This window comes from Dama dama, chromosome 4, assembly GCF_033118175.1.
Source record: "Dama dama isolate Ldn47 chromosome 4, ASM3311817v1, whole genome shotgun sequence".
NCBI classification, from domain to species: domain Eukaryota; kingdom Metazoa; phylum Chordata; class Mammalia; order Artiodactyla; family Cervidae; genus Dama; species Dama dama.
The window spans coordinates 62,849,285-62,919,479 of record NC_083684.1 but is presented as its reverse complement, the minus strand read 5'-3'; the positions used below and the strand labels follow the sequence as shown (position 1 = coordinate 62,919,479).

General features: G+C 42.6%; 2 protein-coding genes across 2 annotated transcripts; both read left to right on the top strand.

Annotated features, from left to right (window-relative positions):
* Positions 1 to 9,522: 9,522 nt before the first annotated feature.
* Positions 9,523 to 44,562, top strand: LOC133055139 (zinc finger protein 420-like; the record flags this gene model as incomplete). Its single annotated transcript, XM_061140592.1, is given in 12 exon segments — positions 9,523 to 9,583; positions 11,380 to 12,530; positions 12,532 to 12,590; positions 20,701 to 20,829; positions 20,906 to 21,090; positions 21,171 to 21,266; positions 24,390 to 24,451; positions 25,901 to 25,954; positions 26,385 to 26,504; positions 29,358 to 29,484; positions 30,954 to 31,010; positions 43,826 to 44,562. Coding segments are annotated over 12 exon segments (2,838 nt in total), but the record flags the coding sequence as incomplete, so codon positions are not given.
* A 6,655-nt stretch (positions 44,563 to 51,217) lies between these two features.
* LOC133055138 (zinc finger protein 501-like) lies at positions 51,218 to 62,188 on the top strand. The gene is made up of 6 exons (XM_061140590.1): positions 51,218 to 51,325; positions 55,485 to 55,611; positions 57,052 to 57,144; positions 59,556 to 59,662; positions 61,130 to 61,400; positions 61,485 to 62,188. Exons 1-6 carry the CDS (start codon positions 51,218 to 51,220, stop codon positions 62,186 to 62,188), a joined length of 1,410 nt encoding a protein of 469 aa, XP_060996573.1.
* The last annotated feature ends 8,007 nt before the right edge of the window (positions 62,189 to 70,195 follow it).

The window sequence follows — 70,195 nt, the reverse complement described above, 5'->3', positions numbered from 1 at the left end:
GTACTGCAGCCTATATATACTCATAGAAAAATCATTAAAGCACCTTTGCTCCATCAGAGCTTAGGTCCCCGGGTCTTTTTTTCTCTCTCTCTTTCTCTCTTTTACTTTCTTATCGTCGACTCTGTACCACCAGGTTCTGGTCCGTTAAAGGACCCCAACAGATACGTTTCAGACATCCTGGGAAATAACCAGGTGTTACTATGGGTGTAATTTCAGATTAGACATTGTATTGCTAAACACTTGAGTTTTCTGAGTCATGTCAGGCTTAGATGCCACCATTCTCAAAACAATGTCTGCTGGAAGCTAGTAACTTACACCTTACTTTTCATAAAATTAGGCAACTGGCCATCTGGCTAAAAGTCTCCCCGAAGTGTCAGGTCCAGACTGAGTTTTAGGCCTATTCTTCTAAAAAAAAGAGAGAGAGATTTATTTTGTCTATTAAAATTCCAGTTATCCCTCCTCCAGCTACTACTAATTGGGTCTGTTACAATAAAATGGCAGACCAAGGGATTGAGATTTTAATCATACAGGCTCAGATCTAGGACTTGGAACTCAGGAATACTTCCAATTCAGTGTCTCTTCTCCAAGCTGAGGCAGTCCTGTGCCCCATTTGGACAGGAAGTTATCACAGTCATAGTTGCCCTGTTCCCTAAATTAAAACTGAGCAGAACTCTGTGGGGTGGTGACTCTGGAGTGCAGATCTGCTGTGTGTTCTCCATTACCCATCTGTAGGATATAGGCTTCATTCAGCCTCCTTGACCTTCCCTGAGTTCCAAAGGGTGGATTCAAACGATTGTTAATCAGGGAAGGGAAGGAATACAGAAACAGAGAAGTAATCGAATGGTGGTACAGCCTTGAAACAGAGTCCTGGCTCCTACTCAAAAAAATATGCTTAACAATGTCTTTGAGTTCTTCTACAGAACTGGAGCCCCCACCCAGGTGGAGGATGGTAACTTCAGACTAAACACAAGATTCCTGGAGCACAGCTCTGTTGCTTCACCACCAACCAATCAAAAGAAAAAAAAAGAAGTCACAAACCCTGCAGCCCTCACCCCAAATGTTAGCTCCTGTTTCTGGGGACCAGCGATGACCATCCTGTTAGGTCTCCTCTTTGGCCCCTGTCTATTTCTTCTCTGAGAGGTGCCAACAGTTTCAAACTAAATTGCCGTTATTACAAGGGTGAAAGCTGGTTTCAGATGTGGAACACCCCATCTTAGATCAGGTAGAGAGAGACTTCTGCTCTGCTAGGCAAGCCTACGCCCAGGCACAGCAGGAAGAAGCTACAGAAGAAAGATACCTCCAAAAAAAAAAGAAAGAGACCTCCGCCCCAATTCCCAAGAAGCATCTTGAGTATGAAGTCTCAGGGGGGAGCTGTTAGGGGAAACACACTGGTTGAAACCGCTCACCCTGGCCAGGCACCATAGTAACTATTTGCATGAGTTGTTTTATGACAGGAGATCCTGATAAGGAATACGGAAATAATAAGCTACCAGCAGCCGGAAGAGTGGGGGAAAGGTCAAAAGGAGACACCGCGTGTCCGTTCACTTCCGTCCACTTCCCAAAATCCCTCTTGCTAGCGTCCATCTTGGCTGAGCGATGCGTGGGCCACCAGGAAAGACTCTGAATTAGAATGATTGGCCAAAGACCCCCCCCCGGAAACTAATCCCATCACCATAAAACCCAAGACTGTGAGCCACGCGGCAGAGCAGATCTCCTGGGTTCCCTTACCCTTCTGCTCTCCCCCCCGGGTGCCCTTTCCCAATAAAATCTCTTGCTTTGTCAGCACATGTGTCTCCTCAGACAATTCATTTCCGAGTGTTAGACTAGAGCGCAGTTTCGGGCCCTGGAAGGGGTCCCCCTTCCTGCAACAGTTTCTTTTCCAAGAAAGTGGGGATGGAAATGCCTCCAGGCTCCTGGTCTCTGAAGTTGGAGTTACCACGCCTGCAGAGAGGTGGTCACAAAACAAATCATTTTGTGAAAACCTGTGTCCCCAGGCTGCAGAGGTGGGTGAAAAAACTAAGGACAGGGGAGATCTTTGGGAAGAATTCTGCCGGTAAAGCCTGGCAGGAACCCAAGACCCCCAGGTGATTCCCACCACTCACTCACCTTTCCCCTCCCAACCCCCAAGGGCACAGGCAGGCCGTGGACCACCACACTCATCCTAGAAAGAGCCCTTCCCCAGGGAATCAGGTTGACCTTCTTTGTTTCTAGAAGTTCCCTCTCTAAATCCTCTCTTCCTGAGGTCTCAGGTGTGAGGCTTCCCTTCAGGGCTCTGAATGCGGGTCTTCCTCTTGCATTTTTTTCACAACCCTCATAGGCTGGGTCAGGTATCCCAGAAGCAGGGTCCATTGTCTCTCGTGAACTGTTCACTGTAACTCGAAAAGGAAGGAGAAGAACTAGCCCGGATGATCTGCAAATAGTGTAGAGCACCAGGATGTGATTAGCATTATCAGGTTAGTCTTGATTCCCCACTACAGACTGGGAACACAGAAAGTCGAAAAGGAGCTCAGAAAAGGGTGAGGGAAACAGGAAAACTTTTTCTTCTCTTTCCCTGCAGCAGTTGCAGGTTAAACAGCTGCATGGATGCCTTTGAAGGTATTTTCTCAAGATGCAGATGTGAGTTTGGGATGTAACATCCCCAGAGAAGACGCAGAGCAGGAGGAAGAAGAGGAGGAAACGGCAGCTTCTCGGGTATGTGTCCTGTCCTAGGTCTGGGGCTGTGTCTGCTTTTCTTCCTGAAATGCTTGGACTGAGAATCTGCAAATCTTTAGTTCTCTACTGCTAATTTTTCTGCTTAGGATGCTTGTTATCACCTTATTTTTCCTTTTTTTTTTTTTTTAATAGTGAAAACCAGCTCTTCAGGTTGCGTCTCCGTGATGTCCCAGAGCCTTTTCTCCATTGTCTGTATCCTGGCTATAAAGCATGATGAGTTCTCAGCCTGAAATAGTGATTTTCAATGTTGAATACATTCACTTTGTGAGAGATGAACATGGGGAGGCACTGGTATCTGAGATTCCCATTGGGATGTAGTTTGGTGTTGGGATCTTAGGGAAGTCGGGGAAATGCCGTGATGAATTTACATGTGAATGCAATTCAGCTCTTTAGAACAGGAAGAACAGGAGTAAGAAAATGTCCTTGTTAGTAGAATGAACTCAGCATTCCAGAATTTGTCAGAAGTTAAAGTAGCATAGACAATCCTCTACACCGATAAGAAATATGTACTAAAAAATGAACTATTAAGCTACAGATCATGGGAGGTATATAGGAGGTGGAATTTGCAGAAAACTGACATTTTTCTTGATAGATTGAGATCATGGTTTTCCTAATATTGCCAAAATACCTGGCAGTGATAATGCATTTTCCCATGTACCTTATGACCTCTGATGTTCACTGGTTCAGGTGCTTCAGTGAGATTTCCACGCTATGAAATTCATTTTTTTTTTTTTTTTTTCCTGTCTTGAACAAGGGTCTTGGAAAGAAAAATTGATGGATATGCCTGTTAGGTAGTTAGAATAGGGAAAAAGAGTCCGAAATGGTGGTGGCTAAAAGACCTGGAAGGGAAAGCCCGAGAAAATAGAACAAAGGAAGGTCCGAGGGCCAGAGTGAGAACCTCAGGTAAAATAAACAACGCTCCTGCCTAAGCCCAATTTACATAAGGCAGGCCCAGGGACAGAGAAACATAAAAAGAAGAGCCAAAGCCCTCTTCTCCCCTCTTTGCTCCCTCTCTCTCCCGCGCGATGGAGTGATCCCTTCACGTCTTTGGATCAACGTGCCCTCATGCCTCAAAGATGGATTTTCCTGCTATTATCTAAATAAATAGAACTGTAACACTGGATTATTTAAGAGCTATAACACGGTCTGTCCTCCGAGAGCTGTGACCCGCCAAGGGGCTTTAATGCCCGTCACTCCAAATTTTTGTTGTGACGAGACAAAGAGCCGAGGAACATACACTCGCGTGACATGCCTATCACAGTATCTTCTAAGTCGCTCTTTGCTTTGAAAAATGAACACTGTCAGCTAAAACAGATGCACAATTTGAGAGATGTGAATTAAGTTTTATTTGGGGCAAAATGAGGACAGCCGCCCAGGATACAGCACCTCAGATAGCTCTGAGAGACTGCTCCAAAGAGACAGTGGGGGGAGGTCAGTATGTGATTTTGGTGAAGGGGGAGTTCAGTGCAGTCAAGTGGTTACTTTACAAAAGGTTTTCTGCCAGTCGTGAGGAGCTGATGTCATCATTGAGTGGTTTAGTGCTTTTCTAGATATGAAGAGATGCAAGGATTGGGATCATGAAAGCAGTTCTTGAAAATAATCTAACTCTCTAAAGACTTGAGCTACCAGATTTTGCTGGAACAGAGTGCTTCAATCCACCCTGAACTCCTCGAGGGGATTGAAGTCAACAGTTGTAGCACTAAAGGGTTCATTCTCCCCAGAGGCAGATGGCAAACACCCTTGTTTTTGTTGTTGAGTCACTGGCAATTGACAACACTCACGTGTGTTTAGTAGAGATGCTGGGGTTTAGGAGTGGGGGTTTTCATCACTCAAGCCCAGGCCTGATCATTTCCAGTACACTCCACACTCACATCACAGATATAGTCTCATCACATTTCTGTATTTTCCAAAATGTTTACAAGAATCATAATAGTGCTAATCTATGTTCAACTGTGTTAAGTTTTAAAATATGGCTCCATGCAAATGATACAGACTTTACAGGACATTAAAAGATTCAGAACCAGAGCTCTCTAATTTTTTATCATTGTATATGTCTGCACCCTAGTCTACTTTAAAAAAATTAATATCATCCTCAAATATTTATGTACACTTTCAATCAGTTAAAAATTATCCTGATTTTATTGCCATGACAATTTTTCTCTATTACTGTTACTAAGTATCCCATTTTAGTGTACATCTCTATGAATGAACATGTTAACATCATTTGATTGATTTTTTTCTTTTTCTTTTTTGAAGATTCCCTGAAGCAGGGAATAGCTACCCACTCCAGTATTCATGCCTTGAGAATCCCATGGACAGAGAAGCCTGGCAGGCTACAGGCCCTGGGGTTGCAAAGAGTAGGACACAACTGAGTGACTAACACTTTTCTTGTTTTTAGTATTATTTACAAATACAGGAATTTCTATAAACTTTCATTAGAGTTAGAATTGTGCATTTGTGTGTGTTTTATTAAAGTATAGAGTCATAAACTGAAGTAAAAGTTGAGCTGTCATTTAAAGAATGTTTGTTAAAATATTTCCCAAAAGATGCAGCAGCAACATTATTGATTTTAAATTATTTCTGTTATACATTCAAGACTCTGAAAAACTGTCAGAAAGACATAGTATATACCAGATCATTAAAATGATTCTTGTCACCGAGGTTACTATCCTATCAGACCTGTAAAATCTGTAAAGTACTTTAAAGTTCAAAGTTAAATATGAATTCTTTCCTTACTATTCTGCTTCGTTGCTGTTCAAACATTGTCACTCATGGAGCAGAATTTTCAACATTACTAGTTCAAATAAGCTTGTTAAAAATGTGACATACTGAGCCCACTCCAGAACATTTGGATCAGGAAGTATTTTTTAAAAATATTTCCTGTTTCTTTTGATAGACAGTTTATCCTCTGTCAACTGAGTACAACACTCAAAAATAAATATGTCAATGTTGATCTGATTATTTTGTAATTTCTCTTCTAAATCAGAAGAATTTCTGTAGTGGTTGATGATCATATCTCATCCTCTTTTCTTGGGGTTAAAAATGTGGTAGAAAATATTACTGTGTAAAAATTATATTATTTTATAATACAAGCCACTCTTCTAAATCAAAACCATTTCTCTTGCTGTTTCCATCTTGGGTCACATTAGGAAGTCTTCCCATGGCCCCATGGCATCTGTACTTTGTATTTCAGGGATGGCTGACGTTCCAGGATGTGGCCATAGACTTCACTCAAGAGGAGTGGGAATGCCTGGACCTCGGTCAGCGGGAATTGTATAGGGACGTGATGTTACAGAACTACTGGAACCTGGCCTCCTTGGGTGAGGTTAACTTCTTTCCAGAATCCCTTATCTACCCACTGGGTTTTGGTTCCTGTATTTCTAGAATGTCTCCTGGAATCTTCTGCTTCTTACAATAGTTTTAGATCCCTGCTTTCCATGGGAAAACGGGTATTTCTGAGTTGAGAAAGACGACTTCATGATGATTCATTATGATTCTGACTTTTCCTTGATGTGATCTGCCTCCTTCTTCTAGGTTAGTGGTAATTCTCTAGGTTCTGTGGTATAAGACGGTGCCACTCTCCTTTTCAAATCAGACTTCTACTACTTACTTACTTTGGCCTTAGTAGTACTTGACTAGAATCTCAAGGTCTTTTCTTTATGTATTTGTTAGTGTTATAAAAGTGCTTTCGATAAAGTGTTTGGGGATATAATTTTCTAGGCTATATTAACATTCAACCATGCCTTCTCTAGAGTGTTAATATAATGAGCAAGATTACAGTTCTGTCAGACTCTTTACGACCCCATGGAATAGTCCATGGAATTCTCCAGGCCAGAATACTGGAGTGGTAGCCTCTCCCTTCTCGAGAGGATCTTCCCAACCCAGGCATGAAACGCAGGTCTCCCACATTGCAGGTGGCTTCGTTACCAGCTGAGCCACCAGAGAATGTTAATACAGCCTAGGAAATGATGTCCCCAAATACTTTATTTCCAGGCTGTATTAATATTCTACCATGCCTCCTCTGGGCTTCCCAGGTGGCACCAGTGGTAAAGACCCTGCCTGCCAATGCAGGAGTCGTAAAAGAAGTAGCTTCAATCCCCGGATTGAGAAGATCTCCTGGAAGAGGACATGGCAAGCCACTCCAGTATTCTTGCCTGGAGAATCCCATGGACAGAGGAGCCTGGTAGTTTATAGTCCATAGGGTGGCAAAGAGTCAGACATGACTGGAGCGACTTAGCACACGTGCCTTCTCTTCTCACCTGAATACATATTAGAGTGGAAACTGATGAATCTCTAGCAAAACAAACACCCCTTTTCCTGATAGCAGGTCTTGTGGTCTCTAAGCCAGACCTGATCACCTTTCTGGAGCAAATGAAGAATCCCTGGGATGTAAGGAGACTGGAGATGCTAGCCATAAACACAGGTAGGTGTGAATGGATGAAGCCGATGACTCAACGACAGGTCCAAGGATCAGTAAGGAATTCATCCTCTGTCATGTGGTTTGGGAAGATCTGCTTCAGTGGTAATGATTTTAGAGAAGCCTGGGTTTCTTTCTGCTGCTGTCATAGGGGCGGATATCACGTGCCCCATTCTGTCTCTGAAGTCATTCCTGAATTCATCTCCAGTGATTACTTTTCTCAATCACAGTGAGAACTGAAAATCTCCTCTTGGCCTGTGACAACCTGCGTGAATCGGTTACTATTCCATTTCCTGGGGGCCCTAGGAAAACTGTGCACATTTCCGAATAACTCTAAGACGCTCCTATTAAAGTTTGTTTCTACTGCTAGATGGTAGTATGTGAGTGGAATTGTAGACTTAACTGCCAAAGTTGTAGGAATACTGTGGACAGAGGGTTTTTTTCTGACTTATAATTTCTAAAACACTGGAAGCTACAAATATGATCTTATACATTTTAAATTTAAGTAATTTCTTCACTACATAAACCAAAACCTCCCTAAAGAGAAAGAATGCAAAGCTCAGTGTTACTTCAAAGTTTCTGTTTTCTTCATATGAACTCATGAAATGTTAAGTGTATTTGGTGCAATTCCTCAATGCTAAAAGACTTAAATATATTCAATTAGCTCAAAGAATTTTTTTCCACTATATTTTTTAATGATTTCAAACTATTACAATTGTTAGATAATATAATCTTTTAAAAACATTCTCATTGGAGTATAACTGGTTTACAATGTGGTACAGCAAAGAGAATCGGTTTTTGTATATACCTACTCTTTTAGATTTCCTTCCCAACTAGATCTCCACAGAGCATTGATAGTGTCCCCTGTGTTCCCACCACATTTTTAAACTCTCATTTCTTATTTAATTTCTCAAGAACTACTTCTTTATTAATTAATCTTGTTATGAGCTTCCCCAGACTTTGTCCTATGTGTCCTCACTTTCTGATTAGACCTACATCAGTATCATTTATGATGTTTAGGTTGAAACATCTAATGCTACTGCTGCTGCTGCTGCTAAGTCGCTTCAGTCGTGTCCGACTCTGTGCGACCCCATAGACAGAAGCCCACCAGGCTCCCCTGTTCCTGGGATTCTCCAGGCAAGAACAGTGGAGTGGGTTGCCATTTCCTTCTCCAATGCATGAAAGTGAAAAGTGAAAGTGAGGTTGCTCAGTTGTGTCCGACTCTTAGCGACCCCATGAACTGCAGCCTACTAAGCTCCTCCATCCATGGGATTTTCCAGGCAAGAGTACTGCAGTGGGGTGCCATTGCCTTCTCTGAAACATCTAATAGGTCACGCTGAAATAAGAAGTGGGTTAAAGAGTTAGAAGGCACCTAGTGGCGTCTCCATTTAAGATGACTTAAGTCAGAAAGCAATCATTAGACTGCCTGTCTCCTCTTCATTTAGTGGTTCTTGTAGCTTTTTGTCTTGCTCCTTCCTCTACACCATACTTCTCTGTCCTCTCATTTTGTCACATTTTCTGGGTTTGTGGTCTGTTCTGCAGGCTGCAGGATCTTGGCTCCTCTTGCTCTGTTGTCTTCCCCCTGGAGGGTGAGGTTGGCCCACAGGCTTGTGCCCTTCTCCCCTTGGTCTGGGCTTTGATTGCTGTTACTGTGACCCGAGCCTGCCCTGGATATTGAGGGGAGCTTCCCCGTGGCTCTGTGGCTGTCACCACTCTGTCTGTGGTGGGTCCGCTCCCTGGTTGGTGGAACAGAGCCCCCACATCTGTTTCTTCGCTGTGATTCTGATCTGTGGTGTAGGCAGGTGGGATTGGACCACAACCCCGGGAGAGAGAACCCCCTGAGGACTGCTGCTCTGGGGATATTCCCCTCGGGGTGTGCTCACGCATTGTGTGAGTCTCATGTGACCTTGGTCGGCACTGCACGTGGCCCCACCTCAACCGTGGGCATCTCTGCACATGGCTCTGGTGTCTCTCAGATGTTGTTTTCACCAAGTCACCAGCATAGATCCAGTGAAATCAGGGCCCAGAATTGCTTTCATGGAGCTGGATCCACTGTGGTGCTATGGGGCAGCTCAGACTGTGGCCTGGCCCCACCCCTCACGTACATCCCCACAAAGTCTACAGTTGCTAAAGCTACACCTCCATGACTGGGGGAGCCCTGGTTGTCCATTCAGATGCTCTATAGGGACTGAGTTGACAAAGTCCGTGACGGGTGTAAAAACATGGTTTGTGAAGCTGTGAGGAGAGACTTCAGGTTTTTTTCCTTAACCCTGGGGCTCAGCTGTGCTTTTGGCTCCATTTGTGTGTCTGGCCCACTCATAGGTGTCTGCTCCAGAGGCTGTCCCAGAGCACAGGGGTCTGCTGATTGTGGAGGAGGTGCATAGGGGGAGGCCATGGTGGGGGCTCTTCCTACAGCCAGGGACAAGGGGCCAGCACCTGGGGAGAGAGGCTGCGGTGGGGTTCTTCCCTTCAGACATCACTCAAAAATGGCGCTCTGCGCTTTGGTGGTGCAGGCTTCTTCCACAAGCATCCCATTTGCAGAGCTCCTCCCTCCCTCCCGTCGCCTCATGATGTCTCCTCACAGCCAATAGCAGTCCTCTCCCTGGGTCTGCTCTCCACATCCCACGTTCCAGCACCCAGCCCTTGTCTGCAGCGGTGGACACCCTCTAAGGCTGGGTGGGCAGGGCAGGGGTCAGTACCCTGCGTACAGGTCTCATTCTGTCCTGCTGCCACAGGCTGCTGCTTTGTTCTCTTCCCACAGAGGATGAGGCTCCCCTTCTGTACCAACTGGGCTCCCCCCAGTGAGGGGCTTCTCTGGACATGGAGACCTCCTCTCTTCAGATCCCCCCAGGGTTGCAGGTCCCATCCCACTTCCTCTCCTCTTCCTTCTTTCTTCGGTTCTACCTGGCTAAGTGGGAATCTTTCTTGTCCTTTTAGGTGTTGTAGGTCCTCTGCTAGTGTTCAGAGGGGCTTGTGTGAGAGTTGTTCCATTTCTGATGTATGCTTGATGCATTTGTGGAGAGAGATGAACTCCAAGTCTGCCTAATCCTCTTGCATCTTGATTCTTGTGTCTCTGTTTTCTCTACATCTTTAAGGATATTCACTGAGAATAGTAGATTTTATACCTTTTACTTTGATAAACTTTTATTTGGTAAATTTCAGCTGTGTCTTCTCACAACACCCGTGCTTTGATGTCAAAGAATCCAAGGTTAGAAAATTTAATCCAAAAGGCAAACCTAGGAACATATGAAAGAGCTCACCTTGGAAATGAACATTTAATGAAAGACCAGGATTATACAGGGCTTTTTAAAAGACCTAGAAGATGTTTATATAGACACAAAGGAACTGAGACAGTTTCACATAATGCAGACATTACTGCCAAAAGAAATGAGCAATGTTAGTCAAATTGGGGAAAACACCCATTTCAGTTATCAACATCTGCATAGAAGTGTATCTTTTCAAGCAAAGGCTTAAATCATTTTTTGAAACATACACGTTCTCTGAAGGGGAATGTGGAAAATCTGGAAAGTCATCCAGTCTCTACTGCAAATACTCATTCAAACCACTCTGAACACAGGCTTCCATTACACATACATTCAAGCACGTCTGAAAACCAGAAATTTAAAAATGATGGGGAAAACTCACAATATAATCAATTTGAGGGATCTGTGAGCAAGGGATCGTTATTCTTCCACCAACAGACAGTTTCTCTCTGTTCCAAAATGTGTAATGTTGATAGTAATGGAAAAGAGTTAATCCCACCGTCATTGTTCAATACACATCATGATATGGTTAATATGCACCAACTTCTCACATATAATAACACGAATCAGGCCTTAAGTAAGAGCTCTACCCCCAATAATTACAAGAATATTTACGATGGAGTGAGAAGCTATTCATGCAATGAAACTGGGTCTAAAACTGAACAAGACTCTAACCCTATGAAACATCAGGGACCTCAATCTTCACACAAGGATTCTAAAAATAGTACATGTAGGAATATCTTTTGTCAAACATCAGGCCTTCCACTAAAGAAGAGTATACATACAGGAGAGAAGACTTATAATTGTGAATGTAGTAATATTTCTAATCAGTCTTCAAATCTTACTCAACAGCAGAATATTCAGGATCCACAGAAAAGTGTAAGAAATGTGAGAAAGCCTTTACTAACTCATCCAGTCTAAGTAGACACAGGAAAATTCATTCAGGATGGAAACTTTTCAGAGTGTGGTACAATTTTCATTGTGCAGAGTGTGGCAATGCCTCTAATCAGAATTCAAAGCTTAGTCAAGCTCAGCAAATCCATACTGGCAAGAAACCCTATGAATGTAAGGAATGTGGAAAAGCATTTATGTCTTGCTCAAATCTTAGTCAACATCAGCGAATTCATTCTAGGGAGAAGCATTATAAATGTACAAAGTGCGGCAAAGCCTTTAATCAGAACTCAAAGCTTACTCAACATCAGCGAATCCATACAGAGCAGAAACCTTACAAGGCTAAGGAAAGTGGCAAAGCCATTTTTAGGTGTTCACATTTCAGTCTGCATCAGCAAGTTCATGCTAGGGAGAAACCAAGCAAATGTAAAGAATGTGGCAAAGTGTTTCCTTGTAGCTCATGTCTTACTCAATATCAGGTAATTCATATGCAGCAGAAATCACACAAATGTATGAAGTGTGGCAAAGCCTTTAATCAGAAGTCAAATCTTACTGAACACCAGAGAATTCATACTGGAGAGAAGCCTTATAAATGTAAGGATTGTGGCAAAGAATTTAACCAGTGCTCAGGTCTCACTTACCATCAGAAAATTCATACTAGAGAGAATCCTTATAAATGTAAATATTGTGGCAAAGCGTTTAGACAGCAGTCATGTCTTACTAAACATCAAGTAATCCATACTGGAGAGAAATCTTATAAATGTAAAGAATGCGGAAAAGCCTTCAGTCACTACTCAACTCTTACTAAACACCAGCGAATTCATACTGGAGAGAAGCCTTATAAATGTAAGGATTGTGGCAAAGAATTTAACCAGTGCTCAGGTCTTACTTACCACCAGAGAATTCATACTGGAGAGAAACCTTATAAATGGACAGAATGTGGGAAATCCTTTAGTCAGAACTCAACTCTTATTCAACACCAGCGAATTCATACCTGGGAGAGGCCTTATAAATGTAAGGATTTTGCCAAAGACTTTAGCAAGCCCTCAGGTCTTACATACCATCAGATAATTCATACTGGAGAGAAACCTTATAAATGTAAAGAATGCGGAAAAGCCTTCGGTCACCACTCAAGTCTTATTCAACACCAGCGAATTCATAATGGAGAGAAACCTTACAAATGTAAAGAATGTGGAAAAGCCTTTATCAAGAACTCACATCTTACTCAACATCAGAGAATTCATACTGGAGGAAAAACCTTGTAAATGTAAGGAAAGTGGCAAAGGCTTTAATCAGAGCTCACTCTAGTAGAAAGTGATGGAAGAGGTTTGTCCTAAACATACACTTCAGAAAATACAGGACCATTTATTTAAGTAAGATAAGGAATGACATGAAAAAGTGTAGAAAAGTATTTAAAGAAAATTAAATCTAAATAAATACCAGAAATTGAACACTAGAAAAAGTGAAAGTTGCTCAGTCGTGTCCAACTCTGCAACCCCATGGACTGTGTCCATGGAATTCTCCAGGTCAGAATACTGGAGTGGGAGGTGGGTTCTTTACCAACTGAGCTATCAGGGAAGCCTGCACACTTGAAAGCATTTCATCAATCCTATTTGATTGTTCATTCATCCAATTTGAAGTTCCTCTTCAGGAGAAGTATTGTAGATCGTAATCCATAGTTAAAAGAGATAGAAAATTGGTATGTTAGTATAGAACACAAGATGAAGGGTTGGTATTTAGAAATGTACAATTATTAGCAATGTATCTTTGTTTATTGACACGATTTGTGATTATTTATAAACTGAGATATGTTATTCAACTCTTAAATTACTCCATGCTGCTATGCTTCATTTTTAGTGTGTATGCAATGTTATGTTTTTGATATTGCTACTCAAAGATGAAACAAGACCTTCTATCCTAGAGAGAAATCATTTATATTTATTCTCCATTAGAAGATTAAGGACACAGTGATGTAACATGTGCACTGAACATTTAAATGGAGGTGTTAGTCATTCATGTCAAACATTCCTATAGGTCACCATGAAGTAAGTGTTTAGGAAGTAATTCCACATATTAAAGTAAGATGCACATTTTCAATAGTTATATAACTTGCATTTTAAGGAAAATACAATGACAGTTCACTGAACTCTTGATGTGTCTTTATAATATCAACAGAAGTCATGAATATTAGTTGACATGTTTCAAATAAAGATACCTCTGATACCCTAAAAATGTATGGAGACCCTTCTCAGAAAAGTATGTACATCTTGTTTCATTCGTAAATGATTAGCCTCCATTTTGTAACTGTAGAAATCAGAATTCTGAGATCATTGTATCAGAGGAATGACTATCGTTGTTTATGCTTGTAATCTGTCCAATCAGCTACACAGTGGATTGGAAAAGGTTTTATTCTGACTATGTGTGATATTACATGTTAATAAAACTGATGGTTTCTTGTGATAAAGTTGGTGTGTAATGAATGAAGTGTCAACCTACTGATTTAAGGTTGCAGGGAAGAATACCTAACAATTAACTCTTTGTTAGCACAGAGGGATGATATCTGTAACAATTAGTTTCCTTACTGCATTTAAGTCTCAAATAATTGGATATTTCCCATCATTTCTCCATTGTACTTTCCCCTCCTCTCTCTAACTGCTGGGACATTGTGATGGTTCCAATAAGGATTATACAGAGTACTGTTAAGAGCTTACCTGAACTACTCCACGCTGTTGCTGCCTCAGCATCTGTCTGGGGAGCAGCATCTGCAGGTCCTTGAACTCACGCCAGCCAGTCCTGTGAGCACCTGCTCTAGACAACCACCCACCTTGTGATCAGCAGTCTTGCTGAACCCCAGGTTCTACTTCACAGGTGCCCTCCCCTTCAATGACACCCTCACAGTGCTCACCACATTCCTGCTCCCCTTGGTTTGACGGGACCCATCCACACTCAGCCTGGGGAGCCCACAGCACTTCACCCAGGGTCTCTTATAAAGGCCTGAACACCAAGTACGGAAGCTTTCTCTGCTTGGTCCTAACCTTGACCTAAGAAATTCCTGCCCTAAACCCTCCTCTCCTGAGAGGTCTCAGGTGTGCTGAGTGTGAGGGCTGAAGCTCAGGGCTCCTGAGTGTGGGTCTTGGGGGAGAAGCATCAGAACAAACAGAATTTGCTAAAGACTCATTTCATGGCCCCACGTCAGACCTGAAGATTCATAACTTCTTAGAGTGGGGACCTGACCTCAAGGGGTTCATATTCACTGAAATGGTTCAGAAAGAATCTTTTCAGTGGTTTGAACCTTGTTTGCTATCAAGATCACATGACCAGTGTTAAGGGATAACCTCCCCGGTGCCCTCCCCACAGAGTTCTCTGGGTCCTGTGGGAGCATCAGTGTGGTGTGTAGGAAGTGCTCCAGGGGACTCTAAGGCGGGGCCCGGGTTAAGGACGCGGCTCCTGGTGCATTTGTGAGACCTGAGGCCCGGCGTCAGTCCAAGGAGAGGCCGCAGGGTTGGTCTAGCTGGATTTGGACAGGGAAGTCAACTCACATCATCTGTGTGAGCAGAGGGTTAGGAGCTCTCTATGGGGAGAGAACAATCAAGAAATTAGTTCACAGACTGGTCTCCAGGTAGAAAGTGATTGTTCCTGAATCTCTCCTGAGACAGAGGACAGGAGAGGTGAGTCTTTTCAGCTTTTCAAGGTCCTTCTGTCGGTAGTGGTGAAGTAGTTGCAGGTTAAAGAGCTGTGCGGATGCCTTTGAAGGTATTTTCTCAAGATGCAGAGATACGTTCGCTGCATAACATCCCCAGAGAAGACGCAGAGCAGGAGGAAGAAGAGGAGGAAATGGCAGCTTCTCAGGTACATGTCCTGTCCCGGATCTGGGGCTGTGTCTGCTTTTCCTGCTGAAATGCCTAGACTGAGGGAACCTGCAAACCTTTAGTTCTCGGCTTCTAATTTTTCTGCCTGGGGTGTTTGTTATCAACTTCTTATTTTTTCGTCTTCTTACCATAGTGAGGACCGGCTCTTTAGACCACTTCTGCCTTGTGTCCCAGAACCTTGTCTCCCTTGTCTGTAGGGAGCATGATGAATTCTGGCTTTCTATAGAGCATGATGAATTCTCAACCTGAATTAGTGACTTTCAACTAGTGAAAATATTCCCTTTGTGAGAAATAAACATGGGGAGGCATAGGTTCTGAGATTCGCATTGGCATGTGGTTCAGTCTTGGGATCTTAGAGAAGTAGGGGAAATTAGTGATGAATTTACATGTATACGCAATTTCAGACATTTAGAACAGGATTAAGAAATTGTCCTTATGAACAGAATTACCCCAGTGGTCCAGAGTTCCACAGGAAGTTTGGCGAAAAGGAGAAAAGTATGAGAGACCCTTCTCCATGTTGGCAGGAAGGACTCACTCTTAAGTGTAGCCTTAGGATACAGAACATGGAAGTTATATAAGAAGAGAATTTTGTATAAAACTGGTATTTTTCAGGATTCAGATCACTGCTAGCATTTATCCCATTACCCCTCACGCTTTCTGGTTCAGGTGCTTCTGTGATTTTGCAACTGTGCTGTTCCTGCTTTCTGTCTTTAAAAAGGATTTTTGAAAGGTTTAGTGAAGGATGTGTATAAGCTGACAAAATTAATGTGGCAAACCACGCCTTCTTAGTTCTGTTTGCTTTGGAAAATGAACACTCACCTGTGTTTAGTAAGGTTATTGCATTTGGGGAATGGAGGTTTTCATCACTGAAGCCCAGGTCTGATCATTTCCGTTAATAATATACTCTGCACTCATTTCCCAGACAGGACCCTTATCACATCTTTGTGTTTTCTACAAATTTACAAGAATGTTATTACTTATGTATGTTTAACTGTTAAATCTAAAATATAATTCAACACACATGACAGAGATTTTCAAAGGAATAAAACATTCAGAACCAAGAGCTCTAATTTATTTTATGTCATTGTGTGTTTTTGCACCCTAGTGTATTAAAAAAATAGAGAATGTCGCCACAAATAAATTATGAGATTTAAGCACAGAAAACTATTCCTAATTTTATAAACATGAATAATTTTTCTCCCAATTAGTTTATGTTTGTGTGCATGAAAATGTTAACAGTATATGACATTTTTTCTGTTTTTGATATTTTTGTCAGTTACCTCAACTGGTAAAACATCCATTAGAGTGGTCTCTGTGTGCAGTTCAGTTCAGTTGCTCAGTCAGGTCTCTGTGTTGACTTGATTCTTTTACATAAAATTGAGCTCAGATCCATTGAAGTAAATCCCAAGCTCTACCATTTTCTGAATATTTGATCAAATATTCCAAACCATTTTGAACAGCAATATTTTTGATCTAAAATTATTTATATGGCTCATTCAAGGTTAAAAAAGTAAAAAACCGTTAGAAATTTCTACAGTTCAAAAATAGTCAAAAGGATTGTTTTCTCTGCTTACTAATCTATTAAACCTGTAAAATCTGTAAAGCGCATAAAGTTCAATAATAAGTATGAATTCTTACCTGGCTCTTTTCAGTTTAGTTCAGTTGCTCAGTTGTGTCCAGCTCTCTGCAACCCCATGGACTGCAGCACATCTGACAATCACCAACTCCCGGAGCTTACTCAACCATATATCTGTTGAGTCCGTGACACCATCCAACCATCTCATCCTCTGTCATCCCCTTCTCCTCTCGCCTTCAACCTTTCCCAGCATCAGGGTCTTTTCAAATGAGTCAGTTCTTCACATCAGGTGGCCAAGGTATTGGAGTTTCAGCTTCAGCATCAATCCTTCCAATGAATATTCAGGACTGATCTCCTTTAGGATGGACTGGTTGGATGTCCTTGCAGTCCAAGGGACTCCCAAGAGTCTTCTCCAACACCACCGTTCAAAAGCATCGATTCTTTGGCACTCAGCTTTCTTTATAGTCCAACTCTCACATCCATATATGACTGCTAGAAAAAACATAGCTTTGACTAGACAGACCTTTGTTGACAAAGTAATGTCTCTGCTTTTTTATATGCTAAGTTGGTCATAGTTTTTCTTCCAAGGAGTAAGCGTCTTTTAATTTCATGGCTGCAGTCACCATCTGTAGTGATTTTGGAGCCCGAAACAATCAAGTCTCTCACAGTTTCCATTCTTCCCCCATCTATTCGCCATGAAGTGATGAGACTGGATGCCATGGCTATCGGCCATGGCTCTTTTACCTCCGTGCTGTTCACAATGGCCATTTATCAACCAGACATTTAGTTAAAACTAAGCTTGTTCAAGATGAAAAACTGTGGCCCCACCCTAGAATTCTTGAATCACAATGTGCTTTTAAAAAAATTCCTGCTTTGATTGATATTTATCCTGTGGAACACAAGGAAAATCCTCAAAAATAAATATGCCTCTGTTAATCACATTTAATAATTTTTCTCCCAGATGAATGAATGAATCATAGTCTCTCAGTCATGTCCCACTCTTCGTGACCCCATGGACTATATAGCCTGCCAGGTTCTTCTCTCCATAAGATTCTCCAGGCAAGAATACTGGAGTGGGTTGCCATTTCCTTCTCCAGGGCATCTTCCCAACCCAGGGATCAAATCCAAGTCACCCACATTGCAGACAGTTTCTTTACCATCTGAGCCAGCAGGGAAGTCCAAGTGGCTTTGTGGATCGTATGTCATCCTGTTTTCTTCAGGTTAGAAATATGGTAGCGCATGTAACTATGTAAAAAAAAGTATATTATTGTATAACATCAGACACTCCTCTCATTGAAAAACTAGTTCTCTGAACTTGCTGTTTTCATCCTGGGTCACATAAGGAAGTCTTCCCACAGTCACATGGCATATGTACTTTGTATTTCAGGGACGGCTGACATTCCAGGGTCTGGCCATAGACTTCACTCAAGAGTGAGAGAGTCAGTTCCAACAAAAAAAAAAAAAGAGAGAGAGAGAGAGAGAGAGAGTCAGTTCCTAGGTAGGTTGATAAGAAGTCCGGGGGTCCCCAAGGAGAGAGGGGTCTGGAATTCTCAAGGAGGAGGAAAGGACAAACTTTTTTGTCTACATTCCTTAGGCTTCATCAATTACATAACTCAGTTTAAACTGTACTAGGGATTATACAACAACAATGTATCCTGCTTGAGGACAGTTTCTCTTTCCTGAAAAACCTTCTGGCTAATCCTGTTATCTTAAAATGTAAATTATGGGAGTGGGTCTAGTAAGATCTTTACAACCTCCAGACATTCTTTTGATTCATTGTGATGACTAATTAAAAGATATATAATTCCCTTGCCAACGCCAGCGAGTGGGCACTCTTTCTGCCCCCTTCTGATGTCTATTTCAGAAGCTTTCCCTACCTCTTCTTTACTTTAATAAAACTCTATTACACAAAAGCCCTGAGTGATCAAGCCTCATCTCTGGCCCTGGATAGAATTCTTCGGAGGCCAAGAATCCAGGCGTCTTCTGTAGTTCAGCAACAACCTTTCAAGAGGAGCGGGAATGCCTGGACCTCGGTCAGTGGAAATTGTCCAGGGATGTGATGTTACAGAACTACTGGAACCTGGCCTGCTTGGGTGAAGATAGCTTCCTTCCAGAATCCCTTCTCTACCCTCAGGGTTTGGGTTCCTTCACTTGTAGAATGTCTCCTGGTGTCTCCTGCATCCTACGATCTCTGCTATTGAGGAATAAATGGGAGTTTGTGAGTACAGACAGAAAGCTTCATGATGATTCACATGATTTTAACGTTCTTCTTTCTTGAGTTCTCTGCCTCCTTCGCTCTAGACTAGTGGTCACTCTAACTTTACTGGTATAAAGTCATGCTGCCCTCCTCATAAAGACAGAGGTCCACTCTTATTTTGGCTGAGTGTTATTCTGATGGAGATCTCAGGATCTGGGTTTTAACTATTGCCTACTACAGTAAAGGTGCTTTCTATAAAGCTTTTTGGGAAGTCACATTCTAGACTCTTTACACATTCTACAATGCCTTCCTCTCTCACGAGACCGCAATGTTGTTCAGTCGCTCAGTCGTGTCCGACTCTTTGTGACCCCATGGACTGCAGCACGTCAGGCCTCCCTGTTCATCACCAACTCCCAGAGCTTGCTCAAACTCATGTCCATTGAGTTGATGATGCCCACTAACCATCTCATCCTCTGTCGCCCCCTTCTCCTCCTGCCCTCAATCTTTCCCAGCATCAGGATCTTTTCCAATGAGTTGGCTCTTAGCATCAGGTGGCCAAAGTACTGGAGTTTCAGCTTCAGCATCAGTCCTTCCAATGAATATTCAGCACTGATTTCCTTTAGGATGGACTGGTTTGATCTCCTGGCTGTTCGAGGGACTCCCAAGAGTCTTCTCCAACACCACAGTTCAAAAGCATCAGTTCTCCAGCGTTCAGCCTTCTTTATGGTCCAAATCTCACATCCACATATGACTACTGGAAAAACCATAGCTTTAACGAGACAGACCTTTGTTGGCAAAGTGATGTCTCTGCTTTTTAACATGCTGTCTAGGTTTGTCACAGCTTTTCTTCCAAGGAGCAAGCATCTTTTAATTTCATGGCTGCAGTCACCCAATTCAGTGATTTTGGAGTCCAAGGAAATAAAGTCTCTCACTGTTACCATTGTTGCCCCTTTTCTTTGTCATGAAGAGATGGGACTGGATGCCATGATCTTAGTTTTTTGAATTTTGAGTATTAAGCCAGCTTTTTCACTCTCCTCTTTCACTTTCATCAAGAGGCTCTTTAGGTCCTCTTTGCTTTCTGCCTTAAGGGTGGTGTCATCTGCATATCTGAGGTTATTGATATTTTTCCTGGCAATCTTGATTCCAGCTTGAGCCTCATCCAACCCAGCATTTTACATAATGGTATCCACATATAAGTTAAATAAGCAGGTGACAATATACAGCCTTGATGTACTCCTTTCCCAATTTGGAACCAGTTCATTGTTCCATGTTCAGTTCTAACTGTTTCTTCTTGACCTGCATGCAGGTTTCTCAGAAACCAGATCAGGTGGTCTGGTATTCCCAGCTCTTTCAGAATTTTCCGCAGTTTGTTGTGATCCACACAAAGCCTTTAGCATAATCAATGAAGCAGAAGTAGATGTTTTCTGGAATTCTCTTGCTTTTTCTATGATCCAACGGATGTTGGCAATTTCATCTCTCACTCATCTGCCTTTTGTAAATCCAGCTTGTACATCTGGACATTCTCAGTTCACATTCTGTTGAAGCCTTGCTTGAAGGATTTTGAGCATTACCGTGCTGGCAAGTAAAATGAGTGCAATTGTGCAGAAGTTTGAATATTGTTTGGAGACATTGGAGACAACACTTATGATTGTGGTGTGTATGGGAAAGTTTTAAATCAATCTTTAAAACTTATTCAACAGCAGCATTCAAAATCCTCAGAAGCATAACAAGTGTCATAAATGTGGGAAAGTCTTTGCTAAACCATGAAATCTAAGTAGCCATAGGAAAATTCATACAGGATGGCAACCTTTCAAATGTACAGAATGTGGCGAAGCCTTTATCCAGTGCTCATATCTCACTTGACATCAGCAAATTCATACTGGAGAGAAGCCTTATAAATATATGTAATGTGGAAAAACCTTTAATGGGATATCAATTCTTGCTAGACATTTGCAAATTCATGTTGGTAATGCAGAGAAGACTTAAGAAATGTACAGAATGTGGCAAGGCCTTTATCCATTGCTCAAAATTTATTCAACATAAGAGAATTCATACTGAGGAGAAACATTATAAATGCACAGAGTGTGGCAAAACCTTTAATCATAGTTCCACTCTTAATAGGCATCCGATAATTCATACTGGAGAGAAACCTTATAAATATAAGGGTTGTGGCAAAGCCTTTAACCAAATTCCTAGCTTTATTCAACATTGGCAAATTTGTACTGGAAACCATTCAGATGTAAAGAATGTGGCAAAGCCTTTACCCAGAGCTCAAGTCTTAGTCAACATCAGAGAATTCATCCTTCAGAGAAAACTTAAAAATTTAAATGTAAGGAAAGTGGCAAAGGCTTTAATCAGAGCTCTCACCTCACTAGACATCAGAGAGCACATACTGGAGAGAAACCCTAGTAATGTAGTAAGTGATGAAAGAGGTTAGTCCTAAATGTACGCTTTAGAAAACACGAGAGCATTTATACAGGAAAGATATGTGATGATGTAAAAAAAAGTAGGAGAGGTTTCATAAAAATCAAATCTAAATAAATATCAGAGAATGCCTACTAGGAAGCACTTCGTATTTCCTCTGAAGGAGAATTACTGTAGATAGCAATCCGTAGTTAAAACACAGAGAAAATTGATATGTTAGGATGGATCCCAGGATGGAGGGTTGGGTGTGGAGCGGTACACTTATTAGCAATGTATTCTTGTTTGTTCTGACATATTTGAGATTATTTGAAAACCACATGGAAGTAACTCAACCCTCAAAATACCACATGTCATGCTTTGTTTGTACTGTGCGTGTGAACTTAAGTTTTTGATGGTTGCTGCCTCAGTGAGAAGAGAATCCTACATGATGTAGGAACCATTGGTATTTATTCTCCACTGAGGACATTAAGGACATAGTAATATAACATGTACACTGAACATCTAAATGGAGGTGTTTGTCACTGGTGTCAAACAACCCTGTAGGTCACCATGATGTAAGTGTTCAGGAAACAATTCCACAGAGGTTTGTTCTAAAATGTCAATGTCACTTGCTTTTTAAGGATAATACAATGACAGTTCACTGAAATTTTGATGCATCTTTGTAATACCAGCAGAAGTCAGTCATGAATATTAATTGACACGTTTGAAATAAAGACTTCTCTGATACCCTGGAAAAGTATGGGAAACCCTTCCCAGAAAAATCATGTAATTAATCTGTGTCTTGTTTATTAAATGATTAGCCTTCATTTTGTAAACATAGAAAGTGCAACTCTCAGACCAAATTGTATCAGAAAAATGAATATCATGGTCTATGCTTGTAATCTGTATTCTAATCAAGGATCACACAGTGGATTGTAAAAGGTTTCATTCTGACTACATGTGCTATTCATACATGTGATCAATAAAACTGAATGGTTTCTGGTGATACAGTTGATGTGTAATGAATGAAGTGTTTACCTATCACCACCGTTAACCTCTCCCATCTTATTTAAGGTTGCAGGAAAGAATCGTAACAGTAAACTATTAGGTAGCACTGTGGGATGACATCTGTTACTGACCTTAAGCCTCATATAATTTGATCATGTATTTCCCATCGCTTCTCCATTGTACTTTTCCCCCTCTCTGTAACTGCTGGGGCATGGTGATGGCTCTAATAAGAAGGATCATACAGAGTACTGTTGAGAGCTCCCCTGAACTGCTCCATGCTGTTGCTGCCTCAGCGTCTATCTGGGGAGCAGGCAGCCTGCAGGTCCTTGAACTCACACCAGCCAGTCCTGTGAGCACCTGCTCTAGGTGACCCCCTTCCTTGAGACCAGCAGTCTTGCTGAACCCCAGGGCCTACTTCACAGGCCCCCCTTCAGTGACACCCTCAGAGCTCACCAGAATCCTGTTCCTCTTGGTATGAATGAACGAATCCACACTCAGCCTGAGGAACCCACAGTGCTTCACCCAGGGTCACTTAGGCCTGAACCCCAAGTACTGCAGCTTTCTCTGCCTGGTTCTAGCCTGACCTCCCTCAGAAATTCCCAGCCTAAACCCTCCCCTTCTGAGAGGTCTCAGCAGTGCTGAGTGTGAGGGCTGAAGCTCAGGGCTCCTGAGTGTGGGTCTTGGGGGAGAAGCATCAGAACAGAGAACATGCTAAAGACGTATTTAATGAACCCACCTCAGACCTGCAGATTCATAACTTCTTAGAGTGGGGACCTGACCTCAAGGGGTTCATATTCACTGAAATGGTTCAGGAAGAATCTGAACCATTAGCCAAGTGGTTTCCATCTGTTTCCCATCAGGGTCACGTGACCAGTGCTAGGACATGACCTCCCCGGGGCCCTCCCCAGAGTTCTCTATTAGTCCTGTGGCAGCCCCAGTGTGGTGTGTAGGAAGTGCTCCAGGGGACTCTAAGGGGGGCCCGGGATAAGGACGCGGCTCCTGGTGCATTTGTGAGAGCTGAGGCCCGGCGTCAGTCCACGGAGAGGCAGCAGGGTTGGTCTAGCTGGATTTGGACCGGGGAAGTCAACTCACATCATCTGTGTGAGCAGAGGGTTAGGAGCTCTCTATGGGGAGAGAACAATCAAGAAATAAGTCCATAGGCTGGTCTCCAGGTAGGAAGTGATTGTTCCTGAATGTCTCCTGAGAGAGGACAGGAGAGGTGGGTCTTTTCAGCTTTTCAAGGTCCTTTTGTCTGTAGGTGAAGTAGTTGCAGGTTAAAGAGCTGTGCGGATGCCTTTGAAGATATTTTCTCAAGATGCAGATGTGAGTTTGTGGCATAACTTCCCCAGAGAAGACACAGAGCAGGAGGAAGAAGAGGAGGAAATGGCAGCTTCTCAGGTATGTGTCCTGTCCCGGGTCTGGGGCTGTGTCTGCTTTTCTTCCTGAAATGCCTGGACTGAGAACCTGCAAACCTTTAGTTCTCTGCTTCTGACTTTTCTGCCTGGGTGTTTGTTATCAACTTCTTTATTTTTTCCTTTTCTTCTTATCATAGTGAAACCTGGCTCTTTAGACCACTTCTCCCTTGTGTCCCAGAATCTTGTCTCCCTTGTCTGTATCCTGGATTTCTATGGAGCATGATGAATTCTCAACCTGAATTAGCAACTTTCAACTGGTGAATATATCCCTTTGTGAGAGAGAAACACGGAGAGGCACTGGTATCCGAGATTTGCACTGGGATGTGGTTCGGTGTTGGGATCTTAGGGAACTAGGGGAAATGCCATGATGAGTTTACACGTGGGTGCAATTTCAGCTCTTTAGGAGTTAGAAAATGCCCTTATATATTAAATAAACTCAGTGATCCAGAATTTTTCAGAAAATGCTCAGAAATAAAAAGAAAACTATGAGATACTGTCCTCTGTAATGTTAAGAGTTACTAGTTAAACACATTGTTAGCATACAAAACGGAGGAAGTATATATGAAATGAATTTTGCATAAAACTGATATTTTTCTCTCTCTCTCTCTCTCTTTTTTTTTTTTTCTTTTTTTTTACAGGATTAACTACAGTCAGCATGCTGCGCATACCTCCCCAGGACACACTCATTTCACAACTCAAAGTCGGTAGCTTTTGACCAACATCTCCCCATCTTCCTGACCTTACAGCCCCAGGTGACCACCATCCTATCCTCTGATACTCGTGAGTTTCATTTTTTTTACATTCCACATAATAGAAGAACATATAATATCAGTCTTTCCCTGTCTGCTTAACTCACTTACCATAATATTCTCTTCATTCATCCAAGTTGTCCCAAGTGAGACAAATCTCCATAATTCTTTACAAGAAAGTCACTATTGAACCAAGAAATCTTTATCCCAAGCTACAAAACTAATAAATTCAAAGAAAGCAGAAAACCAAAAGTAAAACCGTCACAAAGAACATGGTTACAGTTCCTTGAAAAGGCATCATGTAGTAAGAGTCAGTCAGTTCTTGCCCCATTTCTTCTCTCACATACCTCTACTCCTCACCAGGAACAGGGAAGGGGGTGACCCACACCTGAGAGAATCAAGTCACTGCCCCAGTCCCCACCTCAACAGGCTCTTCAGATGCATGCATTTTTAATATAAATAATTACAAAATACACATGCGTCACAGACAGAAGTTTTGCAATTCTCATTCTTATCTGTAGAATTTAAAGAAGTAAGATCTGCATTAGATTTTAAAGCCAAAAATCAATGTATGATGACTTAATAATTCTTAGCCAACTGCTTCAGCACTCTTCTGGATCTAGTCCCCACCATCACCTGCACACTAGCTGTTTCCACTTCATTTGGTTGATCTGTTTCCCTATTCTTTCTACATCTCCCTTTCTCTGCTCTCATCTCTGCTCCCCTGCTGTGCCCTTCCTCCTCTCTACTTCTTCCCTGTCTCCCATCCCGCCTCTCTCTGCCATCTGTTCGCCTTCAAGTTGCTTTCGCTCCAACCTCCCTGGTGAGCTTCAATCTCCCTGCATTTCTGCCTTTCTTCCTCCATCTCTGCCCTCCCTTCCTCCCAACTCTCTGGCATTCCCAAGTGGCTATGCTTCCTCTCAGCTCGCTTTTTTTCTCAGCTCCTCCAATCACTAGGAGTCCCCTTTCTCTCCCAGCAGGATATTCTTGCTCTGGGCCCAACTCTAGTATCGCCTTCGCGGGCTGTCTCTGTGAACTGCCTCTCCACTGTCGCCCTCTTTGGGACCCCTGATTTACAGCCCCTCTCCCTTGAAGGCTACAGAAGGGGGCGGCAGAGAACGAGATGGGGAGATACCATCCCTGGACTCAACGGACATGGATTTGAGAAAACTCTGGGAGATACAGGGCTCGCAAAGTGTCGGAATGAACAACCACACCTCCCTATGTTGCTCACCGTTAACTCTCCGGAGATCCTGCTTTTCTCTGAATTTCTCTCCTTTCCCCACCCACTCCCTACAAGGCTCATTCTCCTTCATGAAGCTGTGTCTTCCAAGTTCCTCACAATCCTCTTCACTGCCATCACTTGCCCACGTGCTTTTCTCAATTTTCCATTTCTCTAGGAGTCGCTGTCTCTGCTTCTCCGGATCCCGCCTTCCGCCCACTACTCCTACAGGGTAGGAGACTGAATAAGAAAGGCCCTCCCGCAAGAGCCAAATTGTAGCGGCTGGTATGTGGGGCCGAAGAACCTTGGGTGTGACGTGGCTGGCTCAGGTCACCTCCCGCCAGCAGGGATCAGGGGAAAAGTTACTTGGAAGGGCAGAAGGACCGGCCTGAGGAGACGTGAGGACAGAGGGCTGGGAAGGAGAGGGGTCTCAGGAGCGGGGCGGGCTCTCCAGAACCCCAGGACCGGGGAGAGAACGCGGCCTCTGCGGGAGCGGGGCGGCCGGCGAGGCCTCCAGGGCCCGAGGAGGAGAGGCTGAAGAACGTGGAGCGAATAAACCACCTCGCCTAATAGAATTGTATGTGGTGCAGAAAAGGTAGAGGAATCAGTGAGGTCAGTAAACGGTTTTAAGCCGGAAAAAGGTGCGAAACGCAACGTTTCAGCGTTCCAAAAGCAGGAACCGGCTTCAGTGCGGACTTCAAAGCAAAAGGCAGGCGCCCCTTCGCCGCTTCTGGAGACGTCTGAATCTACTGGGGGTGGTGGGGCGGGAGCGGGGATTTAGAGTCAGTAGAGACCCTCAGACCCGGGGTACAAAGAAAAGGAGACTGCGAGAGGCAGGTCCGACTCCAAAGACAAAAAGAACTGATATTTTTTTATGTTAGGTTCAAGTTACAATTACCTTATTTTTTCCGAAATGCCCAGGTTCTGATAGAACATCTTGCGTGTGATCCATTTACACCATGACAGATGATGTCCACTGGCTCTGGTGATTTCTCTGAGATTATCAGGCTATAAAGTTCATTTTTTTTCCCCTCTGTCTTTAAAGAAGGCTGTGGAAAAAGGGAATGAGGAACATGTGAAAACCCTCACAGTTAATGGAGAAACTCCACATCTTCTTGGTTTCTCTTTGCTTTGGAAAATGAACACTCACTGTGTTAAGGATAGATACTGGGTTTTGGGAGTGGGAGTTTTCATCACTCAAGCCCAAGTGTGATGTTTCCAGTACACTCCACGCTCATATCATAGACATAGTCTTCTTACTCACTTTTTTGAATTTTTTTATCAATATATTTGCAACAGTCATATTGGTGCTAATCTGTTTTCACCTCTTAAATTTCTAAGATACAGCTCAACAAAATGATAGAGTTTTTCAAGAAATTAAAGTTTCAGAACCAAGAGCTCTAATTTATCTTATACCATTGTATATGTTTGCACCCTAGTGTATTTAAAATATACAAAGAATATCATCCACAAGTAGATGTACATATTTTAACCCATTAAAAATAATCTCGATTTGATTGACATGAATATGAATTACTGAACTGAACTGAATATGAACTGATTTTATTGACATGAATATCGATTTCATTGACACGAATAAGAATGAACTGAACGGAAATGAACTGAACTGAACATGAATGAGTTCAGTTCAGTCGCTCATTCGTGTCTGACTCTTTGCAACCCCATGAACCGCAGCATTCCAGGTCTCCCTGTCCATCACCAACTCCTGGAGTTTACCCAAACTCATGTCCATTGAGTCAGTGATGCCATCTAACCATCTCATCGTGTATCGTCCCCTTCTACTCCTGCCTTCAACCTTTCCCAAAATCAGGGTCTTTTCAAATGAGTCAGTTTTTCGCATCAGATTGCTAAAATATTGGAGTTTCAGCTTGAACATCCGTCCTTCCAATGAACTTCCAGAATGATTTCCTTTAGGATGGACTGGTTGGATCTCCTTGCAGTCCAAGGGACTCCCAAGAGTCTTCTCCAACACCACAGTTCAAAAGCATCAATTCTTCTGTGCTCAGCTTGCTTTATAGTCCAACTCTCACATCCATACATGACTACTGGAAAAACCATAGCCTTGACTAGACAGACCTTTGTGGACAGAGTAATGTTTCTGCTTTTTAATATGCTGTGTAGGTTGGTCATAACTTTCCTTCCAAGGAGTAAGCGTCTTTTAATTTCATGGCTGCAGTCACCATCTGCAGTGATTTTGGAGCCCCCAAAAATAAAGTCAGCCACTGTTTCCACTCTTTCCCCATCTATTTGCCATGAAGTGATGGGACCAGATGCTGTGATCTTAGTTTTCTGAATGTTAGCTTTTCTTTAATACTCTTAATAAGTACATAGTCTCATTTTAATATATGTCTGTGTGCATGAAAATGTTAAAATTTTTTCTTTTCTTGTTTTGGTATTCTCCCCAGTTATATAAAGTTCATTTTAAAAAATACACATATTTATGTTTGGCTGAGTTGTGTCTTGGTTGTAGCCTGCAGAATCTTGGAGCCATGTGGGAGACTTTGTTGCAGCAGGCAAACTTTAGCTGTGGCGTGTGGCATCTAGTTCTCTAACAAGGGACTGAACCCAGCCCCCTGACTTGGGAGCTCACACTACCAGGGAAGACTCTAGAAAAACTATACACTTTCTTTAGTGTTGTCTCTGTCTATTTGTGTTTTGCCAGTTAAATTTTAGTTCACATAAACTGAAGCAAATTTCAAGATCTGTCATTTAATGAATGTTTGACAAAATATTTGCAAAACGGTGGAACAACAATGTTGTTGATTTTATATTATTTATGTGATGCATTCAAGACCCTGTAAAAACATTTAGAAAGACATATAGTATATACTAAATAGTTCAAAGGATTATTGCTGCTATGGGTACTATTGTATCAGACCTGTCAATTTTGTAAAACATTTAAAATTCAAAGTTAAGTATCAATTCTTACCTTAGTGGTCTACCTCTTTGCTATTCAGAACGGTCATTCATGTATCAGAATTTTCAACATTACTAGTTAAAATAAGCTTGTTAAAAATGCGGCACATTGGCCCCACTCTAGAACTCTTAGATCAGAGCATCATGCTTTTTAAAAATATTTCCTGTTTCCTTGATAGGGGGCTTCCCTGGTGGCTCAGATGGTGGAGAATCTGCCTGCAATGTGGGAGACCCAGGTCCGATCCACTGGTGGGGAAGATTCCCCTGGAGAAGGAAATGGCAACTCACTCCAGTATTCTTGCCTGAAAAATCCCATGGACAGAGAAGCCTGGCATGCTGTAGTCCATGGGGTCGGAAAGAATCAGACATGACTGAGTGACTAACATGGTTTCCTTGATAGACAGTTTATCCTGGGTCACAGGAGTACAACTCTCAAAAATAGATAAGTCAGTGTTGATGCGATTGTTTTATAATTTCTCTTCCAGATCAGAATAGTTTCTAGAGTGGTCTGTGGGTCATATCTCATTCTCTTTTCCTGGGGTTAGAAATACAGTGGAAAACACGGCAGTATAAAAATTATGTTCTTGTGTAACACGAGACATTCTCCTAAATCAAAACCATTTCTCTTACTGGTTTCATCTTGGGTCACATTAGGAAGTCTTCCCAGGTCCACATGGCTCATGTCCTTTATATTTCAGGGGCTGCTGACATTCCAGGATGTGACCGTAAATTTCACTCAAGAGGAGTGGGAATGCCTGGACCTCGGTCAGCAGGAGTTGTACAGGGACGTGATGTTAGAGAATTACAGGAATCTGGCCTGCTTGGGTGAGGATATCTACCTTCCAGAATCCCTTATGTATCCTCAGGGTGTTGGTTCATTCATTCTAGTATGTCTCCTGGAATTTTCTGCTTTGTCCAGTAGAGGTTAAGATCCCTACTTTCCAGGGGAAACTGGGTATTTGTAACATTTGCAAGAAAGACTTTATTATGAGTCATTATAAATCTAACCTTCTTTCTTGATGCAACCTGTGTCCTCCTTGTTGTTCAGTCGCTAAGTCATGTCCAACTCTTTGCGATCCCGTGGAATGCAGCAAGCCAGGCTTCCCTAGCCTAGTTTAACTCCCAGAGTTTGCTCACATTCATATCCACTGAGTCAATAATGCTATTCAACCATCTCTTCTGCCACTCCCTACTCCTTCCCTCAATCTTTCCCAGCATCAGGGTCTTTTCCAATGAATTGGCTCTTCGCATCAGGTGGTGGAAGTATCAGAGCTTCAGCATCAGTCCTTCCAATGAATATTCAGGGTTGATTTCTTTAGGATTGACTGGTGTGATCTCCTTGCTCACCAAGGGACTCTCTAGAGTCTTCTCCAGCACCACAGTTCGAAGGCATCAGTTCTTTGGTGCTCAGCCTTCTTTATGTTCCAAATATCACATCCATACATGACTATTGAAAAATCCATAGCTTTGACCTTTGTTGGCAAAGTGATGTCTCTGCTTTTTAATATGCTGTCTTTGTCATAGCGTTTCTTCCAAAGGGCAAGCATCTTTTAATTTCATGGCTGCAGTCACCATCTGCAGTAATTTTGGAGCCCACCGCCCCTCCCAAAATTAAATCTGTCACTGTTTCCACTTTTCCCCTGTCTATTTGCCATGACGTGATGAGACTGGATGCCATAATCTTAGTTTTCTGAATGTTGAGTTTTAAGCCAGCTTTTTCACTCTCCTCTTTCACCCCCATGAAGAGCCTTTTTAGTTCCTCTTCAAGTTCTGCCATTAGAGTGATATCATTTGTCTATCTGAGGTTGTTGATATCTCTCCTGGTAATCTTGATTCCAGGTTGTGATTCATCCAGCCCAGCATTTAACACGATGTACTCTGCATAGAAATTAAATAAGCAGGGTGGCCATGTACAGCCTTGATGTACTCCTTTCCCAATCCTCCACCAGTCAACTGTTCCATGTATGATTCTAACTGTTGCTTCTTGACCTGCATATACTTCATTCTAGGTTCATGGTAATTCTGTAAGTTCTGTGGTATCAAATAGTGCCACTCTCCTCTTAAAACCAGAATTCCACTACCTGCTTTTGCCTTAGTAGTACTTGAGCATAATATCAGAATCTGATTTTGATGCATTTGTCTTTTAAAGATGCTTCCAATAAACTATTTGGTGAAATCATTTTTTTAAATGTTATTTTAACTTTCTACCTTGAGTTCTCTCTCACCTGAATACGTATCGGATTGGAAATTGATGAATATCTCAGAAAACACATATTCCTTTTTCTGATGAACAGGTCTTGTGGTCTCTAAGCCGGACCTGGTCACGTTTCTGGAGCAAATGAAGGATCCCTGTGAGGTTGTTGCTGAACGATGAGATGCGGGATTCTTGGCCTCCGGAGGAGACAAATTCAATCCGGGGCCAGAGACGAGGCTGGATCGCTCAGAGCTTTTGTGTAATAAAGTTTTATTAAAGTATAAAGGAGATAGAGAAAGCTTCTGACATAGGCATCAGAAGGGGGCAAAAGAGTACCCCCCTCCTAGTCTTTAGCTGTATGTTTTATAGTCACTGACAGTCTGTTAATGAAAAGAAAGGAATGTCATAAAATTTAAAATGGCGCCAGATAATTCATCCCTGGCCATGAAATGATTGACTTGAATCTTGTAGAACGGCAGAATACCAACAAATAGTTCCGTTTACATAGATTAGGGGAAGAATACCTGAGTAAGTAAGTTGGGGCATTTGGCGGAACCAACTTGAAGATAGAGTCTGGGGTACATTAACATAGTTTAAGACAACATTTCCATAAGAAAAAGAAATGTATTGGTTAACTCAAGGTTTGAGAGTAGTTAGCTTTAGGTGAGACCAGGTGTCAAGACAACACAGCATGTTAAGAGAAACCACCTTTTAAATTTGTACGGAGAAGGAAAAACATATGGCTGGTTTTTTCCTCCTGCCGCTTAAGAGAGATAAAAATGTCTGGCACTTGCAGCCTCTTTCCTCCATTTGGAGACCCCTGGCCTTCCTGCCTGTTACCCTCTCATTACCCCTTTTCTTTCAGGAGAATTATGTTGCCTAGGGAAAAGGGGCGTCATTCTCATTCCATAACTGCTTCCGAGCTGAAGAGGGGCGTTGTCCCTAAATTGGTGAGGCAGCATATTCTCCTAATCCTCATAGTGAGGATGTCTGATCCAGGGGCCCCAAATAGTAGTCGGAAGAAGCTGCAGTGATAGCAGGAGTTTGAGCAACCATTTGTAACTTAAAAGCTTTCAGGCGACTAGAAACAAATCCACTTACACAGTTACAGATGCAGGGAGCAAACAGCAAAAACAAAACAATCAGAATTATTTTAATTAAGATCGTTTTCCACCATGGGGAACTAATTAACGTCTCCCAAAGTGAGGCAATTGAGGCTTCAGGAGTATCCATGGCCCCAAGCATCTTGTTCATGCGTTTAGTAAAATGAGTAACATTAGTGCTCGTATCAGGTATATATGCGCAGTGTTGAGTATGAATGATGGCACAAGTTCCTCCTTGTGCAGCTGTCAGAATATCTAAAGCCAATTTGCTTTGTAAAACCAGCTTCCTAATTTGTGCTTGTTCAGCATTAAGAGCTGAAATAGCCTTTTGAGAATCTTGTAATGCCTGTTGAGTAAAATTAGTCAAAGCACCTACTCGTAGCATAACATCTGTAGTTCCCAAAGAGGGGACAAACACTGCAGCCAAATAATCATACCAGTGAAATACAGACCTTGCCCACCGAGTTTTAAGGTGGGGTAAATTAGCAAGCTTTTCTGGAAGCTCTGAAAATATAAAGCCATGAGTAAAGGCTAGACCCAGGGTGCATCTCCCTATCCAGCCAGGGGGAAGCCAAGCCCATAGGTAAGAGCCACATATCCAATAAGTCCCGTTTGGAGCAAGCCAGTGTGACTGAGATATCCAGTCCCAATTAGTGCCTGGCCAGACAAAGGGAGGTCCTGAACTGGGGTTGGAAAACACGGGAATGATTACGTTACATATTTCCTGAGGCAAAAATCCCAATTGTTTCCAATCATTGTAATTAAGCTGTTGGCTAACTTTGGGGGAAGGCTCTGTTTGTTCCTAGCATATAGGGGCAGTAGATATTAAACGTCCTTTTTCAGGAGTTAGCCATATAACCTCATCCCATATTTGATAAACATCAGGTAAAAAACCATCAGATCTAGACCTGTTTGTCTTCTGTGCAGCAAAATAGTGATTAAACTGAGACAGTGTATAATCAAAATTAAAAGTCACATTATGTCCATAGTTAAGGTACAAAGTATTACACCAGTCCATTCTAGGGTTGTTAGATGTCATCAGACGAAGAAGAGGCATCACATGTGATTGTTGTCGAAGGTATTTGCAGACTTGGAGAAAGTCTTTTCCTTGAAGTGGAGACGTCCACCATGGGACGCCTTCCACTGATGAAGAGGTGAGTGCTCCGCAGACCCAGCAGTTAGACCGATTGTGGAATGCAGTATAGGAGTGAGCCCAGGACAGGAAGGCATTGTCTTGAGGATCAAACGGCAGACTCAGGATTTCTGGAGTCAGCAGAAGTAGGCTCACATAGATTATCAGGCCCATCTGAAACATACAAAGTCAGAGCATAGAAGTAAAAACATAAAATGACATCACTTAGTTCTGGTCAGGGTGCCATCTCTTGACTCGAGTGTGATGTACCCACGAATGAATCCCTGGCACTTTGACAGCTGTGGGAGAAGAAAGAATAACCTGGTAAGGGCCTTCCCAGAGGGGCTCGAGGGATGGGCCCCCAGACCCCAATGTTTTTATGAGGACCTCGGTTCCTGGCTCAAATAGAGGCTTGCTGGATTCAGAGGCTGGGTCAGGAGTCGTCTCCCGGAGTTCTGTTAATGCCTGTTGAAAAGCTGAGAGCTGAGTCACATAATTAGTTAACTCCAGGGCTTCAGGATCTATACCAATGTCTGCGTTAGAAAGGCCTTCCATAAATACATTCAAAGGGGGACAGCCCCTCCTTTTTTGGGGCAGTTTGAGCCCTCATTAAAGCTATGGATAGGACTTTAATCCAGTTGTCATGTGTTTCTTGAGTTAATTTGTGCAGATGTCTTTTGATAATGTCATTAGCTTTTTCAACCTTTCCTGAGGATTGGGGTCTCCAGGAACAGTGTAAGTGATACTCTATTCCTAGAGCTTTAGACACCCCCTGAGTTACAGCAGCTTTAAAGGCAGAGCCATTGTCACTCTGAAGGCTCTGTGGCAGCCCAAACCTGGGGATAATTTCATGGATTAAAAGCCTCGTGATTAAAATCTTTATAACCTCCTTAGCTTGTTCACTGCAACAGGGGAACGTGCCTCAATCCATCCAGAAAAGTATCCACCCAAGCTTGTAAGCAAGAATATCCATTAGCTTTTGGCATATGAGTAAAATCAATTTCCCAGCCCTCTCCAGGATACTTTCCCTTTCGTTGTAATCCAGATTTTGCTGGCTTTTCAGTCTTTGGGTTATTTTTCTGACAAACCTCACACCGTTTGATAATGTTCTTTAAAGTTTTCATTACATTTTTACCTTCAAACAAACGAGAAGCCACCCGGTAAGTACTTTCTACACCCAAATGAAAACTCTGATGTAAACCCTTAAGAATTTTCTACTGAGCATTTTCAGGAATTATTAATCGTCTATCCTCGGACTGTAACCATCCTTTATCTGTAATCTTTGCTCTTCTTTTTTCATATCTTTCTAATTCTTCCTCAGTATATAGTGGTTTTTCCTGTTCCACAGGACCTGTCCAGATCAAAGGTGTCTGTAGGGAGGGGGTTTCATAAAGTGCTGCTTTTTTGGCCTGAGAGTCAGCTAACAGGTTACCGGCAGCTACTTGATTCCCATCCCTGCTGTGCCCTTTGCAATGCATAACCGCTACTTCTTTAGGACAGATATAAAGGACGGGCAAGTTCCCCATAGCCCGGAATCCAAATAGGACAGTAGCCTGTGATTCCCAAAAATCCTCTCAATTGTCTTAAAGTCATAGGTAGGGGATGGTTTAGGGTAGGTTTAATTCTCTCAGGGCCTATGGCCCTAGTCCCTTCTGATATGATTAGGCCCAGATATCTAACAGATTGTTGACAAAGCTGAGCCTTTTCTCTTGATGCCTTGTAGCCTCAGCTTGCCAGAAAGTTTAAGAAATATTCTGAGGCTCATGAACAAGCTTCCTCTGTCTCAGCACAGAGCAAAATATCATCTACATATTGTAATACTACCGCTTCAGAGCTATTAAAGTTTTGTAGATCTCGTGACAAACTTTGTCCCAATAAGTGAGGACTGTCACGAAATCCCTGGGGCAAAACTGTCCAGGTTAACTGAGAAGCTGGCTGCGTAGGTTCTTCAAAGGCAAATAGAAATTGACTTTCCTCCGCCATAGGCACTGAATAGAAGGCATTTTTTAAACCAATTACTGAAAAATATTTGGCTCCTTCAGGAATTTCAGACAATAGAGTATAAGGATTAGGCACCACGGGGTGTAAAGGAAACACAGCCTCATTTATTATTCGTAAATCTTGAACTAGTCTCCATTTACCATCTGATTTTTTTTATACCCAAAATAGGAGTGTTGCATGGACTGTTACAGGGAACTAATAGTCCCTGCTCCTTTAAATTCTCAATGATGGGTTTTAACCTTTCCTTAACCTCAGGTTTCAGTGGATACTGTTTCTTATGTGGGAATAAGTGCGGGTCTTTGAGCTTGACAACCACAGGAATAGCATTTTGTGCTCGCCCCACAGATTTTCCATCAGCCCATACTCTAGGATTCACATTTTGTTCAACTAAAGGGAGAGAAAGGGAAGGCTCCATATTCATGAAAACAGAGGCATGGACCTTGCTCAGTATATCCCTCCCCAAAAGGGGTGAGGGTGATTCTGGCACAATAAGAAACTCATGTGAAAATAGCACAGAATCCCAGTTGCACTACAGAGAATAACTGAAGTAATACCTTTTGGCTCGTCCAGACAGTCCCATTACAGAAGCGGATCAGGAAGAAAGTGGGCCAGGGGCTTCAGTAAGCACGGAGTAAGTTGCCCCAGTATCTAAAAGGAAATTGACGGATTGGCCTCCCACCGTTATCAATACCCGGGGTTCCTCAGGTGTAATTAGGACGGGAGCTTGTGTGGGAACCCCCGGGCACCTTCAGTCCTGATTGTCTTGAGAGTCAGACCCCTGAGACCTACGCCTCTGGGAGCAGTCTCTCCTCCAGTGTGGTCCCTTGCAGACCGGACATGGAGACAGGGGCGGCTTAGATGCCTGAGGGCAATCCCGCTTGAGATGCCCCTCCTTTTCACAGCAATAGCAAGCCCATCCCTTTTCACCTGGGTCCCTCTGGGCATTTTTCTCAGGCTGTTTAAGAACGGTTTTCATAGCCATTGCGAGGGCTTCCGCCTTTTCCTTCGTCTTTCTCTGTCTTTCTTTCTTTTCCTCATATTTCCTACCATAATAAACTGTCTGAGCCAGTTGTAACAGATTATCTAAAGACTGATTTGGTCCATACGCCCGTTTTGATAACTTACGGTGAATATCTGGAGCCGACTGAGTGAGAAATCTATCCTTTAAGATCACTTTTCCCTCTTCACTTTCAGGATCAATCTCAGTGAATCTGCGAAGGGCTTCTCTCAGTCTGTCTAGGAATTTACCAGGAGCTTCCTTCTCCTCCTGTTCTATGTCTGCCAGTTTGCCATAGTTCAAAGGCTTAGAATGCGCCTGCCTGAGTCCTTCAAGAACACATCTGACAAAATGACTCTGATCCCATCTTCCTTTAGCAGTGTTATAGTCCCAGCCTGGTTCTGTAGCTGGGACCGCTTGACTCCCAGTGGGGAGGGCAGTTATCTCGTCCTCCCTCTTTCCCACTGATTCATTACCAAGCCATTCATCTCCATAAGCAACCGCTTTCCCCAAAACTCGAGCTTTTGAGTTGGGAGTCAACGTTTGTCCCAAGATATACATCACATCCTTCCAAGTAAGGTCATAATGCAGAGTAACACCTTTAAAAGCTCTAATATATTTTTCTGGGTCCTCTAAATAGTCTCCCAGATCCTCCTTAATTCTTTGTATCTCTTGATAAGAAAAAGGCTTATTAACTCTCATAGACTGATAATTTCTCCCGGTGGGTACTTCATGAAGAGGCAACAGCATGAGTGGCTGTCCCTCAGTCTCTCTGGCTGCTCTGCGCATATCCCAGGGATAGATTGGAGAAACCTGCTTTTCTTTATCTCTTTGCCTCCTGTCCTCCATCTCATCTCCTACTTCGATGGTCTGAATTTCTACTGAAACCAGAATAGTCTGAAGTCGTACTGAGACAGGAGTTGTTTGGACCTCTACGTGGGCGGTTCGAATCTCAATTTGGGTTCCCACTGAGACCGAGGCAGTTTGAATCTCAGTTTGGGTTTCCACTGAGACCAAAGCAGTTTGAGTCTCAGCTTGGAGCCCCGAATACGGGGGCAAAGTAGGAGGACAGGGGGGAGCGGAAGGTTTCACCCCCAAATCTACACCCTTAGGACCTAAGTCTGGCATATTTCGCAGAGAGAAAAAGGGCAACACATATGCTACTTCTACACATTTCCCTTGCTTTTTACAGAACCGGTCTAATTGTAAAACAGTGTTATACTTAAGAGACCCTCCAACTGGCCACCGTTCGCTGTCCTCCAGTGGGTACCGCGGCCATGCAGTATCACATAGGAAGACCAGGTGTATCTTCTTTAAGCCCTGGGGATCAAATCTATCCTAGTTTTTCAGGATACAGTTCAAAGGAGTGAGGCTGGAATTGTTAGCTCCCATCTGTAAGAGAGAAAAAAAAGCGACCAGCGCCATTTTTTTCTACCGGAGGCGTCCCTCCCTGCTCTAGATGGGGGTGTAGACAGACGTTACACCAAAAGCTTTTCCTTCCTGGTCGGACTTAGTCTGTCTCCTACCGACGCAGGCGTCACACTCGTCCCTCCCGGTTCTACCACCGAGACGGGGTGGGGATGCACCAGGGGTAGACCTAATGGCATCCCTGACTGACGTCCAGCCCTTCACCTCGTTTGCCTCTGATGCCACCCGGGGTGCAATCAGAGTAACCTTCCGGAATGCCTCCCAAGCTAAGACCTCTGGGGGAAACATTAGTCACCTGAGTGCCCGTGCACGACCCTGAGTATATTCGTGACCGCAATAAGACCAATATGAACATAAAACTGAGATGCTCCTTCCAAGCGTCACCACACCAGTATAAAAGCCTCCTCTGGTCCACTAAGAGCCAGTGTTACCAAAGGAAAAAAAAAAAAATTGCAGTTCCAATCTGAGTAACCTTTAACCTCAGAGATGCTCTTGGAGTTAGAGCTCCATCTAGATTCCGAACTTTCGAGTCCTAGCAAGGCTAGGCGCTTTCTGACTACCAATCCAAGTCTGGGACCTAGGCCACAGTACACATTAGCAACATAGATCACAAGTCCCTTGAAAGTCTATGATCCGATAGACTAGGTTAGTACTTCTAATTCCCAAGGAGTTATGAAATGGTCAAAGAGACTGAAAAGTCTGACCGAGAAAGGAGAGTTCGGTCCACACACTTTGCCCATTTCTGGTCGGTTCCCGAAGGAAACATTGGTTGCCTCTTGGCATTGGCAGGTCGGTATAAGCCCCCGACAGGTTTTTGCCATAAGCCTTATGAGGTTGCCGCGGAACCGCAGAGCAGGGCTCCTCACTAGCTTCGCGCAGGGCGTTTCATTCATTCACACAAGCACACCGCAGAGTTAGAAAAGTACAGCGGAAAACGTGTTCGCTAGGAGAACAAAGAACTAGAGCTCCAAGCATCCTTACCTTGTCCTGAAGGATCCTGGACGAGGCCCCAAGATGAAAGGTTCTTGCTGTATGATAAGACGTGGGATTCTTGGCCTCCGGAGGAGACGAATTCAATCCGGGGCCAGAGACGAGGCTGGATCGCTCAGAGCTTTTGTGTAATAAAGTTTTATTAAAGTATAAAGGAGATAGAGAAAGCTTCTGACATAGGCATCAGAAGGGGGCAAAAGAGTACCCCCCTCCTAGTCTTTAGCTGTATGTTATATAGTCACTGACAGTCTGTTAATGAAAAGAAAGGAATGTCATAAAATTTAAAATGGCGCCAGATAATTCATCCCTGGCCATGAAACGATTGACTTGAATCTTGTAGAAGGGCAGAATACCAACAAATAGTTCCATTTACATAGATTAGGAGAAGAATACCTGAGTAAGTAAGTTAGGCCTTTTGGCACAACCAACTTGAAGATAGAGTCTGGGGTACATTAACATAGTTTAAGACAACATTTCCATAAGAAAAAGAAATTGGTTAACTCAAGGTTTGAGAGTAGTTAGCTTTAGGTGAGACCAGGTGTCATGGCAACACAGCATGTTAAGAGAAACCACCTTTTAAATTTGTATGGAGAAGGAAAAACATATGGCTGGTTTTTTCCTCCTGCCGCTTAAGAGAGATAAAAATGTCTGGCACTTGCAGCCTCTTTCCTCCATTTGGAGACCCCTGGCCTTCCTGCGTGTTACCCTCTCACCTGGGATGTAAGGAGAATGGAGATAGCCATACACCCAGGTATGTGTCTATGGATGAAGCAGATAAGTCAGGTGAGAGGGACAAGCATTGTGAAGGAAGTCATACTTTGTCGTATGGTTTGAGAAGATCTGCTTCAGTTGAGATGATTTTGGACTAGGCTAGGTTTATTTCTGTCCCTGTCATAGAGCATCATCTCCTGACCCATTCCTGATTCTTTTTATCATTTGTGTGTTTTTCTCCAGTGATTAATTTTCACATTCACAGTTAGAACCAAAATACTTGTCTTGGCTGGAACAACCTGCATGACCTGATAACTCGTCCATTGTGAGGAGGTTTTAGGAAATCTGCATATTTCTGAGTAACTATATTAAGCCCTTTTAAAAGTGCTGATTCTGTCCCTAGTCAGAAGTGTGTGGGTGGAGCTGTGAAAAAATTGCCAAACTTGTAGGCATACTGGGGACAGATGTTTTTTGTTTTCTACTGAAGAAGGAATTCATAGGGCCTGGACTCCATCTCAGGCCTGTCCGTGCTGGCCGTGCTCGGCTGCCTCTCCAGCGGACTCTGAACTCTCTGCTTAGTGCCTGTGGGGACGACAATGGAAGGATAAGACCCCCTCCAGACAGGGGAATCTTGAAGATCACATCCAGGCTACTCATTGCCTAAGAGGAAGCATACCGTAATCACCCCTGTCTCCGGACAGGTCATAAACTTTTTTCATATCTATCAGGATGTAATCACAGGCTTATCAATTATTAACTGGTTGGAATGTAACTGCGGGCTTGTTGACTGTTGACTGTTTGGACACGTACACATGGGGTAGGTGGTGGGTTTAGACAAGTACACATGGGGTAGGTGGTGGGTTTAGACACGTACACATGGGGTAGGTGGTGGGTTTGGACACGTACGCATGGGGTATAAAAGATTTTCACAAATGCTGGACGGGGTCCTTGGCTAAGAGGAGACTCTGCCTTGGGCCCGCCGGCATAATAAACTGCACTCCACTATCTGCATTGTCCTTCTGAGTGAGTCTGTTTCCCGGAAAGCGTGGCTATAACACTACCATATAATTTCCAGTCCACTGGAAACTACACATATGACCTTAGAAATATCATACTGAAATTCTTTCTTCACTGCATAAGACACCTCACTAAAATGAGAAAATGCAAATCTGAATTTTATGTTAAAGATTCTCTTTTTTTATATGAACTAACATTAAATGTGTTAAGTATATTTGTCCCAATTCATTAATGCTAAAATGCTTTAATATATTCATTTACTTCACAGAGTTTTTAAACAAATTATTGACGTGGGAGTTTAGAACATTTCCCACAGTGCTTTTTTCTGATTGTTCTTCACTATTAAGCTTATAGATTATATAGAGAAATCTTTAAGAAGAAATTTTTCTGTTCCGAAAACGCTATTTTACAATGTTATGTTAGTTTTGCTATACAGAAAGAATAAGTGATACATATACACATTTCCCTTCTTGATTAGATTTCCTTCCCATCTAGGTCACCACAGAGCATTGAGTAGAGTTCCCTGTGTTCTCACCATATTTTTCAAGTCTCACTTCTCATTTGATTTGTTAAGAACTCTTACCTTATTAAATCTATCTTGTTTGTTATGAAATATCCCAGGATTTTATCATTTATGCCATCTATTTCTGATTAGTTCTAGGTCAATAGCATTTACTATTTTAGACTCTATTAGAACATGCTCAGATGACAACATGAGTGGTAAGTGGGTTAAATAATTAGTAGGCATTAGCATTTGTGAAAACGTTTTGTTTGTAAATTTGATTAATTCAAGCAAAAATTAATCATTACACTGCTCAACTGCTCCTCCCTTTGTTGTTCCTCTAGGTTTCTATCTGGACTTCTTCTCTGCACCATACTCCTTTGTCATCTCATCTTGTCCAATGTTCTGTGTTTGTGGTCTCTCTTCTGCAGGCTGCAGATCCTAGTTCCTTTTGCTCTGGTGTCTGCTCCATAGTGGGTAAGGCGGTCCAGAGACTTGTGCCCTTATGCCCTTGAGAGGGGGTTGAATGTTACTATTGTGACCAGAGCCTGCCCGGATATTGAGGGCCGCTTCGCCTTTCCTCTGTGGCTGTCACTGTCTGTGGCGGGGTCTGCTTCCTGATTAGTGGAGCAGAGGCCCCAGGTCTGAAATTAGCTCTGCTCTGATCTGTGGTGCTTCTGATCTAGTGGGACTGGAGCACACCCACTGGGAGGGAAGCCACTGAGTATTGCTCCTCTGGGGATATTCTCCTCGGAGAGTGCTCTGCCTGTCATTTTTCATGTGCTGTGCGAGCTCGCCTGTGACCCTGTGTTCGCATTGATCTTGGCCCCACCTGAACCATGGGTATGCTGGCATTTGACCCTGGTGTCTCTCAGATGTTGTTTTCACCAGGTCACCAGCAGAGATCCACTGTAGTCATATCCCAGGTGTACATTCATTGTGGAGCTGGACCCGCTGTGGTGCTATGGGGGCAATGGACACTGTGACCTGGCCCAAATGCCTCATGTGTGGGCCTACAACCTCTACAGTTGCTAAAGCCAGACAGGTCTTGACTGCCAGAGACTCATTTCCATCCAGATGTTCTGTTCCTGCTGAGTTTACCAAGCCAGTTGTGGGGTGTAACACCATGGTTTGTACAGATGCAAGCAGAGATCTCAGCTTTTCTGGCTTAGTGGCAGGGCCTTGGGGCTCAGCTGTGGTTTCAGCACCACCTGTACATTGGGACCACCCACAGGCGTGTGCTCTGAAGGTGCCCCTGGAGCCCATGAGCCTACCCTGGTGGGGAGGAGGCTGGGGAGGAGGAAGCAGCTGTGGGGGTCGTGAGATCACCCACCTAGGTGGGGGCCATTCCTAGTGCCTGGAGAGGCAGGGACAGGCACAGGGGCAGAGAGGCAGCAAGGAGGTTCTTCCCTTCAGGCATCACTCATCAGCACCGCTCTGCTTCTCTGGCGGTTCAGGCTTCCTCCACAAGCATGCCATTTGCAGAGCTCTTCCCTCCCTCCCGTCCACTCAGGATGTCTCCTTATGGCCAACCGCAGTCCTCTGCCTGGGTCTGCTCTCCGGACCCCACGGTCCAGCACCCAGCCCTTGTCTGCAGCGGAGGACACCCTCTCAGGCTCGTGGGCAGGGCAGGGGTCAGGACCCTGCTTACAGGTCTCACTCTGTCCTGCACACTCGTTGCCGTGTTCTCTTCCCACAGGGAACGAGTCTCCCCTTCTGTCCCAACTGAGCTCCCCCCAGTGAGGGGCTTCCCTGGATGTAGAGACCTCTCCTCTCTTCAGATCCCCCCAGGGTTTTGCGGGTCCCACCGGCTTCTTTTCCTCTTCCCTTTCCTCCAGCACTCTCTTGTCCTACCTGGCTCAGCAGGACTCTTTCATGTCCTTTCAGGTGTCCAAGTTCCTCTGCGCATATTCCGCAGGGCTCTGAGAATTTTTCCACTTCAAGATGTATTCTTGATGCTTTTGTGGAGAGAGATGAACTCCATGTCTTCCGAATCCTCTGCCATCTTGACTCCTTCTATCTCAGTTTTAGTCTTAATCTAGCCAAGTGTATGCCAATTTTATGTAAATTGTAAACTGTATTCCCCAAGAATAGTAAGTAGAATAACTTATCATTTGGTATCTTTCAGCTGTGTCTTCTCACAACACCCAAGGTTTGAAGACGCAAAAGCCAGGCTTAGAAGATTTACTCCCAACAGCAAAGCTAGGAATATATGAAAGATTTCACCTTGAAAGTTTACATTTAACCAAGGACTGGGAATCTATGAGGGCATATAAAGAGTGGAGAGCATGCTATGATGGACACAACCAAGTTGGTACAGTTTCCCATAAAATAAACATTACCGCCAAAAGAAATCAAGGATGTGAATCAAATAAGGAAAAAAAATTTCAGATGACCAATTTCAGTCATCAACATCTGCAGTTAAGTGTATATTTGTCAGCAATGACCCACATCATCTCTTGAAAAATACATGTTCTCTGAAGGGAAATGTGGAAAATCTGGAAGGTCATCTAGTCTCTACTGCAAATATTCATTCAAACCTATACTCTGAGCACAGCTGTCTATTAAATATACATTCAAACATGTCTGGAAAACAGAAATTTAAACATGAGGGGGAAAATTCCCAATACCGTCACTTTGAGGGATCCTTTAACAAGGGTTTCTTGTTCTTCAACCAACAACTATTGTCTCCTTGTTCCAAAATCTGTAATGTTGGTAATAATGGGAGAGACCTTATTCAACCATCATTGTTCAATACATATGGAGGTATAATTAGTGTGGAACAACTTTACAAGTGTAACAAAGTGAGTAATGCCTTAAGCAGGAGCTCTACCCCCAATAATTACAAGAGTATACATGATGGAATGAGAAGCTCTTCATGCAATGAAACTGGGCATAATGTTGACCAAGACTCATATCCCGTGAAACAACAGGGACATCAATTTTCAGACAACAATTCTAAACATCATAAGTGTAGGAATATATTTTATCAAAGCTCAAATCTGACTATTAATACTTATAAGGAAAAAAAATACTTATAAGAGTATGGATATTGGAGAGAAGACTTATAATTGTTATGATTATGGTAAAGCTTTTAACCAGTCTTCAAAACTTATTCAACAGCAGAATATTCAGAATAAGTGGAAACATTGCAAGTGTAATACATGTGGAAAAGTCTTTAGAAACTCACCAAATCTAAGTAGACATAGGAAAATCCATACAGGAAGGAAAGATTTCAAATGTACAGCATGTGGCCAAACCTTTAATCAGAGTTCATATTTAACTGAACATCTGGGAATCCATGCTGGGGAGAAACCATACAAATGTACAGAATGTGACAAAGTCTTTATCTGCTGTTCATGTGTTACTCAACATCAGCAAATTCATACTAGGGAGAGACCTTATAAATGTACAGCATGTGGCAAGGCTTTTAAGCAGCGTTCAGGTTTAACTAAACATCACCGAATCCATACAGGGGAGAGACCTTATAAATGTACAGAATGTGGCAAAGCCTTTATCAATTATTCGCTTCTTACTCGACATGAATGAATCCATTCTGGGGAGAGACCTTATAAATGTACAGCATGTGGCAAGGCTTTTAAGCAGCGTTCAGCTTTAACTGAACATCAGCGAATCCATACTGGGGAGAGACCTTATAAATGTCCAGAATGTGGCAAAGCGTTTATCAATTATTCACTTCTTACTCCACATCAACGAATCCATACTGGGGAGACACCTTATAAATGTACAGCATCTGGCAAAGCCTTTATCCGTTATTCTTTTCTTACTCGACATCAGCGAATCCATGCTGGGGAGAGACCTTATAAATATATACCATGACTGTTTATAATAGCCAGGACATGGAAGCAATCTAGATGCCCATCAGCAGATGAATGAATAAGGAAGCTGTGGTACATATACACCATGGAATATTACTCAGCCATTAAAAAGAATTCATTTGAATCAGTTCTAATGAGATGGATGAAACTGGAGCCCATTATACAGAGTGAAGTAAGCCAGAAAGATAAAGAACATTACAGCATACTAACACATATATATGGAATTTAGAAAGATGGTAACGATAACCCTATATGCAAAACAGAAAAAGAGACACAGAAGTACAGAACAGTCTTTTGAACTCTGTGGGAGAAGGTGAGGGTGGGATGTTTCGAAAGAACAGCATGTATATTATCTATGGTGAAACAGATCACCAGCCCAGGTGGGATGCATGAGACAGGTGCTCGGGCCTGGTGCACTGGGAAGACCCAGAGGAATCGGGTGGAGAGGGAGGTGGGAGGGGGGATCGGGATGGGGAATACGTGTAACTCTATGGCTGATTCATATCAATGTATGACAAAACCCACTGAAATGTTGTGAAGTAATTAGCCTCCAACTAATAAAAAAAAAAAAGATTATTAAAAAAATAAATTAAATAAATAAATAAATAAAAATATACAGCATGTGGCAAGGCTTTTAAGCGGAGTTTAAATTTAACTCAACATCAGCGAATCCATACTGGGGAAAGACGTTATAAATGTACAGACTCTGGCAAAGCCTTTTTGCAGAGTTCAGGTCTTTCTCGAAATCAGAGGCATCATACTGCAGATAAATGTTAGAAATGTAAGGAATGTGGCAAAGGATTTCATCACAGCCATCACCTCACTCACAATCAGAGAGGACATACTGCAGAGAAACCCTAGAAATGAATCAGTGATGAAAAAAAGTTGGTCCCAAATATACAATTTTGAAAAAAACAAGTGTTTTCTTTGGAAAGATACATAAATGAAATTTAAAAAATGTAGAAAACTGCTTAATCAAACAACAAAAGTAACTCAATACCAGAGAATTCATACTAGAAAGCATGTCATTAGTACCACTTTTGTTGAATTAATCTCAGCAGAAACACTGTAGCAAGTATTCCATAAGTAAAACACGTACAAAATTGATATGTTAGTATGGATCACAAGATGAAGGGGTGGATATTTGCAGAGGTATAATTATTATTAATGTATCCTTGTTTATGTGAAGTTATTTGAGATTATTAAGGAACCAAAACGAATGTAATTCAACTCTCAAATTGCTACATGCTGTGATTTGTATCTACTGTATATATGAACTTATGTTTTTGACGGTTGTTGCCCAATGGTAAGAGAAGCCCTTCAATATTACGTGGGAATCATTTACATTTATTCTCCAATTTATAAGATTAAGAACACAGTCATGTTATATACACACTAAACCTCTGAATGGAGGTATTTGTCACTGATGTCAAACACCTCTGTGGTCACCATGATGTAAGTGTTCAGGGAATAATTCAAAGTAAGACAGAAGTTTGCTCTAAGTTTTCAATAATTATGTCACTTGCTCTTGAAGCATAAAAGAAGGATAGTTCATGAAAATCGAAGGTATTTTTATAACATCAACATAGAGAAATCATGCGTATTATCTGGCAGGCTTGAAGGAAGGACACCTTCTCTTCTAGCTGATGTAAGTATAGAAAACTCTTTCTAGAAAAATCATATTAATATAATTACTGTCGATCCATGTTTACTAAATTACCCTCCATTTTGTAAATGATATAAATCACATTCTCAGATCATTTCATCAGAGAAACAGGAAAGTTTTTAGAAGCTTGTAATGTGTATTTTAATCAAGGATCAAACAACAATTGGAAAAGGTTTTATTCCATCTGTGTAAAATTAATGTACCTTAATTAATAAAAGGAAATGGTTTTTCAGTGTTGCAATTGATGTGGAATGAATGAAGGGTTAACGCACCACCAGCATTAACCTCTCCCACCTATTTAAGGTTGCAGGAAAGGTAACGTAATGATAAACTATTTGTAGCACAGGGGGATGGCATCTGTAGAAATTAGTTCCTTACTGCCGTTAAACCTCTCATAACTTCATATATTTCCCACCATTTCTACGTTATGTCTCCTCTTTGATTTTTATCTACTTAGACATCATGGTGGTTCTAGTAAGAAGGATCATACAGAGTACTGTTGAGAGCTCCCCTGAACTGCTCCATGCTGTTGCTGCCTCAGCGTCTGTCTGGGGAGCAGGCAGCCTGCAGGTCCTTGAACTCACACCAGCCAGTCCTGTGAGCACCTGCACTAGATGACCCCCTTCCTTGGGACCAGCAGTCTAGCTGAACCCCAGGGTGTACTGCACAGGCCCCCCTTCAGTGATACCCTCTGAGCTCACTGGTATCCTGCTCATCTTTGTTTGAATGGACCCATCCACACTCAGCCTGTGGGACCCACAGCACTTCACCCAGGGTCAGGTCTGAACCCCAAGTACTGGAATTTTCTCTGCTTGGTTCTAGCCTTGACCTTCCTCAGCGGCCCTCAAGGCTTGCTGTGAGTTTTCTGAGGACCTAGAGTCATAAACTCACCTGCTGCAATTGTCCTTTGTTCTTCTTTTAGCTAAAACTTTTCAAGGGCTCATTTAAGCAAATATAAGTTTAACAAAGTCACAAAAAGAATAGTCAAAAGCCATGATGGTAAAATTCTGAACCAAGATTTCTAAAATCTTACCCTGTATCATTCTTAGCACATGTGTCTTGTAAGGCTTAAAGGAACTGTTTTCTCATGGCTTTGGCATACTTTGAATGCAATATATAAATATCTGAAGATATATACATAATATGATTTATATAACACACATTGAATACAAGATATAAATATCTGAAGGTATACATGTTAGTGAGAAAACCAAGTAGGAATATGTGAGTGTATGTGTATTCCTACACATTTAACTTAGAGAACTTAGAAATGCTAGATCAAAACTGGTCATTTCAGAATTGCAGATGATTTACTACAAACTGTAAAGCTTGTCAATTTGTTGATTAATATGTTTTGTCTACTTTTCATGGAATTCATTTCCTTAAATGTCAGGAGGTTATGTTTTTTAAGGAACTTCCACACGGTCCTCCCAAGTGACTGCACCAGCTTACATTCCCTCCAGCCATGTAGAAGGTTCCCTGATCTCCAAGCCCCTTCAGTGTTTGTGATATTGTTAGTGGGCTTTTTGCGCATTGTTATTCTGTTTGCATGCGGTGATACATCCCTGTAGCTTTCTTTTGCATTCCTTATTGTTTAGGGGTGGTGAGCATGTTTCTTTTGCTTCCTGCCCATGGAAAAGAGCAAGCTGCCCCACCCAGCCTCTGCAGCTGTGGGGCACAGGCTTAGTCTCCCCACAGCATGTGGAGTATTCCTGGACCAGGGATGAGGCTCTTGTCCCCCGCGGTGTCAGATGGATTCTCCACCACGGTGACCAATCTGTTTAGCTTTTTTTCCCTTTTGAGACATATATATATATACATATTTATTTAATGGAATATATATTGCTTTACAATGTTGTGCTGGTTTGTGCTGTATGAAATCGTCAATCAGCCATAACTATACATAAATCTACTCCCTCTTCGACCTCCTTCCCGTGGTCTCCATTTCACCCCTCTGGTCAGCACAGAGCACCAAGCTGAGCCCCCTGTGGTAAACAGCAGCTTCCGACCATCTACCTATTTTCACCATCAGTTCAGTTCAGTTGCTCAGTCGTGTCTGACTCTTTGTGACCCCATGGACTGCTGCATGCCAGGTCTCCGTGTCCATCAATAAATCCTGGACCTTGCTCAAACTCATGTCCATTGAGTCAGTGATACCATCCAACCACCTCATCCTCTGTCATCCCCTTCTCCTCCCCCCTTCAACCTTTCCCAGCATCAGGGTCTCTTCCAATGAGTCAGTTCTTCACATCAGGTGGCCAAAATATAGAAGTTTCAGCTTCAACATCAGTCCTTCCAATGAATATTCAGGACTGATTTCCTTTAGGATGGACTGGTTGGATCTCCTTGCAGTCCAAGGGACTTCAAGAGTCTTCTCCAACATTTTATTCATGGTGGTGTATATATGTCAGTGGTACCCTTTCAATTTGTCCCCCTCTTCTTCTCCTGCTGTGTCCACGTCTGATCTCTATATTTGTACAAATATTGTCTTAACAGATATGTATGGAACTTAAAAAAATGGTATTGATGAACTTATTTACTGAGCAGGAATATAGGCGCAAAGGTAGTTCTTAAGCTTTTGCATGTTAAGCTTTCAAGGCATAAAATACATTGACAATCATTCCATGCATTTGACGGTTGTAGCCCTGTGTTCTGGGAAACAAACTGACTCAGAAGGACAATGCAGATAGTGGAGTGTAGTTTATTACACCGGCGGGGCGAAGGCAGAGTCTACTCTTAGCCAAGGACCCCGAAGAGTGTTTGTGAAAACGTTATATACCCTAAGTGTACTTGCTCAAATCCACCTCCCCAAATTCCTTGAAACTAGTCTAGACAAGGTAAAAGAGAGATACGATCAAAGTTAACCCATGATTCTTGTGTCACAGGACTAAATAACGAGTGGATATTTATCAACAGGCCTGTGGTCATATCCCAATAAACAGAATGGAATTCACCACTTTGTTTTGTTACAGAGATAATTACCATATTCTTTTAGGCAACAGAGTCCAAGGAGAAGTCTTGAGGCTCTTTTATGGGGGGGCGGGGTGGGATCTGATTTTCCATTGGTATGCCATTTCTACAGACGCCCGGGCGCAAAGTTCAGAGTCCACTGGGAGAGTGACCGTGCGTGTAGCCTAATGCTCGCAGCCTGGCCTAAGGCGGAGTCCAGCTCTCTCTGTTTCCTCCTTCATTACTAAGTGAAAGAAGCCCATTTGAAAATGCTACAAAAAGTAGGATTTTTACAATATGACTTTCTGGTGTAGGTAAGTGTTCTTATGTGTGCTCAGTTGTGACTGAGTATCTGTGATCCCAGGGGCTGTAGCCTGCCAGGCTCACCTCTCTTCATTGATTTCCCAGGAAAGGATACTGGAGTGGGTTGCCATCTCTTCCTCCAGGGGATCTTCCTGACCCAAGGATCGAACCCGCATCACCTGGATGTCCTGCATCGGCAGGCAGATTCCTTACCACTCAGTCACCTGGGAATCTAGTAAGAAATATAGAAGAGATTAAAAAGGTCCATGATTACTGTGGGATTCAAAGGAGGGACTATGAATATCCTAAGTCTAGAGAACTTTCAGGACCATGAAATAATTTGTGTTAAACTGTCATGATGCACACATGTTATTAAACATTTATCTAGAGGTATGGAGTGCACATTTCCAAAAGAGGAACACAGGGGTAAACTAGAGAGTTTATCTATTTACTGCCCACATAGATTCATCAGTGGTAACAAACGCTCACTCTGGTGGGGAAAGCTCAGTACGGAGATTGTCCACATGTGGGAACAAGAGGTATATGGGAAATGCCTATACTTTATTCTCAAATCTGCAGTGAAATAAATCTTCTACAAAGTTTGTACTGGTGAATGCAGACTGAATATTTTTTAGAATATATAATATGAGAAAGATGAATATGCTTCTATCTTTAATTTTTCCTTGGTCATTATGCTTTAAAGATGTGGGAAAATAGAGCTCTCTAAATGGAGCAGACAATGAACTGTAGCCGTTGATTCATAAAACCTAGAAAAACACACACAGGAAGTAGAGCAACAACATTTTCAGGTGTTAATTCATGTGTGATGTAACTTATGACAACACCGATCACTACTTCTTGGTTGGTCATCAGATAGCATTTAGGGCAACGTTTTCAGAGGCATTTGACTCCGCCCATACGCACTATGAACCTAGCGTGTCCTGCTCAGTTCAGTTCAGTAGTCGCTCAGTCGCCCTGGACTGCAGCCCGCCAGGCCTCCTGCTGCCCCTGGTTTCTTTTCCAAGAAAGCGGGGATGGAAGTGCCTCCAGGCTCTTGGTCTCTGAAGTTGGAGCTGCCAAGCCTGCAGAGAGGTGGTCACAAAGCAAATCATTTTGTGAAAACCTGTGTCCCCAGGCTGCAGAGGCGGGTGAAAAAAAACTAAGGACAGGGGAGATCTTTGGGAAGAATTCTGCAAGTACAGCCTGGCAGGAACCCAAGACCCCCAGGTGATTCCCACGAAACACTCACCTCTCCCCTCCCAGCCCCCAAGGATACAGGCAGGCTGTGGATGACCACACCCATCCTAGAAAGAGCCCCTCCCCAGGGAATCAGGTTGACCTTCTTTGTTTCTAGAAGTTCCCTCCCTAAACACTCCCTTCCTGAGGTCTCAGGTGTGAGCTTTCCCCTCAGGGCTCTGAATTCGGGTCTTCCTCTTATATTTCTTTGAGAACCCTACTAGGGTGGGTCCGGTAGTACAGAAGGAGGGCCCACTGTCTCTCGTGAACTGTTCTCTGTAACTCGAAAAGGAAGGAGAAGAACTAGCCCAGACGATCTGCAAATAGTGTAGAGCACAAGGATGTGATTAGCATTATCAGGTTAGTCTTGATTCCCCACTACAGATTGGTAACACAGAAAGTCGAGAAGGAGCTCAGGAAAGGGTGAGGGAAACAGGAAAACTTTTTCTTCTCTTTCCCTGCAGCAGTTGCAGGTTAAACAGCTGCATGGATGCCTTTGAAGGTATTTTCTCAAGATGCAGATGTGAGTTTGGGATGTAACATCCCCAGAGAAGACGCAGAGCAGGAGGAAGAAGAGGAGGAAATGGCAGCTTCTCAGGTAGGAGTCCTGTCCCGGGTCTGGGGCTGTGTCTGCTTTTCTTCCTGAAATGCCTGGACTGAGAACCTGCACACCTTTAGTTCTCTGCTTCTAACTTTTGTGCCTGGGTGTTTGTTATCAACTTCTTTATTTTTTCCTTTTCTTCTTATCATAGTGAAGCCTGGCTCTTTAGACCACTTCTTCCTTGAGTCCCAGAATCTTGTCTCTCTTGTGTGTATCCTGGCTTTGTACAGAGCATGATGAATTCTCAGCATGAATTAGCGACTTTCAACTGGTGAATATATTCCCTTTGTGAGAGGCACTGGTATCCGAGATTCCCATTGGGATGTGGTTCGGTGTTGGGATCTTAGGGAACTAGGGGAAATGCCATGATGAGTTTACATATGGATGCCATTTCAGCTTTTTAGGAGTTAGAAAATGCCCTTATATATTGAATAAACTCAGTGATCCATAATTTTTCAGAAAATGCTCAGAAATAAAAGAAAACTAGGCGATACTGTCCTCTGTAATGCTAAGACTTAGTACTTAAACACATTGTTAGGTAGTTAAAATAGGAAAAAAGAGTCCAAAATGGCAGTGGCTAAAAGACCTGGAACGGAAAGCCCGCGAAAATAGAACAAAGGAAGGTCCTAGGACTGGAATGAGAACCTCAGGTAAAACAAACAACGCGCCTGCCTAGGCCCGATTTACATAAGACAGACCCAGGGGCAGAGAAACAGATAAAAACAGGAGTCAAAGCCCTCTTAGTTCTCTCTCTCTCCCCCGCGCGATGGGGCGATCTTCTTTTTGTGTCTTGGGATCGACATGTCTTCACAACTCAAAGATGGATTTTCCGGCCATTATCTAAATAAATAGAGGTGTAACACTGATTTATTTAAGAGCTATAACACGGTCTGTCCTCCGAGAGCTCTGACCCGCCCAGGGGCTTTAATGTCCGTCACTCCAAATTTTCGTTGTGACGAGACAAAGAACCGAGGAACATACACTCGTGTGACAACATTGTTAGGATACAAAACAGAGGAAGTTCATATGAAATGAATTTTGCATAAAACTGATATTTTTTATGTCAGGTTCAAGTTATAAATTCCTTATTTTTTCCGAAATGCCCAGGTTCTGATAGTGCATCTTCCGTGTGATCCATTTACACCATGACAGATGATGTCCACTGGCTCTGGTGATTTCTCTGAGATTATCAGACTATAAAGTTCATTTTTTCCCCCCTCTGTCTTTAAACAAGGCTGTGGAAAAATGGAATGAGGAACATGTGAAAACCCTCACAGTTAATGGAGAGACTCCACATCTTCTTGGTTTCTCTTTGCTTTGGAAAATGAACACTCACTGTGTTGATGATAGATACTGGGTTTTGGGAGTGGGAGTTTTCATCACTCAAGCCCAAGTGTGATGTTTCCAGTACACTCCGCGCTAATATCACAGACATGATCTTACTCACATTTTTGCATTTTTTTATAAAAATATTTGCAACAATCCTATTGGTGCTAGTCTGTTTTCACCTGTGTTGAATGTCTAAGATACAGCTCAACAAAATGATCCAGTTTTTCAAGAAATTAAAATTTCAGAACCAAGAGCTCTAATTTATCTCATACCATTGTATATGTTTGCACCCTTGTGTATTTAAAATATACAAAGAATCACATCCATAAGTAGATGTATATATTTTAACCCATTAAAAATAATCTCTTGGGGCTTCCCTCATGGTCCCGTGGTTAACAGTCTGCCTTGCAATGCCTGGGACACAGGTTCGATCCCTGGTATGGGAAGATCCCACATGCCATGGAGCAACTAAGTTTGAGGGCAAAAACAAAGACCCAGTACAGCCAAAAATAATTAAACATCAATAATAATAATCTCGATTTTTATTGACATGAGTATGAATGACTGAACTGAATATGAACTGATTTTATTGACATGAATATCGATTTTATTGACATGAACATGAATGAACTCAGCTGAACTGAACTGAACTGAACATGAATCAGTTCAGTTCAGTCGCTCATTCGTGTCTGACTCTTTGCGACCCCATGAACCACAGCACTCCAGGTCTCCTTGTCCGTTACCAACTCCTGGAGTTTACCCAAACTCATGTTCATTTAGTCAGTGATGCCATCTAACCATCTCATCCTCTGGTCCCCTTCTCCTCCTGCCTTCAATCTTTCTCAACATCAGGGTCTTTTCAGATGAGTCAGTTTTTCGCATCAGATGGCCAAAATATTGGAGTTTCAGCTTGAACATCCGTCCTTCCAATGAACTTCCAGACTGATTTCCTTTAGGATGGACTGATGGCATCTCCTTGCAGTCCAAGGGACTCTCAATAGTCTTCTCCAACACCACAGTTCAAAAGCAGCAATTCTCTGCTCAGCTTTTTTTATAGTCCAACTCTCACATCCATACATGACTACTGGAAAATCCATAGCCTTGACTAGACGGACCTTTGTGGACAAAGTAATGTTTCTGCTTTTTAATATGCTGTCTAGGTTGGTTATAACTTTCCTTCCAAGGAGTAAGCGTCTTTTAATTTCATGGCTGCAGTCACCATCTGCAGTGATTTTTTTTTTTTTTTTGAAGCCTCCCAAAATAAAGTCAGCCACTGTTTCCACTCTTTCCCCATCTGTTTGCCATGAAGTGATGGGACTGGATGCTGTCATCTTAGTTTTCTGAATGTTAGCTTCTCCTTAATACTCTTTGTAAGTATATAGTCTCATTTTAATATATGTCTGTATGCATGAAAATGTTAAAATTATTATTTTTTTTTCTTGTTGTGGTATTCTCCCCAGTTATATAAAGTTCTTTTAAAAAAATGCACGTATTTGGGACTTCCCTGGTGGTCCAGTGGCTAAGACTCCACACTCCCAATGCATGGGGGCCGGGTTCGTTCCCTGGTCAGGGAACTAGATCCCACATGCCTCAACTAACACCCAAGGCAGCCAAATAAATAAAAATAAATTTTAAAAAAAAAATGCACGTATTTATGTTGGGCTGAGTTGTGTCTTGGTTGTAGCCTACAGAATCTTGGAGCCATGTGGGAGATTTTGTTGCAGCAGGCAAACTTTAGCTGTGCCATTTGGGATCTAGTTCTCTAACAAGGGACTGAAACCAGCCCCCTGACTTGGGAGCTAAGACTACCAGGAAAGACCCTAGAAAAACTCCTATACACTTTTTTTAGTGTTGTCCCTGGGGAATTGTGTTTTACTAGTTAAATTTTAGTTCAGATAAACTGAAGCAAATTCAAGATCTGTCATTTAATGAATGTTTGACAAAATATTTGCAAAACGGTGGAACAACAATGTTGTTGATTTTATATTATTTATGTGATGCATTGAAGACCCTGTAAAAACTTTTAGAAAGACATATAGTATATACTAAATAGTTCAAAGGATTATTGCTGCTATGGGTACTATTGTATCAGACCTGTCACTTTTGTAAAACACTTAAAATTCAATGTTAAGTATAAATTCTTACCTTACTGGTCATCCTCTTTGCTATTCAGAACGGTCATTCATGTGTCAGAATTTTCAACATTACTAGTTAAAATAAGCTTGTTAAAAATGCGGAACATTGGCCCCACTTCAGAACTCTTAGATCAGAGCATGCTTTTTAAAAATATTTCCTGTTTCCTTGATAGGGGGCTTCCCTGGTGGCTCAGATGGTGAAGAATCTGCCTGCAATGTGGGAGACCCGGGTCCGATCCCCTGGTGGGGAAGATTCCCCTGGAGAAGGAAATGGCAACTCACTCCAGTATTCTTGCCTGAAAAATCCCATGGACAGAGAAGCCTGGCATGCTGCAGTCCATGGGGTGGGAAAGAATCAGACATGACTGAGTGACTAACATGGTTTCCTTGATAGACAGTTTATCCTGGGTCACAGGAGTACAACTCTCAAAAATAGGTAGGTCAGTGTTGATGTGATTGTTTTATAATTTCTCTTCCAGATCAGAATAGTTTCTATAGTGGTCTGTGGATCAGATTTCATTCTGTTTTCCTGGAGTTAGAAATACAGTGGAAAATACGGTAGAATAAAAATTATATTCCTGAGTAACACCAGACATTCTCCTAAATCAGAACCATTTCTCTTGCTGGTTTCAACTTGGGTCACATTAGGAAGTCTTCCCAGGTTCACATGGCTCATGTCCTTTGTACTTCAGGGGCTGCTGACATTCCAGGATGTGACCATAGATTTCACTCAAGAGGAGTGGGAATGCCTGGACCTCGCTCAGCGGGAATTGTACAGGGACGTGATGTTAGAGAACTACGGGAATCTGGCCTGCTTGGGTGAGGATCACTCGCTTATAATATCCCTCAAAAACCCCCAAATTCCAAAAATCTCAGGGTTTTGGTTCATTCATTCTAGAATGTCTCCTGGAATTTTCTGCTTTCTCCAGTAGAGGTTAAGATCCCTACTTTCTAGGGTATAGTAACCTTTTTTGATATAACCTGCCTTCTTGTTCTTCAGTCGCTAAGGCATGTCCAACTCTTTGCAATCCTGTGGAACGCAGCAAGCCAGGCTTCCCTAGCCTTCTTTAACTCCCAGAGTTTGCTCACATTCATATCCATTGAGTCAATAATGCTATTCAACCATCTCATCTTCTGCCACTCCCTTCCCCTGTACTCAATCTTTCCCAGCATCAGGGTCTTTTCCAATGAATTGGCTCTTCACATCAGGTTTCCGAAGTATTGGAGCTTCAGCATCAGTCCTTCCAATGAATATTCAGGGTTGATTTCTTTAGGATTGACTGGTGTGACCTCCTTGCTGACCAAGGGACTCTCAAGAGTCTCTCCAGCACCACAGTTCAAAGACATCAATTCTTTGGTGCTCAGCCTTCTTTATGTTCCAAATATCACATCCGTACATGACTATTGAAAAAACCATAGCATTGACTATACGGACCTTTGTTGGCAAAGTGATGTCTCTGCTTTTAATATGCTGTCTTTGTCATAGCTTTTCTTCCAAAGGGCGAGCATCTTTTAATTTCATGGCTGCAGTCACCATCTGCAGTAATTTTGGAGCCCCCGCCCCCCGCCCCCAAAATTAAATCTGTCACTGTTTCCACTTTTCCCCTATCTATTTGCCATGAAACGATGAGACTGGATGCCATGATCTTAGTTTTCTGAATGTTGAGTTTTAAGCCAGCTTTTTCACTCTCCTCCTTCACCCCCATCAAGAGCCTTTTTAGTTCCTCTTCTATTTCTGCCATTAGAGTGATATCATCTGTCTATCTGAGGTTGTTGATATCTCTCCTGGTAATCTTGATTCCAGGTTGTGATTCATCCAGCCCAGCATTTGGCATGATGTACTCTGCATAGAAATTAAATAAGCAGGGTGTCAATGTACAGCCTTGATGTACTCCTTTCCCAATCTGCAACCAGTCAACTGTTCCATGTACGATTCCATCTGTTGCTTCTTGACCTGCGTATACTTCACTCTATGTTCGTGGTAATTCTGTAAGTTCTGTGGTATCAAATAGTGCCACTCTCCTCTTAAAACCGGAATTCCACTACCTGCTTTTGCCTTAGTAGTACTTGAGCATAATATCAGAATCTGATTTTGATGCATTTGTCTTTTAAATATGCTTCCAATAAACTATTTGGTGAAATTCTTTTTCTTAATGCTATTTTAACTTTCTACCTTGACTTCTCTCTCACCTGAATACATATTTAATTGGAAATTGATGAATATCTCAGAAAACACATATTCCTTTTTCTGATGAACAGGTCTTGTGGTCTCTAAGCCGGACCTGGTCACGTTTCTGGAGCAAATGAAGGATCCCTGGGATGTCAGGAGAATGGAGACAGCCATACACCCAGGTATGTGTCTATGGATGAAGCCGATGAGTCAGGTGAGAGGGACAAGCACTGGGGAGGAAGTCATACTTTGTCGTGTGGTTTTAGAAGATCTGCTTCAGTGGAGATGATTTTGGATTAGGCTAGGTTTATTTCTGTCACTGTCATAGAGCGTCATCTCCTGACCCATTCCTGATTCATTTTTATCATTTGTGTATTTTTCTCCAGTGATTAATTTTCACATTCACAGTTAGAACCAAAATACTTGTCTTGGCCTGGAACAACCTGCATGACCTGATAAGTCGTCAATTTTGGGGCGGTTTTAGGAAATCTGCATATTTCTGAGTAACTATATTAAGCCCTCTTCATAGTGCTGATTCTGTCCGTAGTCAGAAGTGTGTGGGTGGAGCTGTGAAAAAATTGCCAAACTTCTAGGAATACTGCGGACAGATGTTTTTTCCTTCTGCCATATAATTCCCAGTCCACTGGAAACTACACATATGACCTTAGAAATATCATACTCAAATTCTTTCTTCACTGTATAAGACACCTCCCTAAAATGAGAAAATGTAAATCAGAATTTTATGTTAAAGATTCTCTTTTTTTATATGAACTAACATTAAATTTTTAAGTATATTTGTCCCAATTCATTAATGCTAAAATGCTTTAATATATTTATTTAACTCACAGAGTTTTTAAAGAAATGACTGACATTGGAGTTTAGAACATTTCCCACAGTGCTTTTTTCTGATTGTTCTCCACTATTAAGCTTATAGATTATATAGAGAAATCTTTAAGAACAAATTTTTCTGTTCCAAAATGCTATTTTACAATGTTATGTTAGTTTTGCTATACAGAAAGAAGAAGTGATACACATACACATTTCCTTTCTTGATTAGATTTCCATCCCATCTAGGTCACCACAGAGCATTGAGTAGAGTTCCCTGTGTTCTCACCATGTTTTTCAAGTCTCAATTCTCATTTGATTTGTTAAGAACTCTTACCTTACTAAATCTATCTTGTTTGTTATGAAACATCCCAGGACTTTATCATTTATGCCATCTATTTCTGATTAGTTCTAGCTCAATATCATTTACTATTTTAGACTCTATTAGAACATGGTCCGATAACAACATGAGTGGTAAGTGGGTTAAATAATAAGTAGGCATTAGCATTTGTGAAAATGTTTTGTATGTAAATTTGATTACTTCAAGCAAGAATTACTCATGACACTGCTCAACTGCTCCTCGCTTCGTTGTTCCTGTAGGTTTCTATCTGGACTTCTCCTCTGCACCATGCTCCTTTGTCACCTCATCTTGTCCAATATTCTGTGTCTGTGGTCTCTGTTCTACAGGCTGCAGATCCTAGTTCCACTTGCTCTGGTGTCTGCTCCCTGGTGGGTGAGGTGGTCCAGAGACTTGTGCCCTTATGCCCTTGAGAGGGGGTTGATTGTTACTATTGTGACCAGAGCCTGCCCGGATCTTGAGGACCGCTTCGCCTTTCCTCTGTGGCTGTCACTGTCTGTGGCGGGGTCTGCTTCCTGATTGGTGGAGCAGAGGCCCCAGGTCTGAAATTAGCTCTGCTCTGATCTGTGGTGCTTCTGATCTGGTGGGACTGGAGCACACCCACTGGGAGAGAAGCCACTGAGTGTTGCTCCTCTGGGGATGTTCTCCTCGGAGAGTGCTCTGCGTGTCATCTTTCATGTGCTGTGCAAGCTCACCTGTGACCCTGTGTTGGCATTGATCTTGGCCGCACCTGAACCATGGGTATGCTGGCACTTGACCCTGGTGTCTCTCAGATGTTGTTTTCACCAGGTCACCAGCAGAGATCCACTGTAGTCATATCCCAGGTGTACATTCATTGTGGAGCTGGACCCACTGCAGTGCTATGTGGGCAATGTAGACTGTGACCTGGCCCAAATGCCTCCTGTGCGGGCCTACAACGTCTACAGTTGCTAAAGCCAGACTGTTCTTGACTGCCAGAGACTCATTTCCATCCAGATGTTCTGTTGGGGCTGACTTTACCAAGCCAGTTGTGGGGTGTAACACCATGGTTTGTACAGATGCAAGGAGATGTCTCAGCTTTTCTTGCTTAGTGGCAAGGCCTTGGGGCTCAGCTGTGGTTTCAGCACCACCTGTACATTGGGACCACCCACAGGCGTGTGCTCTGAAGGTGCCCCTGGAGCCCATGAGTCTACCCTGGTGGGGAGGAGGCTGGGGAGGAGGAAGCAGCTGTGGGGGTCCTGAGATCACCCACCTAGCTGGAACCATTCTTAGTGCCTGGAGAGGCAGGGACAGGCACAGGGGCAGAGAGGCTGCAAGGAGGTTCTTCCCTTTAGGCATCACTCAACAGCCCCGTTCTGCTTCTCTGGTGGTTCAGGCTTCCTCCACAAGCATCCCATTTGCAGAGCTCCTCCCTTCCTCCCGTCCACTCAGGATGTCTCCTCACGGCCAACCGCAGTCCTCTGCCTGGGTCTGCTCTCCGAACCCCTCGTTCCAGCACCCAGCCCTTGTCTGCAGTGGAGGACACCCTCTCAGGCTGGGTGGGCAGGGCAGGGATCAGTACCCTTCGCACAGGTCTCACTCTGTCCTGCACGCTGGTTACCATGTTCTCTTCCCACAGAGAACGAGGCTCCCCTTCTGTCCCAACTGAACTCCCCCCAGTGAGAGGCTTCCCTGGATGTGGAGACCTCTCCTCTCTTCAGGACCCCCAGGGTTTTGCGGGTCCCATCCTACTTCTTTTCCTCTTGCCTTGCCTCCATCACTCTCTTGTCCTACCTGGCTCAGCAGAAATCTTTCTTGTCCTTTCAGGTGTGCAAGTTCCTCTGCCTGTGTTCCTCAGGGCTCTGTGAGAATTTTTCCACTTCAAGATGTATTCTTGATGCTTTTGTGGAGAGAGATGAACTCCCTGTTTTCCGAATCCTCTGCCATTTTTACTCCTTCTATCTCGCTCTTAGGCTTAATCTAGCCAAGTGTATGCCAATTTTATGTAAATTGTAAACTCTATTCCCCAAGAATAGTAAGTAGAATTACTTATTATTTGGTATCTTTCAGCTGTGTCTTCTCACAACACCCAGGGTTTGAGGACCCAAAAGCCAGGCTTAGAAGATTTACTCCCAACAGCAAAGCTAGGAATATATGAAAGATTTCACCTTAGAAACTTACATTTAACCAAAGATTGCGAATCTATGAGGGCATATAAAGAGCGGAGAGCATGTTATGATGGACACAACCAAGTTGGTACAGTTTCCCATAAAGTAAAAATTTCCGCCAAAAGAAATCAAGGATGTGAATCAAATAAGGAAAAACCAATTTCAGATGATGAATTTCAGTCATCAACATCTGCAGATAAGTGTATATTTGTCAGCAAAAATCCACATCATCTCTTGAAACATACATGGTCTCTGAAGGGAAATGTGGAAAATCTGGAAAGTCATCTAGTGTCTACTGCAAATACTCATTCAAACCTATACTCTGAGCATAGCTGTCTATTAAATATACATTCAAACATGTCTGGAAACCAGAAACTTAAAGATGAGGGGAAAAGTTCCCAATACAATCAATTTGAGGGATCCTTTAACAAGGGTTTCTTGTTCTTCAACCAACAACTATTGTCTCCTTGTTCCACAATCTGTAATGGTGATAATAATGGGAGACTCCTTACTCAGCCATCATTGTTCAATACATATGGAGGTATAATTAGTATGGAACAACTTTACAAGTGTAACAAGATGAGTAATGCCTTAAGCAGGAGCTCTACCCCCAATAATTACAAGAGTATGCATGATGGAATGAGAAGCTCTTCATGCAATGAACCTGGGCATAATGTTGATCAAGTCTCATATCTCGTGAAAGAACAGGGACATCAACTTTCAGATAAGAATTCTGAACATAATAAGTGTAGGGATATATTTTATCAAAGCTCATATCTTACTATTAATACTTATAACAGTATTGATGTTGGAGAGAAGACTTATAATTGTTATGATTATGGTAAGGTTTTTAACCAGTCTTCAAAAGTTATTCAACAGCAGAATATTCAGACTAAGCGGAAACATTGCAAGTGTAATACATGTGGAAAAGTCTTTAGTAACTCACCAAATCTAAGTAGACATAGGAAAATTCATACAGGAAGGAAAGATTTCAAATGTACAGCATGTGGCCAAACCTTTAATCAGAGTTCATATTTAACTGAACATCTGGGAATCCATACTGGGGAGAAACCATACGAATGTACAGAATGTGGCAAAGCCTTTATCTGCTGTTCATGTATTACTCAACATCAGCAAATTCATACTAGGGAGAGACCTTATAAGTGTACAGCATGTGGGAAGGCTTTTAAGAAGAGTTCAACTTTAACTCAACATCAGCGAATCCATACTGGGGAGAGACCTTATAAATGTACAGCATGTGGCAAGGCGTTTAAGCAGATTTCAGCTTTAACTCACCATCAGCGAACCCATACTGGGGAGAGACCTTATAAATGTACAGCATGTGGCAAGGCTTTTAAGCAAAGTTCAGCTTTAACTCCACATCAGCGAATCCATACAGGGGAGAGACCATATAAATGTACAGAGTGTGGCAAAGCCTTTATCAATTATTCACTTCTTACTCGACATCAGCGAATTCATACTGGGGAGACACCTTATAAATGTATAGCATGTGGCAAGGATTTTAAGCATAGTTCAACTTTAACTGAACATCAGCGAATCCATACTGGGGAGAGACCTCATAAATGTATAGCATGTGGCAAAGCCTTTATCCGTTATTCTTCTCTCACTCGACATCAACGAATCCATACTGGGGAGAGACCTTATAAATGTACAGCATGTGGCAAGGCTTTTAAGCAGAGTTCAAATTTAGCTCAACATCAGCGAATCCATACCGGGGAAAGACCGTATAAATGTACAGAATGTGGCAAAGCCTTTATCTATTTTTCACTTCTTACTCAGCATCAACGATTCCATACTGGGGAGAAACCTTATAAATGTACAGACTGTGGCAAAGCCTTTTCCCAGAGTTCAGGTCTTTCTCGACATCAGAGAGTTCATACTGCAGAGAAATGTTAGAAATGTAAGGAATGTGGCAAAGCATTTCATCACAGCCATCACCTCACTCACAGTCAGAGAATTCATACTGCAGAGAAACCCTAGAAATGAATCAGTGATAAAAAAAAACTTGGTCCTAAATATACAATTTTGAAGAAACGAGTGTTGTCTTTGGAAAGATACATGAATGAAATAAAAAAATGTAGAAAACTGCTTAATCAAACATCAAATGTAACTCAATACCAGAGAATTCATACTAGAAAGCATGTCATTCGTACCACTTTTGTTGAATTACTCTAAGCAGAAACACTCTAGCAAGTATCCCATAAGTAAAATACATCCAAAATTGATATGTTAGTATGGATCACAAGATGAAGGGGTGGATATATGCAGAGGTATAATTATTATTAATGTATCCCTGTTTATGTTAATGTTATTTGAGATTATTAAGGAACCAAAAGGAATGTAATTCAACTCTCAAATTACTACATGCTGTGATTTGTTTCTATTGTATATATGAACTTACGTTGTTGATCGTTGTTGGCCAATGGTAAGAGAAGCCCTTCTATATTACGTGGGAATTATTTACATTTATTCTCCAATTTATAAGATTAAGAACACAGTCATGTTATATACACACTAAACCTCTGAATGGAGGTATTTGTCACTGATGTCAAACACCTCTGTGGTCACCATGATGTAAGTGTTCAGGGAATAATTCAAAGTAAGACAGAAGTTTGCTCTAAGTTTTCAGTAATTATGTCAGTTGCTTTTTAATCATAAAACAAGGATAGTTCATGAAAATCGAAGGTATTTTTATAACATCAACATAGAGAAATCATGCATATTATCTGGCAGGCTTGAAGGAAGGACATCTTCTCTTCTATCTGATGTAAGTATAGAAAACTCTTTCTGGAAAAGTCATATTAATATAATGAATGTCCATCCATGTTTACTAAATTAACCTTCATTTTGTAAACCATATCAATGACATTCTCAGATCATTTCATCAGAGAAACAGGAAAGTTTTTAGAAGCTTGTAATGTGTATTTTAATCAAGGATCAAACAACAATTGTAAAAGGTTTTATTCCATCCGTGTAAAATTAATGTATCTTAATTAATACAAGGGAATGGTTTTTCAGTGTTACAATTGATGTGGAATGAATGAAGGGTTAACGCACCACCAGCATCAACGTCTCCCACCTATTTAAGGTTGCAGGAAAGGTAAGGTAATGATAAACTATTTGAAGCACAGGGCGATGGCATCTGTAGAAATTAGTTCCTTACTGCCTTTAAAACTCTTATAACTTCATATATTTCCCACCATTTGTACGTTGTCTCTCCACTCCCATTTTTATCTACATGGACATCGTGGTGGTTCTAATAAGAAGGATCATAGAGAGTATTGTTGAGAGCTCCCCTGAACTGCTCCATGCTGTTGCTGCCTCAGCATCTGTCTGGGGAGCAGGCAGCCTGCAGGTCCTTGAACTGACACCAGCCAGTCCTGTGAGCACCTGCACTAGATGACCCCCTTCCTTGGGACCAGCAGTCTTGCTGAACCCCAGGGTCTACTGCACAGGCTCCCCTTCAGTGATCCCCTCAGAGCTCACCAGCATCCTGTTCATCTTTGTTTGAATGGACCCCTCCACACTCAGCCTGTGGGACCCACAGCACTTCACCCAGGGTCAGGTCTGAACTCCAAGTACTGGAATTTTCTCTGCCTGGTTCTAGCCTTGACTTTCCTCAGGGGACCTCAAGGCTTGCTGTGAATTCTCTGAGGACCTGGAGTCATAAACTCACCTGCTGCAATTGTCCTTTGTTCTTCTGTTAGCTAGAACTTTTCAGGGGCTCATTTAAGCAAATGGAAGTTTAACAAAGACACAAAAAGAATAATGAAAAGCCATGATGGGAAAATTCTGTCTAAACCAAGATTTCTAAAATCTTACCCTGTATCATTCTTAGCACATGTGTCTTGTAAGGGTTAAAGGAACTGTTTTCTCATGGCTTTGGCATACTTTGAATGCAATATATAAATATCTGAAGATATATACACAATATAATTTATATAACACACATTGAATACAAGATATAAATATCTGAAGATATACATGTTAGCAGTGAGAAAACCAAGAAGGAATATGTGAGTGTATGTGTATTCTTACACATTTAACTTAGAGAATTTAGAAATGCTAGATCAAAACTGGTCATTTTAGAATTGCAGATGATTTACTAAAAACTATAAAACTTGTCAATTTGTTGATTAATCTGTTTTGTCTACTTTTCATGGAATTCATTGCCTTAAATGTCAGGAGGTTATGTTTTTTAAGGAACTTCCACACGGTCCTCCCACGTGACTGCACCAGCTTACATTCCCTCCAGTCATGTAGGAGGTTCCCTGATCTCCAAGCCGCTTTATGATATTATTAGTGGGCTTTTTGCTCATTGTTCTTCTGACTCGCATGAGGTCATACATCACTGTAGCTTTGCTCTGCGTTTCTTATTGTTTAGGGGTGATGAGCATCTTTCTTTTGCTTCTTGCCCATGGAAAAGAGCAAGCTGCCCTGCCCAGCCTCAGCAGCTGTGGGGCACAGGCTTAGTCTCCCCACAGCATGTGGAGTATTCCTGGACCAGGGATGAGGCCCTTGTCCCCTGCACTGTCAGATGGATTCTCCACAACCGGGTGACCAGTCTGTTTAGCTTTTTTTCCTTTTGAGACATATATATATATATATATATATATATATATATATTGAAATATAATTGCTTTACAATGTTGTGTTGGTTTGTGTTCTATGACATCGTCAATCAGATTTAAGTATACATAAATTTTCTCCCTCTTGGCCCTCCCTCCCGTGGTCTGCGTTTCACCCCTCTACTCAGCACAGACCAGCAAGCTGAGTTCCTGTGGTAAACAGCAGCTTTCCACCAGCTACCTCTTTTCACCATCGGTTCAGTTCAGTTGCTCAGTAGTGTCTGACTCTGTGACTCTATGGAGTGCAGCTCGCCCGGTCTCCCTGTCCATCACCAACTCCTGGAGCTTGCTCAAACTCATGTCCACTGAGTCAGTGATACCATCCAACCACCTCATCCTCTGTCGGCCCCTTTTCTTCCCCCTTTCAATCTTTCCTAGCGTCAGGGGCTCTTCAAATGAGTCACTTCACATCAGATGGCCAAAGTATTGAAGTTTCAGCTTCAACATAGTCCTTCCAAAGAATATCAGGACTGATTTCCTCTAGGATGGACTGGTTGGATGTTCTTGCAGTCCAAGGGACTCTCAAGAGTCTTCTCCAACCTTTTACCCATGGTGGTGTATATATGTCAATGGTACCATTTCAATTGGTCCCCCTCTTCTTCTCCTGCTGTGTCCACGTCTGATCTCTATATTTGTGCAAATATTGTTTTAACAGATATGTACAGAATTTAAAAAATGGTATTGATGAACTTATTTACTGAGCAGGAATATAGGTGCAGAGGTAGTTCTTAAGCTTTTGCATGTTAAGCTTTAAGGCATAAAATAAATTGACAATCATTCCATGCATTTTACTGTTGTAGCCATGCGTTCTGGGAAACAAACTGACTCAGAAGGACAAGCAGATAGTGGAGTGCAATTTATTACACGGGCGGGGCCAAGGCAGAGTCTCCTCTTAGCCAAGGACCCCGAACAGTTTTTGTGAAAACTTTATATACCCTAAGTGTACTTGCTGAAACCCACCTCCCCAAATTCCTTGAAAGTAGTCTGGACAGGATAAAAGAGAGATACGATCAACTTTAACCCATGATTCATGTGTCACAGGACTCAATAAACAGTGGATATTTATCAATAGGCCTGTGGTCATATCCCAAAAAACAGAATGGAATTTACCACTTTGTTCTGTTACAGAGATAATTACCATATTCTTTTAGGCAACAGAGTCCAAGTACAAGTCCCGAGGCTCTGTTATGGGGGCGGGGGGGGGGGGGCGGGGCGGGGGGGGATCTGATTTTCCATTGGCATGCCATTTCTACAGACACCAGGGCGCAAAGTTCAGAGTCCACTGGGAGGGTGACCGTGCGTGTAGCCTAATGCTCACACCCTGGCCTAAGATGGAGTCCAGCTCTGTCTGTTTCCTCCTTCATTACTAAGTGAAAGAAGCGCATTTGAAAATGCTACAAAAAGTAGGATTTTTACAATATGACTTTTTGGTGTGGTAAATGTTCATATGTCTGCTCAGTTGTGTCTGAGTATTTGTGATCCCAGGGGCTGTAGCCTGCCAGGCTCACCTCTGTCCATAGATTTCCCAGGAAAGGATACTGGAGTGGGTTTCCATCTTTTCTTCCAGGGGATCTTCCTGACCCAAGGATTGAACCCACGTCACGTGGATGTCCTGCATCGGCAGGCAGATTCCTTACCACTCAGTCACCTGGGAATCTACTAAGAAATATAGAAGAGATTAAAAAGGTCCATGATTACTGTGGGTTTCAAAGGAGGGACTATGAATATCCTAAGTCTAGAGAACTTTCAGGAACATGAAATAATTTGTGTTAAACTGTCATGATGGACACATGTTATTAAACATTTATCTAGAGGTATGGAGTGCACATTCCTAAAAGAGGAACACAGGGGTAAACTGGAGAGTTTATCTATTTGCTGCCTATGTAGATTCATCAGTGGTAACAAATGTTCACTGTGGTGGGGAAAGCTAAGTAGGGAGATTGTCCACATGTGGGAACAAGAGGTATATGGGAAATGTCTGTACTTTATTCTCAATTCTGCTGTGAAACTAAATCTTGTACAAAGTTGGTACTGGTGAATGCAGACTGAATATTTTTTAGAATACATAATATAAGAAAGATGAATATGCTTCTATCTTTAACTTTTCCTTGGTCATTATACTTTAAAGATGTGGGGAAATCGAGCTCTCTGAATGGAGCAGACAACGAACTGTAGCACTTGATTCATAAAACCTAGAAAAACACACACAGGAAGTAGAGCAACAACATTCTTGTTATAGCCATGCTTTCTGGGAAACAAACTCACTCAGAAGTACAGTGCAGATAGTGGAGTGCAGTTTATTACACCGGCGGGCCCAAGGCAGAGTCTCCTGTTAGCCAAGGACCCCGACCAGCATGCGTGAAAATCTTTTACACCCCATGTGTACGTGTCCAAACCCACCACCCCAAATCCCTTGAGGCTTACAAAGGAAGGCTAAATACAATCACAATAACCCCATCATTCATGTGTTATGTGTTTAAACAGTTAATAATCAATAAGCCCGGTTACATTCCAACCAGTTAATAACCGATAAGCCTGTGGTTACATTCCAATAGATACTGTCCAGAGGCAGGGGTGATTCGTGTCTGTTTTCTCTCCAAGGTTCCCCTGTCCGGAGGGGGTCTTATCCTTCCACTGTTGTTCCCACAGGCGCTAAGCACAGAGTTCAGAGTCCACTGGAGAGGCGGCCTAGCACAATCAGCATGGACAGGCCTGAGATGAAGTCCAGGCCCTATGAATTCCTTCTTCATTCCCCCCTCTTGATGCTCTTAGTTTCCATCATGAGCATCATTTATTGAGATACATTGTACCTTAGCCCTCCTGCCACCCATATGAGAGAATGTTATCAACCTCTGGGTTACAAAATTCACAAGGCATTGTAGGAAGCACGGCCCACAAAGCAGTATGATCAAGATTACTATAACAACAGCTACAATGGTTTCCCACCAGTCTCCCTTTGCCCAGGAGAGGACTGAAGTCCAAAAGGGAATATTTTCATTGCATATATTCGACTTTAATTATGGCACAAGTCCCTCCTTGGGCTGCCATGAGTCCTATTCTGAATTACTGAATCTGTTCTTCGTTAACGGTTTCACGCCCTCTTGAACTCTCTCTTCAAAGTTCTTTTCAACCTTCCCTTACGGTACTTGTTGACTATCGGTCTCGTGCCGGTATTTAGCCTTAATGGCTTTAGTACTGGGTAAGAGGGCCTGTTTAGTGAAATTAGTTAAGGCCTCTACCTTAACAATGGTATCTGTTGTCCCTACAGAGGGTACAAACAAGGCAGCAAGATAGTCATACCATTGGAACACGGATCGTGTCCATCTTGCATGCAGATAAGACAGGTTTACTGGAGGCTGGTGTAGGCTAAGCTTAATACTGCCATGGGCAAAAGCAAATCCTAATGTGCAACGCCCCACCCAGCCAATTGGTAACCATGGCCATAAGTTAAGCCCACAGAGCCACTGGGTCCCATTGGGGGCTACCCAGCAGATTCCAGGATTATATTTCCAGCCGGAACCGGGCCACTGAGCAGACTGATTGGGGTGATAGGTAACTTCCAAGATTTGTACGGTCTCCAAATCCAACTATCTGTTCTTTTTGTTCCCAGCAAATAGTAGCAGGGGCAATCAACTGTCCTTTTTCAGGAGTTATCCAGAAATGTTCATCCCAGACCTGGTAGTATTGCTCAAGGTACCGGGAGGCCTCTCCCCCTTTTGTAAGGGAGCCCTTTTCCTCTTTAATTTTCATATATGAGGTATAAGCCTTTGTCATCTCCGTAAGGCTGGTGTTCATGTTAAATGTAACCCTATGTCCCTGGCCCATTGATGGCTTCTTCTTACACCAGGAGAGCAAAGAAAGGTTATGGTTCATGAGAGAGAGGAACGAAGTGGCGATATCCACCAGGGGAGTCTGTCTATTACTGACAGGGGCATAGCCCCACGTACCCAACAGTTGGAGGAGTTGTGGAATTTCGCCCACGAGATGAAGACGTTGTCCTGTGCAGGGACAGTGGTCAGGTTCAGAACTGTGCTGGTGAGGCCGAGCAGCAGGAGTTGTTTACCCAGCTCCATCCTGTAGAGGGCTCGTCCGGGACCTCATTTTCTTCTTCCTCCTCAGAATGATCTTGGTTTCCCGTGAGTCGGTGGGGTCCTTCTGGGTGGTCCACTCAGTGTCCTCTGGGTCAGAGTGGTATGCTTTCTTCGCTCTGGTGTGATGGATCAAGGGGCAATACCTGCAACTTTAACTGCAGTAGGGGTAGTTAGAATAACATAAGGGCCCTTTCACCAAAGGGCTAGCAAATCATGTTTCCAGTCTTTGACCCATACTTGGTCACCAAGTGTAAACTCATGAATCTGTTCCCCAAGGGGGAACAGAACCCTTTCTTGTACAAACTTAGTTACCCAATTTATTACTTTACCCAGTTCCATCTGCTGTGAAATCCTATCCCCCCTTACCGGAGGCAAATTTGTTGATACCTGTTTTATTATGGGAGGGGGCCTCCCATACACAATTTCGTATGGAGAATAGCTTTGGGACTGTGGGGTCATCCTGAGTCTGAGCAGAGCCATCGGAAGCAAGTCCACACAGGAGCACTCAGTCTCTCTGATCCACTTGGAGAGTCTCTTTAAGTGTCCAGTTGGTTCATTCCATCTAAGAACTCTGGGCCTATATGCACTGTGCAGTTTCCATTTGATGTTTAAAGTTTTGCTTGCTTGTTGTACTAAATCAGCTGCAAAACACGGGCCATTGCCTGATCCAGTGCTGGTAGGAAATCCAAATCTGGGAACTATTTCCCTAAGCAGGCACCAGGCTACTTCTGATGTTCTTTCAGTTCAGGTAGGAAAAGCTTTTACCCATCCCGAGAACGTACATACCATGACCAGCAGATAACGGTAGTGTCGGTGAGGTTTCATTTCAGTGAAGTCCACTCCCAGGTGTTCAAGGGGCAGGTTTTTGTCTGAATACCCGAGAGGCAGCAATAGCCTGTGAGCAGGCAGCATGGCCTAGGTGGATCGCTTGGTGTGTTTGGCTTACCAGAGTGTGTGCCAGCTCCTCCAGTACCAATAATTTGCCACTTGGCAATTCCCACCATCCCTTTTCAGTCTCGATGGCCTCTTCCACTTTGGAATACCCAAGAACTGTTGTCCCTGTTTTATCAGGCTAGTGCCATCAGTATATAGGACCCAATTAGGGTCTGGAACCTTGAGCTCTTCTTTAAAACAAACCCCAGATACCTTATCTCCTCTTTGTAGATCTGTGCCTTCTTCTTCGA

Bases quoted from the DNA above. Each gene is read 5' to 3' on its own strand.
- LOC133055138 (XM_061140590.1), top strand. From the start codon at position 51,218: ATGCCTTTGAAGGTATTTTCTCAAGATGCAGATGTGAGTTTGGGATGT. The intron at 59,663-61,129 runs GTGGGCAGGGCA...GTTTTTAACCAG, and splicing joins AGGACACCCTCTCAGGCTGG to TCTTCAAAAGTTATTCAACA. The intron at 61,401-61,484 runs ATCAGCAAATTC...CTTTAACTCAAC, and splicing joins CTGTTCATGTATTACTCAAC to ATCAGCGAATCCATACTGGG.